Source organism: Saimiri boliviensis, chromosome 2, assembly GCF_048565385.1.
Source record: "Saimiri boliviensis isolate mSaiBol1 chromosome 2, mSaiBol1.pri, whole genome shotgun sequence".
Lineage (NCBI taxonomy): Eukaryota > Metazoa > Chordata > Mammalia > Primates > Cebidae > Saimiri > Saimiri boliviensis.
Genome location: NC_133450.1, coordinates 200,408,080 through 200,479,235, shown reverse-complemented (window position 1 = coordinate 200,479,235; position 71,156 = coordinate 200,408,080). Strand labels below are relative to the sequence as shown.

The window sequence follows — 71,156 nt, the reverse complement described above, 5'->3', positions numbered from 1 at the left end:
TGTAATCTGAGCACTTTGGAAGGCTGAGGCAGATGGATCACCTGAGGTCAGGAGTTCGAGATCAGCCTGATCAACACGGTGAAATCCCATCTCTACTAAAAACACAAAAATTAGCCAGGTGTGGTTGCGGTCGTCTGTAATTCCAGCTACTTGGGAGGCTGAGGCAGGAGAATTGCTTGAACTTAGTAGGCAAAAGTTGTAGTGAGCCAAGATCATGCCATTGTACCCCAGCCTTGATGACAAACAACAGGATGGCCTCCCCTGATAGAGATTGTTACTACAAGAGATACGAAGCCCTTTGTGTGCTGTAAACTTCGTGAGTCTTTTGTGAGCTTCACTGCCATTGCTCAAATGGGTAGCAGGGTTGTTTTTGGCCGGTATCATGGATGATCTGTGATAGAAGAAAAACTGGAACTGCCAATTAAGCAACTCAGCTTTGCCTTGACCCAGCTGGTCACTTTGGACATAGGATGCCTGCATGACTTCACAGGATTCCTTGGATGTGGGAATTGGCTTCCAAGGGGCAGGCAAGTCTTGGGGCCCTCAATAGTACAAACTCTTTATGAAGAAGCAAATTGAGAACATTTGTTCTTCCTCTATCTTGGTAATATCAGCCACAGCAAGAAGCACTGACAGAAAAGAAAAAAAAGAGAAAATAAAGAGAAGCAATGGAGAAACCCTGTCTCTACTAAAAATATAAAAATGAGCTGAGTATGGTGGCACACTCCTGTAGTCCCAGCTACTCAGGAGGCTCAAGCAGGAGAATCGCCTGAACCTGAGAGGTGGAGGTTGTAGTGAGCTGAAATTGCACCACTGCACTCCAGCCTGGTCAATAGAGCAAGACTCCGTCTCAAAAAAACAAACAAACAAACAAAAGAACTTCGGTAATCTACTGATAATAGAAGTCATCCAATCCTATTCTCATGTGCCTGGTCTGGCAGCAGAAGACCCCTGCAGTCTGACCTTGAACTGGTCACTTCTGTTTCCTGTCCTCTTTATCTGTTCAACTAGGGACATTAAGAGAGCCCTCCTTAGGTAATTATCAAGTGAGGTAATATATTTGAAAGAATTTGGTAAACAGCATCTGTTTACAAAGCTGCATGCATGTGAATGATCGACATTATTTACAGTAAGTTTGCAAGATAAATATGAAGGGAACCCAATGATAGTCCATTTTTTGGCCCTACTAGGCAAAGGCAGAAGTTTCTGTTTAAGAAGAACCAGGGTGGGTGGGTCCTTCCAGTAACCAGTGCAGCCACAAAGAGAGGGTCTTAATTCAAGGTCTAGAGAGCAACAGCTTTGGTATTTTAGATTTGAGTCCTGCCTACTGTCATGAGAGGTGACAATTTACATATTCCTAGGCAATTTATTTAATCTTTGTAAGCCTCCGGTGTATCTTCTATAAAACGATAAAACGAGAATAGTAATAGCACCTACCTCACAGAGTTGTTATGTTGATTATTCGAGATAATGTACTTAAAACAATTTGCACAATGCCGGCTCAGTACAATGTTGATTGTACTTTGGGTAGGCCGGTAGGCTGGAGGAGGAAAAAGGGAGTGAAGGTATTCACTGGTAATTTAGTTCTTTTTTTTTTTTTTTTTTTTTTTTTTTTTTTTTTTTTTTTTTGAGACGGAGTTTCACTCTTGTTACCCAGGCTGGAGTGCAATGGCGCGATCTCGGCTCACTGCAACCTCCGCCTCCTGGGTTCAGGCAATTCTCCTGCCTCAGCCTCCTGAGTAGCTGGGATTATAGGCACGTGCCACCATGCCCAGCTAATTTTTTGTATTTTTAGTAGAGACGGGGTTTCACCATGTTGACCAGGTTGGTCTCGATCTCTCGACCTTGTGATCCACCCGCCTCGGCCTCCCAAAGTGCTGGGATTACAGGCTTGAGCCACCGCGCCCGGCTGGTAATTTAGTTCTGTTTTGCTCCATGCCATGGGTTGTTCTCACCTAAGGAAGTATTTAAAGCTTATACATATTTGCAAGAACTGGAACATCTTATGGAAGACGAGAGATGGTGTTGCTACTTATGGTGGAGAGATAGGGAAATGATTGCTTTTCCTTTATCTCTTCTCAAAATGTTGTTTGTGCAAAGGATGCAACTTTGTTTTGTTTTTTGTTTTGTTTTGTTTTTGAGACAGAGTTTCACTCTTGTTGCCCAGGATGGAGTGCAATGGTGCGATCTTGGCTCACTGCAACCTCCACTTCTGGGGTTCAAGCAATTCTCCTGCCTCAGCCTCCCAAGTAGCTGGGGTTACGGGCATGGACCACCACGCCCACTTAATTTTGTATTTTTGGTAGACACAGGATTTCTCCATGTTTCTCAGGCTGGTCTCGAACTCCTGACCTCAGGTGATATGCCCACCTCAGCCTCCCAGATTGCTGGGATTATAGGTGTGAGCCACCATGCCTGGCCTGTTTTGGTGGTTTTTTTTTTTTTTTTTTTAACTTTTTTTCCTTTTTTTTTAAAGAACGGGTTTCACCATGTAGGTCAGGCTGGTCTTGAACTCCCAACCTCAGGTGATCTGTCCACCTTGGATTACAGGCGTGAGCCACCACACCTGGCCTCGTTTTGTTGTTTTTTTTTTTAATTTAAAAAGCAAAAAACAAGACTTGTCCTGAAATGTAGTAGCAGTTGGCTCTGAAAATAATGCCTAAAAATCACAAAGTCTTTGAAAGATAGAGACAGAAATCTATAGCTTTCAGGAAGAGAGGTCAGAAAGATAATATTAAAGTGATAGATTCTTATTGCACTTGAAATAAAACCTATGAACTAAAAAAAAGAAAGAAAGAAAAGAAAAGGAGGCTGAGGCAGGAGAATTGCCTGAACCCAGGAGGCGGAGGTTGCGGTGAGCCGAGACCCTGCCATTGCACTCCAGCCTGGGTAACAAGAGCGAAACTCCGTCTCGAAAAAAAAAAAAAAAAAAAAAAAAAAAAACTATGAACTTCAATGGGGCCTAAAAGTAGTTCCTTGAGGCCGGGTGTGGTGGCTCACGCCTGTAATCCCAGCACTTTGGGAGGCTGAGGAGAGCGGATCACGTCAGGAGATCAAGAGCATCCTGGCCAACATGGTGAAACTCTGTCTCTTAAAAGGAAAAAAAAAAAAGTAGTTCCATGAAGTCAGAAGATACTTAATGTAGGACTGAGCTGTTACTTTTTGCCTTCCAGGTGCCCTTCCTCCAGCCTCCAAGGCCAGCAAGCATCTGGTCTCCAGCTCTCCTGGCTCCTATCAACACTGCCCGCCATGCTCTGCCAGCTACTTCCACGTTTGCAACTCAGTTCTCTGTTCCATGTTATCTACTTCTAAGAGACCTTGGCATTCCATCTCATTATCCTTTTTCTTTTCTTTATAGTACTTATACACTATCACAGATTATCTCATTTGCTTACATTTTGCTGTGTTTACTTATTAGTTTACGTGTTTGCTTTCTCTAGAATAAAGTAGTTTTGGCTGGGTGTGGTAGCTCACACCTGTAATCCCAGCACTGTGGGATGCCAAGGCAGGTAGATCACAAGGTCAGGAGATCGAAATCATCATAGCCAACATGGTGAAAACCCATCTCTACTAAAAATAGAGATGGGTTTTCTACTAAAATTAGCTGGATATGGTGGCACATGCCTGTAGTCCCAGCTACCTGGAAGGCTGAGACAGGAGAATCACTTGAACCCAGGAGGCAGAGGTTGCAGTGAGCCAAGATCTCACCACTGCACTCCGGCCTGGCAACAGAATGAGACTCCGTCTCAAAAAAATAAAAAATAAAAATAACAGAATATAGTAGTTTTGGCCAGGCAAGGTGGCTCATGCCTCTAATCCCAGCACTTTGGGAGGCTGAGGAGGGTGGATCATGTGGGGTTGGGAGTTCGAGACCAGGCTGACCAACATGGAGAAACCCCATCTCTACTAAAAATACAAAATTAGCCAGACATGGTGGTGGTCACCTGTAATCCCAGCTACTCAAAAGCTGAGGCAGCAGAATCGCTTGAACTCAGGAGGCAGATGTTGCAGTGAGCCAAGATCCCACCATCGCACTCCAGCCTGAGCAACAAAAGCAAAACTCCATCCGAAAAAAAAAAAAGAAAGAAAGAAACATTCAAAGGCCAGGCACAGTGGCTCATGGCTGTGATACCAGCACTTTGGAAGGCTGAGGCAAGAGGATCATTTGAACCCAGGAATTTCAGACTAGCCTGTGCAACATAACAAGACTTCATCTCTATAAAAACAAACAAAAAATAAATAAATAAATATTTACTTTTTTAAAAAAGAACAAAAAGAAGCGGTGGCTCATGCCTGTAATCCCAGCACTTTGGAAGGCCGAGGTGGGTGGATCACGAGGTCAAGAAATCGAGACCATCCTGGTCAACAAGGCGAAACCCCGTCTCTACTAAAAATATAGAAAATTAGCTGGGCGTGGTGGCAAGTGTCTGTAATCCCAGCTACTCGGGAGGCTGAGGCAGGAGAATTGCCTGAACCCAGGAGGCGGAGGTTGTGGTGAGCCGAGATCGCGCCATTGCACTCCAGCCTGGGTAACAACAACAAAAAAAAAAGAACAAAAGAAGCATTCCCAAAATAGACAATTCATGTTTCAAATTGCACACAATTCTGAGTAGTGTGATGAAATCTCTCACCATCCCACTCTGTCCAACCCAGGACATGAATCATTCCTTTGTCCAGTACACTGACACAGGCTACCCGTCCATTAGCTGCTTAGGAGCTGTCTGCATGATCCATTAGACTGCCATGGTAACTAGGTGCTTGTGTTCAAGTCATCCTTAATTTACTTAATAATATCCCCAAAGAGCAAGAATAATGATGCTGACAGTCTAAATATGCCAGAGACAAGCTGCAAAGTGCTTCCTTTAAGTTAGTCTCTCGCTGTGCCTAATTTATGAATTACACTTTTATCTTTTTATTTATTTATTTATTTATTTATTTGAGATGGAGTCTTGCTCTGTTGCCCAGGCTGGAGTGCCGTGATGCAATCTCGGCTCACTGCAACCTCTGTCTCCCAAGTTCAAGTGATTCTCCTGTTTTAGCCTCCCAAGTAGCTGGGGTTACAGGTGCCTACCACCACACCTGGCTCATTTTTGTATTTTTAGTAGAGACAGGGTTTTGCCATATTGGTCAGGCTGATCTCAAACTCCTGACCTCAGGTGATCCATCCTCTTTGGCCTCTCAAAGTGCTGGGATTACAGGCATGAGACACCATGCCCAGCCTACACTTTTATCATAAGTGTGTATGTACAGGAAAAAAAAACATAGCTTATCTTGGATTTAGCACCATCTGAGGTTTCAGGCATTCAGTGAGGATCTTGGAAGGTATCCCCCAAGAATAAGAGGGGACAACTAAACAAGCAAAGCAGACCACAACCTCATCTGTCTCATTTGGCCACTGTATCTCTAGCGATGAAACACTGACAAAGCACTGAATATACATTTGAAAAAACAAGAACACATCAATACATGTCAATTGCTAATGAGAAGGGGATGGGTAAGGGTAGGCCAGTAGTGCCCCTGATCCCAGCTGACTGAAGGGGCATACACTTATACCTGGGCAGAATATCAGGCATTTCAGGGAAAGAGCAGCTGGTCACAAAGGTCGAGGTGTAGGTAGCAGTTGGTACAAGAGGCTTGTGCCATAGGAAAAACCTTGAAGTGTGGCTTCAACTTAGCCTTGTGTGTCTTTGGGCATAAACCTGCTGGTATTAGAGGCTACTTGCTTTTTGTTTTTTGTTTTTTTTTGAGATGGAGTCTCTGTCACCCAGGCTGGAGTGCAGTGGCATGATCTTGGCTCACTGCAACCTCCACCTCCCAGGTTCAAGCAGTTCTCCTGCCACAGCCTCCCAAGTAACTGGGATTATAGGCACATACCACCATGCCCGGCTCATTTTTTTGTATTTTTAGTAGATATGGAGTTTCACCATGTTGGCCAGGCTGGTCTCGAACTCCTGACCTCAAGTTATCCACCGGCCTCAGCCTTCCAAAGTGTTGGGATTACAGGCACAAGCTGCTGTGCCCGGTCAAGAGGCTGCTTAGATCTGATGCCTGGGCTTTAGAGTGGCAGTGGCTATAAGGGCAATGGTCCATGTCTCTTCTAAACAAAAAACCAAAAGACAAAATTTTGGTTATCTAAATTCCCTTAAGAGAATCAAATTCTTGGGAAATCTCATAGCTCACTTTGATTTAATCCACATTTACTGGGCCGAGTCCCATAGCAAGATGAACAAGATTCAGAGTATATTCCTCACAGCGCAGCTATGACTCGAATGGGAATAATGAATAAGAAGCAGGACGGGAAAAGAGTAATAAAGTACCAGCAATAAATTCTCCAGGAGCATGGAGCAAAGATTCAGAAGACCCATCTAAAGTCAACTCCAAGGAGACTTTGGCTTTCCCTTTCTGTTGAGGTGAAAGTGCAACCTGTGATAAGTGAAATCCAGCTGGGAGTGGTGACTCAATCCTGTAATCCCAGCACTTCAGGAGGCTGAGGTGGGTGGATCACAAGATCAGGAGTTCAAGACCAGCCTGACCAATATGGTGAAACCCTGTCTCTACTAAAAATATGAAAATTAGCCAGGTGTGGTGGTGTGCACCTGTAGTCCCAGCTACTCAGGAGGCTGAGACAGGAGAATCCCTTGGACCTGGAAGGCAGAGGTTGCAGTGAGCCCAGATCATGCCACCGCACTCCAACCTGGGTGACAGAGCGAGTCTCCATCTCAAAAAAAAAAGAAAGAAAGAAAGAAAAGAAAAGAAAAATAAAGTGAAATCCACAACAAAAACTGCCCATGAGGTCATCTTACCAGCCTCCCTGCTCTCACAGTCAAGATGGCTCCTTAATGTCTCACATCCTTTTCTCAGCTTTGCAAACAGTGGCAGGCCTGGGGGCAGATGGGCAAACTGCCTTGCTGTTGGCAGAAAGGAGGGCGAGATCTTGAACCACTCAGTTCTTCAAGAGGAACATGTAGTTCTGACCACATCTTGGGCTGTTCTAGAGGCTGCCAGGAAAGAAATGAAACTTCTGCTTACATTTGGTAGGTGAAGGTGAAGCTCTGAACTACAAGGGAAGTGTCTCCTTTTATTTATTTTTATTTTTTGTAGGGATGGGGAGTCTCACTATATTGCTCAGGCTGATCTTGAATTGCTAGGCTCAAAGGATCTTCCATCCTTGGCCTCCCAAAGTGCTGGAATTACAGGCATGAGCCATTGTGCCCGGCCAAGTGCCTCCTTTTAGCAATGAGCCTGCTGTTGAAAAGGTGGTGTGCCTATGAGCTTTTGTGGCCATTTGTTTTGTTTTGTTTTTTGAGACAGAGTCTTGCTCTGTCACCCAGGCTGGAGTGCGGTGGCACGATCTCAGCTCACTGCAACCTCCGCCTCCTGGGTTCAAGTGATTCTCCTGCCTCAGCCTCCTGAGTAGCTGGAATTACAAGCGTGCACCACCACACTCAGCTAATTTTTGTATTTTCAGTAGAGACAGGGTTTCACTGTGTTGGCCAGACTGATCTCGAAATCTTGACCTCATGACCTGCCCGCCTCCGACTCCCAAAGTGCTGGGATTACAATCCTGAGCCACCATTCACAGACTTTTGTGGACTTTTTTATAATTTAAAAAAAAAACAAAAAGTCCTTTCTAACCGATCATGTTAGAAGTGCCACACAGCAAAGCCTGGAGGTACACCTCCATGCAGGGGGTTTGTGGAAAAGCTAGAGCTATGGGGTCCACACATCTGGCATCTGGGCTCAGTCCTGTGCCACCCACTATTTTACGTAACTCTCTCCCCATCTGTGCCTCAGTTTCCTCATCTCCCATCTGAGGAAATGGATGACAGCAGTGCCTTTCAAACTGCAACCTTTTTTTTTTTTTGAGACAAGAGTCTTGCTCTGTCACCCAGGCTGGAGTGCAATGGTGTGATCTCAGCTCACTGCAATCTCGCCTCCCAGGTTCAAACAATTCTCCTGCCTCAGCCTCCCAAGTAGCTGGGCTTACAGGCACCCACCATCATACCTGGCTAATTTTTGTATTTTTGTAGAGACAAGGTTTCAGCATGTCGGCCAGGTTCGTCCTGAACTCCTGACCTCCATTAACCCACCTGCCTCGGCCTCCTAAAGTGCTGGGATTGCAGGCGTGAGCTACCATGCCCAGCCTGCAATCATTGTTTTAAAAAGGGGAAATAGAATAGTTTAGAATAGGACCGGGCGCGGTGGCTCAAGCCTGTAATCCCAGCACTTTGGGAGGCCGAGGCGGGTGGATCACGAGGTCAAGAGATCGAGACCATCCGGGTCAACATGGTGAAACCCCGTCTCTACTAAAAATACAAGAAATTAGCTGGGCATGGTGGCACGTGCCTGTAATCCCAGCTACTCAGGAGGCTGAGGCAGGAGAATTGCCTGAACCCAGGAGGCGGAGGTTGCGGTGAGCCGAGATCGCGCCATTGCACTCCAGCCTGGGTAACAAGAGTGAAACTCCGTCTCAAAAAAAAAAAAAAAAAGAATAGTTTAGAATATAAAATGCCAGAGTATATTACAGTTAATAAGTATTGTCTTATGAAATGTTTGTCTTATCCATAAACACATATGACTAACGTCAACACGAAAAGTATTTTTCATTCTGAGTTATTCTGTAAAAAAGAAGAAAAAAAACCTCAAAACATCCTATATCGAGTTTTCAGGGCTTCGAAGCAGAGACAGACCAATCAATAAGTGGGCACCACTCCTTGCCTAATTGCCTATTTCCCATTGTTTGCCTGAGGACTGAGCCTGGCTCCAAGTGAACATGCCATTTGGCTCCCCTCTCACTGCGGACACAGTGACCTAGAAAAGGAGACGCTCAATGCTGCATTTATTGTCCAGCATGACATCAGCCAGAAAGCATTGCGAAAATAATAATATTATGATTATTGAGTGAAGGCCCGCTATGTGCCGGATTTTGTGTTCAGCGACTTAAATATATTTTAGTTCATTCTTACCACAAGGTGTCTGTTGTTTAAGGTGGATGTGATTGTCCTCGTTTTTCAGAAAAGGAAACTGAGGCACAGAGACGTTTTGGTGTGGCATTCCAACGTCATAGAATGGGTACATGGCTAAGGTAGGATTGGAGCCCTTATCTGTCTGTCTGTGAAGTCCTTTCCATTATCCACTTTTTCCAGGCTGAGATGCTTTGCAACAAAGTGGCTTTGAAATAGCCGTTCCCTTCATATTGTATAAGTAACCAAGTCATCTCCTGACTGACTGTGGCTCTGACTCTGACCTACCGGTGATGGAATGGAGTTGGTTTACATTTCTAAGGAAGTAATCAAACTACCTTTCCTAGAGGGGGGTTGGGAGGGTCTCAGAAAGCCTGAATTAAATTGAAGGTCTAATTTGCAGACATCCTTTCCTTTTTATTTTTATTTTTTTTGAGACAGAGTTTCACTCTGTCACCAGGCTGGAGTGCAGTGGTGCAATCTTGGCTCACTGCAACCTCCGCCTCCTGGGTTCAAGCAATTCTTGTGCCTTGGCCTCCCAAGTAGCTGGGATTATAGGCATGCCCCACCACACCCAGCCAATTTTTGTATTTTTAGTAGAGATGGGGTTTCACCATGTTGGCCAGGATGGTCTTGATCTCCTGACCTCATGATCTGCCTGCCTCAGCCTCCCAAAGTGCTGGGATTACAGACGTAAACCACTGCTCTGGCCTTGTTTTCTTTTTTTTTCTTCTTTTTTTTTTTTGACATGGAGTCTTGCTCTGTGGCCCAGGCTGGGGTGCAATTGAATGATCTTAGCTCACTGCAAACTCTGCCTCCCAGGTTCAAGTGATTCTCCTGCCTCAGCCTCCCAAGTAACTGGGATTACAGGAGCCCACCACCATGCCCAGCTAATTTCTATATTTTTTAGTAGAGATGGGGTTTCACCATGTGGGCCAGGCTGATCTGGAACTCCCGACCTCAAGTGATTTGCTCGCCTCAACCTCCCACAGTGCTGGGATTACAGGCGTGAGCCACCACACCCGGCCAGTTTGGGGACATTCTTATTGCACAAAATTTCTTCCAGAACATTTAGTCCTTTGGGATTTCCCCAAATTGCCAACAGTTAGACAGAAAATTCCAACTCTTTCTCCCTGGTTGCTCCATAGTGTACATCATTTCCCCCACCCCCGCCTTGCCTATGAATACACCTCTCTTGGGGGCTACATTGGTATCACCTTACTATGCAGGGAAACTTGGGTTTTTTAAATTATTATTGTTGTTGTTTTAACAAATATAACTGCAGTTCACTACTTCGCTGGTAAGGCCACATCCAGCCAGTGACGTTGGTTAGTAACTTGCTCAGTACACCCAAGAACAGAAGATAAAGGAATCTATATAGCAACTTTTCTTCATGTTAGAGGTTTTAGAGATTTTAAATTCAACATCCAGATTACAATACACCCATTATCCCAGTGTTTGAGGAAATTAGTCAGGGCTTAAACTTGGTTTCACATTTACAATACAATTTAGCACATTAGTTTCATATGTTTCTATTTTCTAGCCTGAAAAACACTAACAGCTCCTTGACTACAGTAGTTGAAATCCTACTTAGCACTCAATAACCAACACAATTTCTCCAGCCCCCAGGCAAGGCAAATTCAGTGGTCCTTCAGCACCCACTAAGCTTTGTAAAATGTTGAAGGCTCAAGTCTCCATCCTTTGTCCATCCCCCATTCCCTACCCTCCATCCCTGAGCCTCCCCTACGGCAGCAACCACATTGTATTCTTATTTATCCTGTTATCTGGCTCCCACAGCAGTGCAGGGTGAGATTCCCTGCATATGTTAAGCCTTCAATGTATGTTGTCACATTGAATTAATTTTTAAGTTAACTTTGTATTGAAGTTTAAGATGCCTATAGAAAGGTGCATACTCGTGTTTGAATCCCCACAAAGTGAAAGAGAATATACATCCCGTACCTCGGAAACCTGGCATCATAGCCCACCATCCCCAAAAGTCATTACTTTCCTAACTAGTAACACCACAGGGTAGCTTTACTAGTTTTTGAACTTGTTACAAATGAAATTACAACATGAACTCTCTTGGTTTGGGTTTACTGCATTCATCACGTTGGCCAGCTTTAGCCATGGGTTTTTGTTTTGTTTTGTTGTGTTGTGTTGTTTTGTTTTGTTTTTGAGATGAAGTCTTGCTCTGTCACCTAGACGGAATGCAGTGGCTTGATCTCAGGCTCAATGCAACTTCTGCTTCCCGGGTTCAAGCAATCCTTCTGCCTCAGCCTCTGGAGTAACTAGGATTACAGATGTGCACCACCATGCCCAGCTAATTTTTGTATTTTTAGTAGTGACCACTATGTTGGGCAGGCCTGACCTCAGATGATTCACCTGCCTCGGCCTTCCAAAGTGCTGGGACTACAGGCGTGAGCTACCGCATCTGGCCCCCACCAGTTATTTATGTATTCATGCTATAGTGGATGGGCATCTGGGTTGTTCCTTATTTGAGGCTCTTATGAATAGAGTTGCTATGAATAGTCTTTGTATATTTCTTTTTGTTTGGTATTCAGAGTACAATTGTTCAGCTTTGTGGATCCTGCCGAACAGTTTTAAAGGTGATTGTGGAAGTTAACAAGCTGATTCTAAAATATATATGAACATAGAAAGGGCCAAAAAATATCCAGACAATTGTGAAGAACAAACTGCAAGTCTTACACAACTATGTTTTATAAAACTACAGAAATTACAACAGGGTGATGTTGGCACAAATAAGCCAATGGATTGGAAGAGAGAATCCAGAAACAGATTCGCAATTACAAGCTACCTGATTTACCATATATGTGACATTGCAATGCAGACAATAAAGCACGATGTTTTCAATAAATGTAGTCAGATCGATTGGATAAACAAATTTAAAAAAAAGTTTAACCACACATTAAAATCAATTCCAGATGGATCATAGATCTAAATGCTAGAGTGTTTAAAAGTAAAACAATAAGGCTTTGTAAATACATATATATTAAATATAACGTTAAAAGTACTAACCATAAAGAGAAAAATTGATAAATTGAACTACTTTAGAAATGAGAACTGTTCATCAAAGGACACCACTATGAAATTGAAAACAGCCGGTCATGGTGGCTCACGTCTGTAATCCCAGCACTTTGGGAGGCTGAGGCAGGCAGATCACCTGAGGTCAGGAGTTCAAAACCAGCCTGAAACCCCATCTCTACTAAAATTACAAAATTAGCTGGACATGGTGGCGCACGCCTGTTATACCAGCTACCAGGGAGGCTGAGGCAGGAGAATCACTTGAACCCAGGAGGTGGAGGTTGCAGTGAGCCGAGATCACGCCATTGCACTCCAGCCTGGGCAACAAGAGCAAAACACCATTTCAAAACAAAAAGAAAGAAAGAAATTGGCCGGGCGCGGTGGCTCACGCCTGTAATCCCAGCACTTTGGGAGGCCGAGGCGGGTGGATCACGAGGTCAAGAGATCGAGACCACCCTGGTCAACATGGTGAAACCCCGTCTCTACTAAATTAAATACAAAAAATTAGCTGGGCATGGTGGCACATGCCTGTAATCCCAGCTACTCAGGAGGCTGAGGCAGGAGAATTGCCTGAACCCAGGAGGCGGAGGTTGTGGTGAGCCGAGATCGCGCCATTGCACTCCAGCCTGGGTAACAAGAGCGAAACTCTGTCTCAAAAAAAAAAAAAAGAAAGAAAGAAATTGAAAATATTTGTACCTGATGTCAGCAGAAAAAAAAGAAAAAAGAAAATGTGAAGCACAAACTGAGAAAAGATATTTGCAAAAGTATATCCAACAAATGACTTGTAGACAGATCATATAAAGACCTCCCACCTATCAATTACAAAAAGCCCAATAGGAAAAAAAATGCCAAAAAAGAAAAAATAAGGAAGAGGAGAACAGTGAATGAGCACTTTGGATACACACATACACACATACACACATACACACACACACACAGAGCACATCCAAATGGCCAATAAACATACGAAGAGGTGCATGAGGAAAATGCAAATTAAAACTACCAGGAGATACCTGCACTTTCAAGAGATGTATAAAATGGAATAGTCAGATAGTACTCAGTGTTGGTGAGAATGTAATATAACTCATGCTCTCATATACTTCTTGGGGGAATGAATATTGGTCTGTCCACTGGATTTCTTTTAAGCTGGATTGACTGAAGTCTGGAAAGCAAATTAACAAGTTCTACTCAAACTTTCATCTCTCCCCAGCTCCCAGGGGAATTGACTGGGGCAGGAGGGTACTGGCTAGGAAGCTCCATAGTTGTTACTACCAAGCAAGTATTCCTCAAGCTATAGACAGGCATCTCCTTGCTCTCCCAATAGAAATCTCTATTTATTTATTCGATTCTTTCTATTCATTTACCCACTCATCATGAAACACTCCCTTAGCCATATTCTCTGCTTGACCCTTTGCAAAATTTGTGGGCATCATCAAAAAAAAAGACAGGGTTTCACCATATTGATCAGGCTGGTCTTGAACTCCTGACCTCAGGTGATCCGCCCACCTCAGCCTCCCAAAGTGCTGGGATTACAGGCATGAGCCACAGTGCCCAGCTCTAACCTTCTTTTTTTTTTTTTTTTTTTGAGACTGAGTTTCGCTCTTATTACGCAGGCTGGAGGGCAATGGCACAATCTTGGCTCACTGCAACCTCCACCTCTTGGGTTCAAGCAATTCTCCTTCCTCAGCCTCCCGAGTAGCTGGGACTACAGGCACGCGCCACCATGCCCAGCTAATTTTTGTATTTTTAGTAGACAAGAGGTTTCACCATGTTGACCTGGATGGTCTCAATCTCTTGACCTCATGATCCACCCACCTCGGCCTCCCAAAATGCTGGGATTATAGGCATGAGCCACCACGCCCGGCTCTGACTATTCTTAAATCTATCCTCTAAATAAATTCCTAGTATTCAGGGTGACACTCATTTTTTTTTTAACAGGTTCAATTTCTAAAACTGTCATCCTGGCAGGACACCATGACTCACACCTATAACCCCACCAGTTTGGGAGGCCAAGGTGGGAGGATCACTAGAATCTAGGAGTTCAGGACCAACCTGGGCAACATAGGGAGACCCTATCTCTATTTTTTTTAGATAGGCCAGGGGGTGGGGTGGGAGTGAAAAAAAGTGTCTTCCTCAAAGGAATTAGCTTACCACCAGAGGTAAATGTTGGCACCATTTGTCAACGTGATTGGTGAAAAATGTATCTTGCTTTACTTATCTCTTTGATGACTAATACTTTACTTATCTCTTTGATGACTAATGAAACTAAACTTTTTTCTTTGAGATGGAGTCTCACTCTGTCACCAGACTGGAGTACAGTGGCACAATTCTGGCTACTGCAACCTCCACTTCCCAGGTTCAATCAATTCTCCTGCCTCAGCCTCCCGAGTAGCTGGGACTACAGGCGAGTGCCACCACACCTCACTAATTGTTTGTATTTTTAGAAGAGACAGGGTTTCCCCATGTTTGCCAGGATGGTCTCGATCTCTTGACCTCGTGATCCTCCCACCTTGGCCTCTCAAAGTACTGGGATTAAGGGCGTGGGCCACTGCGCAGGCAGAGACTAAACTTTTAAAATGTGTGTGTTGGTGATTTTTATCTCTTTAATTGGTTTCACCTATTTTGTCCATTTTTCCATTATGCTTTCCTTGTGATTTTGCAAGAATGCTCCATATAGCAAAGATATTAAATTTTCTTCTGTTACATTACAAATATTTTCCTCAGTTTTTAATTTTACCCTTTTAATTTTACTTGTGGGTTTTCTTTTACAGACATGTGAATTTTAACTGTTTATGTGGGTTTTTTTATTTTGCTTTTTTTTAATTTGAGAGTTCCCTCTCTGTCACCCAGGCTAGAGTGCCATGGCGCCATCTGAACTCACTGCAACTTCTGCCTCCCCGGTTCAAGCGCTTCTCCTGCCTCACCTTCCCCAGGAGCTGGGGTTACAGGAACACATCACCATTTTTTTGTTTGTTTGTTTGTATTTTTATTAGAGATGAGGTTTCACCATGCTGGCCAGGCTGGTCTCAAACTTCTGACCTCAGGTGATCCACCTGCCTCATCCTCCCAAAGTGTTGGGATTCCAGGAGTTAGCCATGGCGCCCGGTTGTTAACTGTTTATATAGTAAAGCCTGTCAATCTGTTATAACTGATATTTTTGCAAAATACTTTTTTCCTTGCAAAATATTTTTCTTGTTTTTTTTCTTTTGAAACTTTAAAATCCCTCAAATATTGTTTATTATACAAGTGAATTCTGATCCTCTTGATGGGCTTATCGGCAGGATTTATGGTAGCAAACATAGGCACTAGAGCCTCCAAACTTCACACTTGCAGTGACCAGTGTTAGCTGTCCAGAGGATACATGACTTATGGGATGAGGATGTCTTTGATGTTCTTGGAAGCCTCATCCACATATTTCTCTTCTCTTCTCTCTCTCTTTTTTTTTTTTTTAAAGACAGGGTTTCACCATGTATGTTGCTATTGACCTCAAGCAATCCGCCTGCCTTGGCCTCCCAAAACGCTGGAATTACAGATGTGAGCCACCTCGCCCGGCCTTCTCTTCTCTTCTCCTCTCTTCTCCTCTCCTCCCTTCTCTTCTCTTCTCTTCTCTTTTCTCTTCTCTTTTCTTCTCTTCTCTTCTCCTTTTTTGAGATAGAGTTTGGCTCTGCCATCCAGGGTGGAGTGCAGTGACATGATCTCGGCTCACTAAAACCTCCACCTCCTGGGCTTATGAATACTCCCATCTCAGCCTCCCAAATAGCTGGTACTGCAGTTGTGTGCCACCACGGCCAGCTAATTTTTGCAATTTCTTGTAGAGAGAGGAGAGTTCACCGTGTTGCCCAGGCTGACCTCAAACTCTCAGGCTCAAGTGATCTGCCCTCATAGGCCTCCCAAAGTACTGGGATTACTGGCGTGAGCCATCTCACCCTGCCCACATATTTCTGGCAACCGGCCACAAGGGTGTTGGAGATGGACTGACAGTACAAATATGACCCACATGACCATCACCCGTCATGGATGTACACATCAACAAATCGCCCCTAGCCGAGAAGCACAGCACCACAACTGGAAAAAACGCGATTTTTCCAATAATGGTTTTCTTTTTCTTTTTCTTTTTCTTTTTTTTGAGACAGGGTTTTGCTCTACTTGCCTAGGCTTGAGTGCAATGGCACCGTCTGGGCTCACTGCAGCTTCAGCCTCCTGGGGTCAGGTAATGCTCCCACCTCAACCTCCCGGGTAGCTGGGACTACAGGTGTGAGCCACATCGCCCAGCTGGTTTTTTGGGGTTTTTTTTTTTTGTATTTTTTGTAGAGACAAGGTTTCACCATGTTGCCCAGGCTGGTCTCAAACTCCTGGACTCAAGCAATCCTCCAGCCTTGGCTTCCCAAAGTGCTGACATTACAGGCATGTAATGTATCCGAACTAAGTTCGGCATCAATATGGTGACCTCCCGGGAGCGGGGAACCACCACGTTGCCTAAGGAGGGGTGAACCGGCCCAAGTCGGAAATGGAGCAGGTCAAAACTCCTGTGCTGATCAGTAGTGGGATCGCGTCTGTGAATAGCCACTGCACTCCAGCCTGGGCAATATAGTGAGACCCCGTCTGTCATTAAAATATATATATAAATATATATATATATATATATATATATACACACACACACACACACACACACACACACACATACACACACATAAAAAAGAAAGTCTCCTGTTTCTTTATCATTGACCAAATGATATAAACAAACAGTTGTGTTTAAGTGTGGGGTGATGACAATATAGGGCATCATTTATTAATCTGCTTTTTTTCCCTTTTGAGACAGGGTCTTGCTCTGTCATCTAGGCTGGAGTACAGTGGTGCAATCTTGGCTCACTCCAACCTCAACCTCCTGGGTTCAAGCGATCCTCCCACCTCAGCTACCTCAGCCACCGCCCACTTCTGAAACCACCCCCTATCCTTTCCCCCATTAACTGGGACTATAGGCATGAGCCACCTCACCTGTCGTATTTTATATTTTTTTTGTAGAGACGAGGTTGTGCCATGTTGCCCAGGCTAGTCTCGGACTCCTGAACTCCAAGTGGTCTGCCTGCCTTGGCCTCCCAAAGTGTTGAGACTACAAGCATGCACCCCCATGCTCTGCTAATTTTGTATTTTTAGTAGAGATGGGGTTTCTCTGTGTTGGCCAGGATGGTCTCAAACTCCTGACTTCTGGTGATCCGCTCACCTCGGTCTCCTAAAGTGCTGGGATTATAGGCGTGAGCCACCACACCTGGCCCATACTCTCTTTTAAGCCCAGACCTCCACACCCATCCAAAGGTAGGATATAAGTTTTGTTCCATTGAGAAAGGTGATGGTTGACCAGGCACGGTGGCTCACACCTGTAATCCTAGCACTTTGGGAGGCCGAGGTGGGTGGATCACCTGAGGTCAGGAGTTTAAGACCAGCCTGGCCATCATTGTGAAACCCCATCTTAAAAAAAAAAAAAAAAAGAGAGAGAGAAAGGTGATGGTCATACCTTTTCTTAAAAACAAACTGTTAACAATATTGACTAATTAAAACCAGTCCGGGCCGGGCGCGGTGGCTCACACCTGTAATCCCAGCACTTTGGGAGGCAGAGGCGGGTGGATCACGAGGTCAAGAGATCGAGACCATCCTGGTCAACATGGTGAAACCCCATCTCTACTAAAAATACAAAAAAATTAGCTGGGCATGGCGGCACGTGCCTGTAATCCCAGCGACTCAGGAGGCTGAGGCAGGAGAATTGCCTGAACCCAGGAGGCGGAGGTTGCGGTGAGTCGAGACCGCGCCATTGCACTCTAGCCTGGGTAACAAGAGCGAAACTCCGTCTCAAAAAAAAAACCAGTCCATGAAAATTAATTGTGCGCTGGGCGCGGTGGCTCACGCCTGTAATCCCAGCACTTCAGGAGGCTGAGGCGGGAAGATCACGAGGTCAGGAGTTCAAGACCTTCCTGACCAACATGGTGAAACCCCGTCTTATTAAAAAAAAAAGAAAAAGAAAATTAATCCTGGACTAATTAAAACCAGTCCAGGAAAAGAGCCTCATACGAATAATTAGTTAATTAGTTGATCATATCCTCTTTTTTCTTTTTTTTGAGATGGAGTCTTACTCTGTTGACCAGGCTGGAGTGCAGTGGTGCAGTCTCGGGTCACTGCAGCCTCTGCCTCCCAGTTCCAGCAATTCTCCTGCTTTAGCCTCCCGGGTAGCTGGGATTACAGGCATTGTGCCTCTAATTTTTTCTCTCTCTCTTCTTTGAGATGTGCAGAGAAGTGCCTCTAATTTTTGTGTTTTAAGTAGAGACAGGGTTTCACCATGTTGACCGGGCTGTTTTCATACTCCTGACATCAGGCGATTCTCCCACCTTGGCCTCTCAAAGTGCCGGGAATACAGGCATGAGTCACTGCTCTCAGCTGCTCAAATCCTCTTCGATATGCTCTGCAATAGTTGTTGCTATTATCCTCATTTCTCAGATGGGAGAACTGAGATCAGAACCATAAAGAAACTTGCTTGATACTACAATGATGTTAGTAAGTTCTTAAGTGGCTGTTAGTAAGTGATTAAGTCAATATTTAAATGAACATTCTGAGTCCAGATTCCCCAAGAATCACAACTGGGCTGTATCTCCTCCACTGACAACAGAAAGAGGCTTACAGATTTGGGAAAGGCAGCTAGAGCAGGTGATTATAGGAAAACAAAAGACTGAGGCTATCACGTCTCTCCTCTCCAACGTGCCTGTTGTAATTCAGGCATTCACTTTTTCTCCTACAGGGTTGCATCAACTGAGCCTTCTGTTCCACACCTCCAGCCTTGTCACTCTGGGGTCAATCTGCTATGCTGGAGTCCTTCTGCTATGCTAAAGGAGATCCTTCTGATACTGCATCTCACTATCCAACTAGTATATTATCGAAATACAGAGGAACAAGTGGGGGAAGTATACATTATTCAAGAAATGGGGCTGGAATGATTGCCTGCCATTCAGGAAAAAAAAAAAAAAATAGTGTACACACACACATACAATTGGAATCCTACCTCAGACCCTGTGCAAAATAAACTCTAGGGGATTTACATATTTAAAAATAAATGAGGCCAGGCCCAGTGGCTCAAGCCTGTAATCCCAGCACTTTGGGAGGCCGAGGCAGGCGGATCACAAGGTCAGGAGTTCAAGACCAGCCTGGCCAATATAGTGAAACCCCATCTCTACTAAAAATACAAAAATTGGCTGGGCATGTTGGTGCACGCCTGTAGTCCCAGCTACTTGGGAGGCTGAGGCAGGAGAATCACTTGAACCCGGGAGGTGGAGGTTGTCGTGAGCTGAGATCATGCCACTGCACTTCAGCCTGAGCAACAGAGTGAGACTCCCATCTCAGAAAAATAAATTAATTAATTAATTAAATAAATGAGGCCGAATGTGGTGGCATTAGCGCACTACAGCCCAGAACTCCTGGACTCCAGTGATCCTCCAGCCTCAGCCTCCCAATTAGCTAGGACTACAGGCACGTGCCACCACACCAAGCCTTTCTTTACTTTTCATATTTTTTGGTGAGTGGGGTAATAGGTATGGTTGATTGACCCACATTTTAAAGGGCACAGTGCTAAGCCCTTTAGAATTTCTCGTTATTTCTAGTTATTACCCCTTCTGTAATAACTTTGAGGTTATTATCATCTGCAACGTATGAATGAGAAAAGGGAGTTTCCCAGAAATGAGGAAGTCAGTTGCACTCAGCCACCGTTACTATGAACCAAGATTCAAACCCAAGTCTCTGTAACCCTAGCACCCAAGCTCTAAACCCGATGATGAACACACTGGTGTTCAGTTGGAATTTGGAAGCTTGGAAGTACAGCTTGGCAGATGGAAGAAATTATCTCCTGAAAGATTTAGTAATTTCTATTTACTTAGAAAATTGTCAGCCCAGTGCAGTGGCTCCCACCTGTAATCCAAGCAATTTGAGAGGCCAAGGCCGGTTGATCATCTGAACTCAGGAGTTTGAGACCAGCCTGGGCAACATGGCAAAACCCTATCTCTACACAAAAAAATTAGCTGGGCATGGTGGTATGTGCTTGTACTCCTGGCTACTTGGGAGGCTGAGGTGGGAGGATCACTTGAGCCTGGGAGGTGGAGGTTGCAGTGAGCCAAGATTGTGCCACTGCACTCCAGCCTGGGTGACAGTTAGGCCATGTCTCAAAAAGAAAAGAAAAGTGTCGGCCGGGCGTGGTGGCTCATGCCTGTAATCCCAGCACTTTGGGGGGCCCAGACAGGAGGATCACAAGGTCAAGAGATCGAGACCATCCTAGCCAACACGGTGAAATCCCATCTGAAAAAAAAAGAAAAAGAAAAAGAAAAGAAAAGTGTCAAGCCAGGAAGTCAACTAATCCAGTGTCCTAGCATTGTACTGCTGGAGAATGTGGAGCCCAGGAAAAGAGACATGCCCAAACTGACTATCCATGGAGTTTTCCACTGAGTCCTCATCTCCCGACCCCAGTGCAGTATCTGTAATCGCCATGTGGCCTCAAGATCAAAGACCCAGAAGATGAAGAGGGGGCACCTGCTTGGTGCCAGGCAGCCTACCCGGTGAAAAAGACATTGTTTCTGCCCAAAGAAGCCTGAAAATCAGCAAAAGAGAGGATTAGGGCCCAAACAGCAAATGCCAGGAGAAAGAAGGTAAAAGCAAAAACAAAACAAAACAAAAACCTTTAGGGTCTTTGAAGGGCTCCATCTCTCAGGTCAGAATCTGGGAAGACTTCTGGAGGAGGTTATGGGGGAGCTAGGCCAGCAGTAGAGACCACAGGTAGGGCATTTCAGGTGGAGGGGCATACCTAGAAGGGAGACCTAATAACAACGAATGTTTATTGAGCTGACCGGGCATGGTGGCTCATGCCTGTAATTCCAGCACTTTGGGAGGCTGAGGCAGGTGGATCACTCGAGGTCAGGAGTTCAAAACCAGCCTGGCTCACACAGTGAAATCTCATCTCTACTAAAAATACAAAAATTAGCTGGGTGTGCTCACTTGAACCCAGGAGGCAGAAGTTACAGTGAGCTGAGATCGTACCACTGACCTCCAGCCTGGGTTACAGAACAACATTCTCTCTCAAAAAAAAAAAAAAAAAAATTATTGAGCCCTAATGTACAGGTTCCATGCTAAATGCTTTACAAGTTACAAGTATGAACTCCTTTAAATCCCATATCAACAATGTAAGGTAGGTATGATAATTACACCTATTTTAGAAAAGGGGAAATGGAGACGTACAAGATAAGTGAGTCGTCCAAGGACATGTGGCTGGGCAGTGTCAGATTCCAGAATGAGAATAAAGGCTGGAGCAGAGTGACTCCTGCCATCAGATGCCTGAGGGAGGATTCCGGGCCAGGTCGGAATGGGGCTAAGTATGTAGGATGAGGGATAGGAGATAAAGCACTCTTGAAGGCAAATCAACTTTCAGCTTTCCCCAGGCTCTTCCCTGACTACCTGGGGCCTCCTACATACAGCAGGCAAGAAGTACTCAGTTAATGGGGGTCAGGACTCAGACTCACTGGCCTCTGGACACGTCAAAAGACCTGCTAGAAGCCACCAGCACTAAGTTGAGGAGCCCTTAGTGCTCGTGGCTTCTAGCAGGTCTTTTGGCATGTCCCAGAAGGGACACAGAAGCTTCTGGACTCATACTGGAACCACATGTCCAGGAACCCATTCCTAACTGATCTTCTGTTATTTATTTATTTATTTTTTTTTGAGATGGAGTCTTACTCTGTGGCCCCGGGTGGAGTTCAGTGGCGTGATCCCGGCTCACCACAACCTCCACCTCCCAAATTCAAGTGATTCTCCTACCTCAGCCTCCTGAGAAGCTGGGATTACAAGCATGCGCCACCACATCCAGCTAATTTTTGTATTTTTAGTAGAGACAGGGTTTCACCATGTTGGTCAGGCTGCTCTTGAACTCCTGACATCATGATCCACCAGCCTCAGCCTGCCAAAGTGCTGGGATTACAGATGTGAGCCACTGCACCCAGCCTCCTGACTGATCTTATACCAGCCCTGGGAGGTCTGTGGGGTCCTAGAATCTGGTGCATACTTTCCAAATGCCAATCACAGCTATGGCTTATGAGGACATGCTGCCATAATCTATGCCCTTACTCCTAAACCCCACTGTCCTCATGTCCTCATGTGGGGTTTAGGAGTCAGGGCACAGGCTGTGGCAGCTCTAACAGCTGTGAGACCTCAGGCCAGCTCCAGCCCTCATTGAACTTCAGCGAGTACCTGACAGTGATCATCCTGACCTCATGGCTCGTTAGGAGGAATCTGTGAAATCAAATGAATGGCAGCCAGCATAATGCCTGCTGCTCATAGGTGTTTTTTTTTTTTTTTTTTTTTTTTTTTTTTTTTTTTTTTTTTTGAGACGGAGTTTCACTCTTGTTACCCAGGCTGGAGTGCAATGGCGCGATCTCGGCTCACTGCAACCTCCGCCTCCTGGGTTCAGGCAATTCTCCTGCCTCAGCCTCCTGAGTAGCTGGGATTACAGGCATGCGCCACCATGCCCAGCTAATTTTTTGTATTTTTTTTTAGTAGAGACGGGGTTTCACCATGTTGACCAGGATGGTCTCGATCTCTTGACCTCGTGATCCACCCGCCTCGGCCTCCCAAAGTGCTGGGATTACAGGCTTGAGCCACCGCGCCCGGCGCTCATAGGTGTTTAAGAAATGTCAGATTCACTGGGCACGGTGGCTCACGCCTATAATCCCAGCACTTTGGGAGGCCAAGACGAGTGGATCGCGAGGTCAAGAGATCGAGACCATCCTGGTCAACATGGTGAAACCCCGTCTCTACTAAAAATACAAAAATTAGCTGGGCATGGTGGCGCACGCCTGTAGTCCCAGCTACTCGGGAGGCTGAGGCAGGAGAATTGCGTGAACCCAGGAGGCGGAGGTTGCGGTGAGCCGAGATCGTGCCATTGCACTCCAGCCTGCGTAACAAGAGCGAAACTCTGTCACAAAAAAAAAAAGAAAGAAAGAAATGCCAGATTCTTGCACTTGACTTTAAGGCTTCTCTTCTTAAACCAGGCTGGGCATGGGATAGGCATGCTCCAATCCTTGATTTCTTTTCTTGCCTAAAAACAGATCCCTGGGCCTTTTGAGGGTTGAGAATGTTACTGCTTCTCAACGGAAAGTGATGAAGAAAAAAAAAAAAGGAAGAAAGGAAAAAAAATAAATAAATAAAAGTAATTAAAAAGAAAGAAAGAAAGAAAGAAAAGGTCAGGCATGGTGGCTCCTGCCTATAATCCCAGCACTTTGGGAGGCTGAGGTCACAAGGTCAGGAGTTTGAGACCAGCCTAGCCAACATGGTGAAACTCCATTTCTACTAAAAATACAAAAAATTAGCTGGGTGTGGTGACACTCACCTGTAATCTCAGCTACTCTGGAGGCTGAGGCAGGAGAATCCCTTGAACCCAGAAAGTGGAGGTTGCGGTGAGCTGAGATCGTGCCCCTGCACTCCAGCCTGGGTGACAGACTAAGACTCATTCTCAAAAAAAAAAAAAAAAAGAAAGAAAAAAAGTAAAAAGTAAATAAATTTTAAAACTATTTTATAAAACTGCTCAACTAAAATTCACTTCTTTTTATTTATTTTTTATTTATTTTATTTATTTATTTTTAAGACTAGTCAAGTGCTGTAGTGAGAAGAGGGGAAAGAGTAGAACAAGGAGTTTGATCTGTAACTGACTGTGAACAATCAATTGAGATAATTCACTACCTTCGGACCAGCCTAAAATTCACTTCTTCTGTTATGTGGGCTTTGACCAGAACAGAAATGAATGTCACAGACAGGGCACTCCTCAAATGAGCCACTGCTGCTCCTGAGTTTCCAACCTAGGTAATGGCCCTGGTCCCTGTTATTAGGCTCTCTTCTTTCCCTGCTACCTTCCTTCTAGAACTCTCAAATCCAAGTTGGCCTTTTGTTACCCACTATGTTTTTTTTTTTTTTTTTTTTTTTTTGAGACAGGGTCTCCCTCTATCACCCAGGCTAAAGTGCAGTGTCGTGCAGAGGCTCACTGCAACCTCCGCCTCCCAGGTTCAAGTGACCCTCCGCCTCAGCCTCCTGAGTAGCTAGGATTATAGGCACTCGCCACCATGCCCAGCTAATTTTTTTGTGATTTTATTTTATTTTATATTTTTGAAACAGAGTCTCACTCTGTGGCCCAGGATGGAGTGCAGTGGTACGATCTCCGCTCACTGCAACATCTGCCTCCTGGGTTCAAGCAATTTCTGGCTCAGTTTTGTATTTTTAGTGAAGACAGGGTTTCACCATGTTGGCCAGGCTGGTCTCAAACTCCTGACCTCAAGTGATCTGCCCTGCTCAGCCTCCCAAAGTGCTGGTATTATATACGTGAGCCACCTTGACAGTCTTTGTTAACAATTTCTAGGGCCCAAGATAGGGAGGACTGAATGGGTGTCCAGGGGTCTGATTCTAATGCTGCCGCTACCTCCCATCCCAGGCCAGTCACAGGTTGGTCATAGGCCAGTCACAAGACCTTTGCAGATGGGAGCTTGACAGAGGTGAGAGTGACATGCCCTAAAGCATTAGGGCAGAGATACACAGAGCTGAAAAGAGAGAGAATGGCTGTCCCAAAACGAAACTAAACTTGACTCAGGATTAATGTACCTAAAGAAGGAATGTGCCCAGGAGTGAGTGGCTGGCGGAGGAGAGGAAGGGAAAAGACTTTGTCAGCCTGGGAGTCACAGAAAAAGCAGTTAGTTATTTATTTAATTTTCTTTTTGTTTGTCTTTTTTTTTTTTTTTTTTTTTTTTTTTTTTTTTTTTTTTTGAGATAAGAGTTTCACTCTTGTTGCCCAGGCTGGAGTGCCATGGCAGGATCTTGGCTCACTGCAACCTCCGCCTCCCAATCGATCCTCCTGCCTCAGCCTCCCAAGTAGCTGGGATTACAGGTGCCTGCCACCCGGCTAATTTTTGTATTTTTAGTAGAGGTCTGGTCTCAAACTCCAGACCTCAGGTGATCCACCCTCTTCAGCCTCCCAAAGTGCTGGGATTACAGAAGTGAGCCACTGCACCTGGCTATTTTTTTTTTGAAGACAGAGTCTCACTTTGTTGCCCAGGCTGGAGTGCAGTGGCACAATTTCAGTTCACTGTAACCTCTGCCTCCCAGGTTCAAGCCATTCTCGTGCCTCAGCCTCCCCAGTAGCTGGGGCTAATATTTGTATATTTTTAGTAGAGATAGGTTTCTACATGTTGGTCAGGCTGGTCTCAAACTCCAGACCTCAGGTGATCTGCCCAACTCGGCCTCCCACAGTGCTGGGATTCCAGCAGTGAGCCACCGTGCCCAGCCACATTCATTAATTTATTCAACAAATGATTACTAAACTACCGCCCTATGCTAGGCACTGTTCTCAGTATGAGGATATAGAGTGAGTAACACACACAGTTGGAACCCTGGCCTTGCACAGTTTATATTCTAGGGAGGAAATCAGACAATAAAAAATATGGCCAGGCGGGGGGGCTCACACCTGTAATCCCTGCACTTTGGGAGGTCAAGGTGGGCTGATCACCTGAAGTCAGGAGTTCAAGATCAGCCTGGCAAACAGTGAAACCCTATCTCTACTAAAAATACAAAAATTAGCCAGGCATGGTGGTGGGCACCTATAGTCCCAGCTACTCAGGAGGCTGAGGCAGAATAGCTTGCATCTGGGAGATAGAGGTTGCAATGAGTCCAAATGGCATCATTGCACTCCAGCCTGGGCAACAGAGCAAGACTCCATCTCAAAAAAAAAAAAAAAAAAAAGACTGACCTGAGCAACACAGTGAGACCCCTCTCTCTCAAAAAAAAAAAAAAAAAAAAAAAAAAGGACCTAGAAATAGAAATCCCATTTGACCCAGCAATCCCATTACTGGGTATATATCCACAGGATTATAAATCGCTCTGCTATAAGGACACATGCACACAAATGTTCACTGCAGCACTGTTCACAATAGCAAAGACCTGCAACCAACCCAAGTGCCCATCGATGATAGACTGGACAGGGAAAATGTGGCACATATACACCATGGAATATTATGCAGCCATCAAAAACGATGAGTTCGTGTCCTTTGTAGGGACATGGATGAACCTGGAAACCATCATTCTCAGCAAACTGATGTAAGAACAGAAAATCAAACACTGCATGTTCTCACTTACAGGTGGGTGTTGAACAATGAGAACACTTGGACACAGGGAGGGGAGCATCACGCGCTGGGGTCTGTTGGGGGGAAATAGGGGAGGGACAGCAGGGGGTGAGGAGTTGGGAAGAGACAGCATGGGGAGAAATGCCAGATATAGGTGAAGGGGAGGAAGGTAGAAAAAAAAAGGCATCAAGGGGAATAGAGATTTCCAAGTTTAAGGAGGAGGAATTGCGATTATTTATTTATTTATTTATTTTTGAGACGGAGTCTTGCTCTGTCACCAAGGCTGTAGTGCAGTGGCTCAATCTCGGCTTACTGTAACCTCTGCCTCCCAGGTTCAAGTGATTCTTCTGCCTCAGACTCCTGAATAGCTGGGACTACAGGCGCCTGCCACCATGCCCAGCTAAGTTTTGTATTTTTAGTAGAGATGAGGTTTTACCATATTGTCCAGGCTGGTCTCGAACTCCTGACCTTGTGATCTGCCTGTCTTGGCCTCCCAACGTGCTGGGATTATAGGAATGAGCCACCGTGCCTGGCCTGCAATTTTTAAAAGGCTAACTATGGAAGAACTTGGTACTAAGGCAAGACTTGAGGTTGATGAAATTCACTGTTTGTATGTCTGGGGAAGAGTATTCTAGGTAAAGGAACCCAGACAAGCAAAAGACAGGATAGGAGGAGGCCTGGAACACTGGAGCAACAGTGAAGAGGCCAGTGCTGGAAGGGACTTTGCAAGTAGGGAGGAGGAGATGAGGTCAGCAAAGAAACAGGGCACTAGGTAGTCTAGGGCAAGATTTGGCAAGACCTATAGCTGATCCAGTCTTGTTCAGGAAAGAGGAATCTTCACCCTCTTTCGAGCCTTCCCCTCCCAGTAGCAGGATGCACAGGGCAGGTTGCTTGGGACTGATACCTTTGAACAGTGAAGGCCTGTAACCAGCCTGCCTGGATTCCAGGCCCACGAGGTAACGTCCAGGTCACACTCTGACTTCCCAGGGACAGATCTTCTAGAGGGAGAAAACCTGGGCATTGTTCTCACTGTGAAACTTCTACTTTTTTTTAATTTTTTAAACAAATTTTTTAATTAAATAGAGATGGGGTTTCTCAGTGTTACCCAGACTAGTCTCAAGCTCCTGGCCTCAAGCGATCCTCCTGCCTCTGCCTCCGAAAGTGCTGGGATTACAGGAGTGAGCCACTGTGCCCAGCAGAATCATGTTCTTATATATCATATTTCCTTAAATGCAGCCTGCCAATGCATTTTAAAATTTTGTTTTAATTGGAAAATAATTGCATAATAATTGTGTGGCTATATAATTTTTTTGAATAGAGACAAGGTCTCTCTGTGTTGCCAAGGCTGGTCTCAATCTCCTGGGCTCGAGTGATCCTCCTGGTTCAGCCTTCAAAAGTGCTAGGATTATGAGCATGAGTCGCCATGGCTGGGTGTCATTTCTATATTGCCCTGGACTTCTCTTACACGTCTAAGGCTTCCAGAATGACAGGGCGGTAGCAAGGCTGCACTGGTAGAAGTTCATTCAGGAAGAGGTGGAGGTAAGCAAGCAGCATTGGGCTGCAGAAGAAGATCTGGCCTCCCAAGAGAAAAGAGGATTACAGGCATGAGCCACTGTGCTGCTAAAAATACAAAAATTAGCCAGGCTCAGTGGTGCACACCTGTGATCCCAGCTACTCAGGAGGCTGAGGCAGGAATCACTTAAACCTGGGCGGCAGAAGTTGCAGTGAGCTGAGATTGTGCCACTGCACTCCAGCCTGAGTGACAGAGTGAGATTCTGTCCAAAAAAAAAAAAAAAAAAAAAAAAAAGGACAAGGAGTAGGGGTTGCTGTCAGGAAGATAAGAGGTAGATATTAGGTGTTTAAAATCCTCCGTTGTTCAGCAGGATCAAGCTGAGACTATGAACGTCAGAGCACAAAACCTTGGCCCTTAGAAGTGTGTTTTTATTTATGGGTAAACTTTTGGGTCCCATGTCCAAAAACAGCAATGAATATTGTGCTCTCTGCTGTGTCTCCAGCAGCCCCACTCCCCCTCAGTGAAGCCCCAGCAGGAAAAGGGACTTTCTTTTATGAAGAAAGAGAGAAGGGGAAACAGTTATAACCTAAGGAAAGTAATTATTCATCAGGCCAGAAACATCCCACTGTGTCTCCAAGTGAATATAATTTTGTTTGAACAAGTTGAACTAAAATTTAATTTGGCTGATCTTGAATTTGCAAAACACACACACACACACACACACACACACACATACCCCTTCACATGGGGAAAAAAAAGAAAGACCTCATTGCTTGGTGCTGTATTTTAAGTTTAGGTAAATGTAGGAGGCAGTACTCAAGCCCTGACATTTGGCTACCCTGAGCCTCACCCTGTGCACAGAGGAGTGTGTCAAAACTGGGGCAGGTTCTGGTCAGCCAAGACCTTCAACATCACAAGGAATAGAACAGACACAGACGGGAGAAGAAGCCTTCAGTGTGTCCTAGAAAGAGCTCTGAATTCGCGGACAGGGGAACCAGGAGCTTGCTGAGTGATCTTGGTAAGTCGCTTAACCTCTCCAAGCTTCAGAAATAAAATAGAATCTGTGAAATCCTTCCTACAGGCAGAAGTGACGGTGCACATATAACAATCCAGCTGGCAGGAGAACAAGGCAACAGGTACTACAATAGATTCCTGGTGGGGTAAGGGCAAGGCAAAGTTAACCCTTTAGGAGCTGGATCATTGGGAGGACCAGAGCACTCCAGGAGAGGAGCTAGTGTGGTAGGGGGCATTCAGTGGTCTCAGGATGGTGGCTATTTACCAACCACTACAATGTTGACATAATATTGCAGCAGCAGTTACAATGGCACAACTTACACCATTGTGTATCACATGAATGGCACGTTATCTATGGGCTTTCTCCAAAGATTAAGTAGGATCATGCAGATGAAGGAAGGAGTGAGTGAATGAATGAGTGAATGAGCATCTTGGACTGTGCTCCTAAATCAAGAATGTTCTTATCCAGTAAACATGTTATTGAATATCTACATTATGCCGGTTTTCACGCCAGATGCTGAGGATGAAAACTCTGTGGCGCAGTACGGGATGGATGGGAAGGGCATTGGCAGTGGAGGGCTCAGGATGAACAAAGGCACAGAGGTAAAAACAAAAGAGGGGGAAAGCAAGCAAACAATAATCACAAGCAAACAAACATGAAAAGCAGCCTGCCTTGCTCGAGAGGCCTCAAGGTGTCATGGGGCTCAGTATAAAGTTTGAGATTGGAAAGAGCAAGAGATGAGTCATGGAGGCATAGCAAGGACCAGTCTTTTTAGAGTTGGATGCTGCCATAGAGGGGCACCAAGGATGGGCAGAGACAGGTTATCTGCAAACTAAAATAATCATTCCGGCAACAGTGTGGAGAATGGTTCCCAGGCAGGAGGGCTGCTTAGGGAATGTTGCAATAATCTAGGTTAATGAAGATAAAACAAAAAATAAATTGGCAGAATAAATTCAGAATATAAAGTATTGTTGGCTTTGTTTTTTGTGAGGTTTTTTTTTTTTTTGAGACGGAGTTTCACACTTGTCATCCAGGCTGGAGTGCAATGGCTCGATCTCCGCTCACTGAAACCTCCACCTCCCAGGTTCAAGTGATTCTCCTGGCTCAGACTCCCAAGTAGCTGGGATTGATTACAGGTGCCTGCCACCATGCCCAGCTAATTTTTCGTATTTTTAGTAGAGACGGGGTTTCACTATGTTGGCCAGGCTGGTCTCAAATTCCTGACCTCAGGTGATCCGCCTGCCTCAGCTTCCCAAAGTGCTAGGATTATAGGCGTGAACCACCTCACTCAGCTTGTGGGTTTTTTTGTTTTTTTGTTTTTTTGTTTTTTGAGACAAAGTCTATCACCCAGTGGCACAGTCTTGGCTCACTGCAGCCTCAACCTCCTGGGCTCAAGCCATCCTCCTTCCTCAGCCCCCCAGTAACTGGGACTATAGGTGCACACCACCATGCCTGGCTAATTTCTGTGTGTTTTGTACAGACAGGGTTTCACCATATTGCCCAGGCTGGTCTCAAACTCCTGGACTCAGGCAATTCCCCTGCCTTGCCCTCTCAAAGTGCTGGGGTTACAAGCGTGAGCCACCATACCTGGCCGGTTTTGTTTTGTTTTTAAGTGGAAGAGCGAGAGAAAAACAACTAGGGTCAAAACGAGGTCAGTGAACATAGGACTAGAGAGAGAAAGTGGCATATTTAAGAAATATTTAGAAAGGAAGATCAGTCCAACTAGAAGATTGATTATTTATTTATTTATTTATTTATTTTTAAGACGGGGTTTCACCATGTTGGCCAGGCTGGTCTCGAACTCCTAACCTCAGTGATCCACCTGCCTCAGCCTCCCAAGGTGCTGGGATTACAGGAGTGAGCCACTGTGCCTGGCCTGGAAGATTATTTAAATAAGAGGTATGAGGGAGAAAGAGCAGTCAAGAGGAACTCCCAGGATTCTGGAGTGAGTTACCCAGAGGTGACAGTGTTACTAAGATCAGAAACTGAGGGACACAAGATGGTGTGGGGTAAAAATATTAGGAACATGTTAAGCTGGAGGAATCTCTGGGACATCTAGTACCTGACCCTCTTCCTGCAAAGACAACAACAAAAATGTGTTTGCCATGAAAGAACAAGAATCAGAGGTCCCAGTCTGAGTCCCAGTTTTACAACTATCCAACTGTGGACCATGGACAAATCAGTTAACCTTTCTGGGCCTCAGATTTTTTCCACTTTTCAATGTCCATGAAGCTTAAGCCAAGAGTTTTGAATGGGAATAAATAGCATATTAGCGGGCCGGGCGTGGTGGCTTACGCCTGTAATCCAAGCACTTTGGAGGCCAAGGTGGGTGGATCAACTGAGGTCGGGAGTTCAAGACCAGCCTGATCAACATGGTGAAACCCTGTCTTAAAAAAAAAAAATAGCATATTAGTCAGGCGTCCCCAGATTACGGCCCGTAGGCCGCATGCAGCCCCCTGAGGCCATTTACCCAGCCCCCGCCGCACTTCAGGAAGGGGCACCTCTTTCATTGGTGGTCAGTGAGAGGAGCACAGTATGTGGCAGCCCTCCAACGGTCTGAGGGACAGTGAACTGGCCCCCTGTGTAAAAAGTTTGGGGACGCCTAATATTAGCGATCTTGCTCTATTTCCACCATCTCCCATTTGGTCTCCATTTATGTGAACTGAGACTGATGCAAAACATGTTTCTTTTCATTGTTACATTTCATACTCCAGAATATAAAACTGAGAAACCGAGTGGGAGAGAAACAAGAGATGCTGAATTCTTTCTATACATGATACAATAAAGTTAAATAATGTTTTAGTTTTTAGTTGTTCTCTACAAGGGAGCACAATTCGGCAATTCGATAGCGTGGTTAGCAAGCTCTACATTGGCCCTCTCTCTTTTTCTGTAAGGACAATGACATACATACTTTCTCAAGGGCACCAGTCAACAGCCCTACATCAGTCATTCTCTTTAATGAGACTCCCTCCATTCAGACCCCATTTTCTTGTACACAATTCATTTTATTAAATGGCTGCAGCTGCAATTAGGGATGGGAGAATCCAAGCATGTTTTTGGGTTCGAGATGTGTACTGTGTGATTTTTCAAATACTTTGGGTTTGGCAAAAGCCAAGACACATTCTGTCAAGTTCTTTTTCCCCTACGTTTTTAAGCCCATGTGTACTCAAGAGAAATATGGTCCATCTGATTTTCATTCATTTTCGCTTAACTCAACAAAAAGTTGTCTCAGAAGAGCTAGAAAATGTCCAAGCAGCAAATCCAGCCTCTTTAACGGAAGCCTTGCTAGAATCCTCTTTCTCTCAACCCCAGACAGCTTGACATCCTCCAAACAGGCCAAGCCCTTTCATTTCTCCGTGCCTTTTTACTTGTGTCCTAAACCTGGAAGGATGGCCTTGCCCTTTACTCTCTTCTCTGTCTATTGACTCCTACTCCTCCAACTCCAGCTCAAAGACTTTCTCCTTTGTGAAGGCTCTCCCCATTGCCCAACTTGCAAATTCAGCCTCTGGCCCTCCACCTCCACAGGTTCTGAATCTCTGTGGATGGAAAGTATTCCATGGGAGAAAAACAATTTAAGAAAACCAGCACAATAATAAAAAATAAGGCAAACAGAAACCAAGACACTATAACAATCAGATAGCATTTATAATGTATTAAGCGGGATAAGAAACCTACAGATAATTTTTTCTTTTTCTTTTTTTTTTTTTTATTATTTATTTATTTATGTTTGAGACAGGGTCTTGCTCTGCCACCCAGGCTAGTATGCAGTGGCGCAATCTCAGGTCGCTGCAACCTCCACCTCCCCGGATCAAGTGGGCCTCCCACCTCAGCCTGCCAAGTAGCTGAAACTATAGGCACAGGCCCACTTAACTTGTATTTTTTGTAGAACCAACAGCAGGAGGGGTTTCACCATGTTGCTCAAGCTGGTCTCAAACTCCTGCACTCGAGCGATACTGCTCACCTTGACCTACTGAAGTGCTAGGATTACAAATGTGAGCCACCACAACCGACAGAGATAATTTTTTAGAAACAACAACAACAAAATACAACAATTAAAAACCACACAGGCAGGGCGTGGTGGCTCACGCCTGTAATCCTAGCACTTTGCGAGTCCGAGGTGGGTGGATCACCTGAGGTCAGGCGTTCAAGACCAGCCTGGCCATCATGGTGAAACCCCATCTTAAAAAAAAAAAAAAAAAAGGACCCCGTCTCTACTAAAAATACAAAAATTAGCTGGGCATGGTGGTGCATGCCTGTAGTTCCAGCTACTCGAGACTATATAGTCCCAGCTATCTGATTGTTTCTATTTGGTTTCTATTTTTCTTATTTTGTATTATTGTGCTGGTTTTCTTAAATTGTTTTTTCCAACTGAATACTTTCCATCCACAGAGATTCAGAACCTGTGGATGTGGAGGGCCAGAGGGCTGAATTTGCAAGTTGGGCAATGGGGAGAGCCTTCACAAAGGAGAAAGCCTTTGGGCTGGAGTTGGAGGAGTAGGAGTCAATAGACAGAGAAGAGAGTAAAGGGAAAGGCCATCCTTCTGTGCTTCCTCGGGAGGCTGAGGCGGGAGAATTGCTTGAATCCAGGAGGTGGAGGTGAGCTGAGATCGTGCCATGCACTCCAGCCTGGGTAACAAGAATGAAACTCTGTCTCAAAAAAAAAAAAGTTAAAAAAAAATCATACAGCCGGGCGCGGTGGCTCAAGCCTGTAATCCCAGCACTTTGGGAGGCCAAGGTGGGTGGATCACGAGGTCGAGAGATCGAGACCATCCTGGTCAACATGGTGAAACCCCGTCTCTACTAAAAATACAAAAAATTAGCTGGGCATGGTGGTGCGTGCCTGTAATCCCAGCTACTCAGGAGGCTGAGGCAGGAGAATTGCCTGAACCCAGGAGGCGGAGGTTGCAGTGAGCCGAGATCGTGCCATTGCACTCCAGCCTGGGTAACAAGAGTGAAACTCTGTCTCAAAAAAAAAAAAAAAAAAAAAATCATACAAATCCAAAAAATACAGTATAACAAAAAAAGCATTTACACTGTATTATTAGGTATTGTAAGTAGTGTAGAGGTGGTTTAAATTATACAAGAGGATGTTTGCATAGGTTATATGCAAATACTATGTCATTTTATATAAGGAACTTGAGCATCCAATCCCCCATGAATATCAAGGGACAACTGTAATTGCATGATCCTCTTGAGATTTTCTATAGTTCACTTGTAGTGCTAACTAGCTTCTGATTCCTCTCTGCTTTGGGTTACAGACAGTAGTTAAACTAGGTTAGCCAAGCCCTCACTGATGTCTGCTTCAGTGTGAAGCCCTTGACCTTAATTAAAGGCCTTCACAAGAAAGGGTAGACAAAAATTGGCATTTGTGGTAAGGCTGTTGCCAAAAACATTAATTATTGTGTCTATCAATGTCCCTCTGTGGGCTTCCAGGTGAGAAGTGAACTTAAGATTTAAGGACCAAAATAACAATGGACTTCTTCCTTTCCGATAATGAGGGCTACGGAACTTAGCTTGTTCCCTTTTTGTCTTGGCTGCCAGGAAGCTAAGTTGCTAAGATGTGATGCTCAATCATAGCAACTATATCACATGCTAGTTTCCTTCTTTTTTTAATGACTTGGTTTTCTATTTCTATATTATTAACTTTATGATGGAAAAGAAAACATATTCTTCACTGTGAGTCACTTCAAATCATTTGTAGAGTGGCAGAGTGAAGTAAAAATATGAAGAAGCTATTTGTGCTGGCTTCATTGGAAGAACAGGTTTATGATTTGGGAGTAAGAGTTTAAAAAGGTTTTATTTTTTATCTTTGACATTCCATAAACCATTTGAATTTCTTACAGTGTCTGTATAAGTTAAAACAAAATTAATTTTTTTCTTCATTTTATTTATTTATTTATTTATTTATTTATTTATTTTTAAGATGGGGTTTCACTATGTTGGTCAGGCTGGTCTTGAACTTCCGACCTCAGGTGATCTGCCCGCCTTGGCCTCCAAAGTGCTTGGATTACAGGTGTGAGCCACCACGCCCGGCCAATATTAATTTTTTAATATAACCATTTATAATTGACTCTCCCAGGAAGGAGGTGGAAACTTCTTTTTTTCCTTTTTTTTCTTTTTTCTTTTTTTCTTTTTTTTTTTGAGAGGGAGTCTCAGTCTGTCACTCAGGCTAGAGTGCAATGTCACCATCTTGGCTCACTGCAACCTCTGCCTCCTAGGCTCAAGCAATTTTCCTGCTTCAGCCTCCTGTTGGCCAAGCTGGTGTCGAATCCCTGACCTCAAGTGATCTACCCTCCTCAGCCTCCCAAAGTGCTGGGATTACAGGTGTGAGCCACAGTACCTGGCCTTTTTTTTTTTTTTTTTTTTTTTTTCTTTTTTGAGATGGAGTTTCATTCTTGTTGCACAGGCTGGAGTACAATGGTATAGTCTCAGCTCACTGCAACCTCTGCCTCCTGGGTTCAAGTGATTCTCCTGCCTCAGCCTCCCAAGTAGCTGGGATTACAGGCATGGACTACCACGCCCAGCTAATTTTTTGTATTTTTTTTTTTTTTTTTTTTTTTTTGAGACGGAGTTTCGGTCTTGTTACCCAGGCTGGAGTGCAATGGCGCGATCTCGGCTCACCGCAACCTCCGCCTCCTGGGTTCAGGCAATTCTCCTGCCTCAGCCTCCGGAGTAGCTGGGATTACAGGCACGCGCCACCATGCCCAGCTAATTTTTTGCACCTTTAGTAGAGACGGGGTTTCACCATGTTGACCAGGATGGTCTCGATCTCTTGACCTCGTGATCCACCCGCCTCGGCCTCCCAAAGTGCTGGGATTACAGGCTTGAGCCACCGCGCCCGGCTAATTTTTTGTATTTTGTACAGATGCGGTTTCACCATGTTGATCAGGGTGGTCTCAAACTCCTGACCTCAGGTTATCCTCCCGACTCAGCCTCCCAAAGTGCTGCAATTACAGACATGAGCCACTGTGCCCAGCCTTTTGTTATTGTTGAGACAATATCTCACTCTGTCACCCAGACTGGAATATAGTGGCATGATCACAGCTCACTGCAGTCTTGACCTCCCAAGGCTCAGGTGATCCTCCCGTCTCTATCCCCTTAGTAGTGAAACCACAAGTGCATGCCACCACATCTGGCTAATTTTTGTGCTTTTATTTTGTTTTATTTATTTTTTATGGGCTTTCCAGCAAAACCCGGAAAGGCTGCTAGACAAATTCTAAAAGAGCTGTAACACTTTTATTTTATTTTTGAGACGAAGTCTCAGTCTATTGTCCAGGCTGGAGTGAGTGGCACTATCTCGACTCACTACAACCTTCACCTCCCAGGTTCAAGTGATTCTCCTGCCTCAGCCCCCTGAGTAGTTGGGATTACAGGCACACGCCACCACACCTGCTGATTTTTTGTATTTTTAGTAGACAGGGTTTCAACATGTTGGCCAGGCTGGACTCAAACTCCTGACCTCAAGTGATCCACCTGCCTCGTCCTCCCAAAGTGCTGAGATTCCACATATCAGCCACTGTACCCAGCCTAATTTTTGCATTTCTAGTAGAGAGGGGCTTTCACCATGTTGCCCAGGCTGGTCTCGAACTCCTGACCTAAAGTGATCTGCCCACCTTAGCTTCCCAAAGTAGTGGAATTACAGGCCTGAGTTACTGTACCTGATGGTTATACAGATCTTGATAGCACAGCTTATAGCATTTATACTTATCTCTGAATCTCCCATCATATAGCAGAGTACCTTCTACATAACCGGCATTCAGAAAATGTCTGTTAAATGGATGGGGAAAAGGGTCAGCCCAAATGAATGCAGTCAGTTACAAGCCAAAGAGACTCCCAGGCTTCAAATCAAACAATTCTAAAATTCACCCCATCTCTGGCTGGTCACACAGCACTAAGAGGGGCAGTCACTTGGATCTATCTGAGCCCTCATGTCTTTATCTGTAAAATAGGGCTTTCTCCACTACTGCTGTAGAGTTGTTTTTTTTTTTTTTTTTTTTTTTTTTGAGACGGAGTTTCGCTCTTGTTACCCAGGCTGGAGTGCAATGGCACGATCTCGGCTCACCGCAACCCCCGCCTCCTGGGTTCAGGCAATTCTCCTGTCTCAGCCTCCTGAGTAGCTGGGATTACAGGGCACGCGCCACCATGCCCAGCTTATTTTTTGTATTTTTAGTAGAGACGGGGTTTCACCATGTTGACCAGGATGGTCTCGATCTCTCGACCTTGTGATCCACCCGCCTCAGCCTCCCAAAGTGCTGGGATTACAGGCTTGAGCCACCGCGCCCGGCCGAGTTGTTTTGAGGATTAATTCAGAGAAGACATGCTTAATATTGCAAATTACCTGCCATTTATTTATTTATTTAAAGATGGAGTTTCGATCTTGTTGCCCAGGCTGGAGCGCAATGGTGCAATCTTAGCTCACTGCAGCCTCCGCCTCCAGGATTCAAGTGATTCTCCTGCCTCAGCCTTCTGAGTAGCTGGGATTACAGGCAGACGCCACCATGCCTGGCTAATTTTGTACTTTTAGTAGAGATGAGATTTCTCTATATTGGTCAGGCTGGTCTCAAACTCCTGACCTCAGGTTACCTTCCTTTTTTTTTTTTTTTTTTTTGAGACGAAGTTTTGCTCTTGTTACCCAGGCTGGAGTGCAATGGTGCGATCTCGGCTCACCGCAACCTCCGCCTCCTGGGTTCAGGCAATTCTCCTGTCTCAGCCTCCTGAGTAGCTCGGATTACAGGCATGTGCCACCATGCCCAGCTACTTTTTTGTATTTTTAGTAGAGACGGGGTTTCACCATATTGACCAGGATGGTCTCAATGTCTTGACCTCGTGATCCACCCGCCTCGACCTCCTAAAGTGCTGGGATTACAGGCTTGAGCCACCGCGCCTGGCCCCTTCCTTTTGATTAAAAGTGTTCACAGCAATGAAAACCAGGCAACTGACCCATCACAAGATACACCGTCAGAAACCATGGGAGGAGGTACGCAGTGGGTTTTCATTAGTACCGACAGTGCATTCTTTTCAGCACTACAGAAATTGGACAAAATAAGATGAAAAGAGAGTCTTGGCCCAAAGGCAGGAAGATACAATGGTCTTCATCTGCTAGTCATACAAACCAGCTGTTTAGGTTGAAAAGATTTTGTTCAATCACTAAATATAATACATGAGTGATGGAAAAAAGTAATGAGCTTTTTGTTTTTAACATCTATACCGTCCTAGAATTGTAGTAGAATTTTTTTTTTTTTTTTTTTTTGAGACGGGGTTTCGCTCTTGTTACCCAGGCTGGAGTTCAATGGCGCCATCTCGGCTCACCGCAACCTCCGCCTCCTGGGTTCAGGCAATTCTCCTGTCTCAGCCTCCTGAGTAGCTGGGATTACAGGCATGTTCCACCATGCCCAGCTAATTTTTTGTATCTTTAGTAGAGACAGGGTTTCACCATGTGGACCAGGATGGTCTCGATCTCTTGACCTCGTGATCCACCTGCCTCGGCCTCCCAAAGTGCTGGGATTACAGGCTTGAGCCACCGCGCCCAGTCAGAATCTTTTTTTCTTTTTTTAGATGGGGTCTCGCTATGTTGGTCTTGAACACATGGTCCCAAGTGATTCTCCTGCCTCACCCTCCCAAAATGCTGGGATTACAGGTGTGACACATTATGCCTGGTATAATTTTTTTTTTTAAATCAAGGAATACCACTGATGGGACTCAAGGTGATTTCATGTGGCACATAGGGTAATATTTATTATTTTAATTGTTAAGCATTTATTATATTATACTTAATAAAATACTGAGCTAGCATATCCAAACTGTGATATTACACATATTATTATTAAATGTGTTTTAAAGTTTCTTTCTTTTTTTTTTTTTTTTGAGACAGAGTCTCACTTTGTCACCCAGGCTGAAGTGCAATGGCTTGATACCAGCTCACTGCAACCTCCACCTCCTGAGTCCAAGCGATTCTCCTGCCTCAGCCTCCTGAGTAGCTGGGACTACAGGCACATGCCACCGTGCCTGGCTATTTTTTTTTTTTTTTTTTTTTAAGTAGAGATGGGATTTTACTGTGTTAGCCAGGATGGTTTTGATCTCCTGACCTCATGATCAGCCCACCTCAGCCTCCCAAAGTGCTGGGATTACAGGCGTGAGCCACCACACCCAGCTAAAGTTTCAAAATATTTTAAAAATGAGTGGATTTAAAGAAAAATATTATCATAATATGACTAGTCAACATGCCTGTGCCAAAAAACTGAACATAGTTCCAGGATCACTGAAGTTGTAGAAAAGACAGCTTTAACATGTGGGGCTTGTGCAACTATTTTTTTATTTTAATTTTTTTATATTTTTTGAGACAGAGTTTCGCTCTTTTGCCCAGGCTGGAGTGCAATGGTGCAATCTCAGCTCACCGCAACATCCACCTCCCGGGTTCAAGCAATTCTCCTGTCTCACCTCTGGAGTAGCTGGAATTATAGGCATGTGCCACCATGCTCGGCTAATTTTTTGTATTTTTAGTAAAGACGGGGTTTCTCCATGTTGGTCAGGCTGGTCTTGAACTCCCAACCTCCGGTGATCCATCCACCTCAGCCTCCCAAAGTGCTGGGATTTCAGGCATGAGCGACTTCGACCAGCTTGAGCAACTATTTGATTTAGGAGAAGTTGTGACACTGGCCCCCTCAAATGTGTTTTCCCAAGATTTACTTACTGTACCTACACCCTCTGTGCTGCCCCCCTGGATTTTATCCTGGTCCACCCACATACCCTATTCTCTCCTATCTCCATGGCTTGTTTGTGTTGTTTTGCCTGGACACCATGCCTCTTCCATATCTGCCAGGCGCACCTCGAGCAGAACCAATGCCCTGTGCCTCTGGGCTCCTAGGCATCCTTGCACACCCCTTACTAGTGTCACACTTGGCACCTTGCATTACAATTTCTTTCAGGGTTTGTCTCCTAGCCAATGTCTGTTTTTATCTCTGTGCCCTGAGTTCTGGAGATCAAGATCATCCTGGCCAACAATGTGAATCTCTGTTTCTACTGAAAGTACGAAAAAATTAGCTGGGCATGGTGGCACGTGCCTGTAGTCCCAGCTAGTGGGGAAGCTGAGGCAGGAGAATTGCTTGAACCCAGGAGGCGGAGGTTGCAGTGAGCCAAGATCATGCCACTGCACTCCAGCCTGGGTGACAGAGCAAGACTCTGTTTCAAAAAAAAAAAAAATCATGGTGACCATATTAGATTTAGAAATAAAAGGGCACAAATGCTTGTCTTAATCATGTATCAGCACTCAGAGGTCACAAAGAGAACATGACTTTCCTCTTCCCACTACTCTCCTTAGAAACCCTAACTAGGGCTGGGTGCAGTGGCCTGTGCCTGTAGCCCCGGCTACTCGGGAGGCTGAGGCTGGAGGACCACTTGAGTTCAGGAGTTCCGGGTTGTGGTGTGCTATGCCGATCAGGTGTCTGCACTAAGTTTGATATCAATATAGTGACCTCCCGGGAGCGGAGGACCACCAGGTTACCTAAGGAGGGGTGAACCAGCCCAGGTCGGAAACGGAGCAGATCAAAACTCTCGTGCTGGCTGGACGCGGTGGCTCAAGCCTGTAATCCCAGCACTTTGGGAGGCCGAGGCGGGTGGATCACGAGGGCGAGAGATCGAGACCATCCTGGTCAACATGGTGAAACCCCGTCTCTACTAAAAATACAAAAAATTAGCTGGGCATGGTGGCACATGCCTGTAATCCCAGCTACTCAGGAGGCTGAGGCAGGAGAATTGCCTGAACCCAGGAGGCGGAGGTTGCGGTGAGCCGAGATCGCGCCATTGCACTCCAGCCTGGGTAACAAGAGCGAAACTCCGTCTCAAAAAAAAAAAAAAAAAACTCTTGTGCTGATCAGTAGTGGGATCGCGCCTATGAACAGCCACTGCACTCCAGCCTCGGCAACATAGCGAGACCCCGTCTCTTTAAAAAAAAAAAAGAAGAAGAAGAAGAAGAAGAAGAAGAAGAAGAAGAAGAAGAAGAAGAAGAAGAAGAAGAAGAAGAAGAAGAAGAAGAAGAAGAAAAGAAACCCTAACTAGGTTAGTTTTCCCTATGACAAGCTTTGCTATGCTGTGTATCCTCCCTCAGAGCAGTGATTGCAGTCTAGTTTTATGATTATTTGATTAATGTCTTTCTTCTGGCAACAGACTATAAGCTCCTGGGAGCAGGAATCATATATATCTTTTTTTTTTTTTTTTTTTTTTTTTTTTTTTTTTTTTTGAGATGCAGTTTTGCTCTTGTTGCCCAGGCTGGAGTGCAATGGCACAATCTCGGCTCACTGCAACCTCTGCCTCTGGGTTCAAGTGATTCTCCTGCCTCAGCCTCCCAAGTAGCTGGGATTACAGGCATGTACCACCATGCCTGGCTAATTTTGTATTTTTTAGTAGAGATGGGGTTTCTCCATGTTAATCAGGCTGGTCTCAAACTCCTGATCTCAGGTGGTCCTCCCACCTTGGCCTCCCAAAGTGTTGGCATTACAGGGGTGAGCCACCACGCCTGGCCAGATCTCATCTGTCTTTGTTCGCCATTGGTGTTCCCAATGCCCAACCCTGAGCCAGACACATAGCTGGTGCTCCCAAAATATCACATACACACACACACACACACACACACACACACACCCCAGAGTTGGTCTTCCAGCTCTTACATTGTTGTAGAGATAATTGCAGGTGCAGATGGTTGACACAGAGACCAGTGTAAACTTTCCTGTTTGTTTTTCAGGCGGATTACAGTGGAAACACGGTATTGGCCAACTAGAAGGGGAGAAATTCAAAATGGTAAACGGAGTACTCTCACTTGCAGGGCTCTCTGAAGCCTTGACAAACAACACAGAGCCAAAATAAATTTTTAAGAAGGATATCCCAGCAAAGCCTTATTGACTGTGTCCTTTCAAGAATTTTCTCAACCATTAAGAAGAAAACTTTTAAGGACTGAAACTTGAAAGGGACTGAGGTAACTAGGGAATATATTATATATGCTGACAGCTTCTTAGAACTGGGAGAACTCTGAGACAATAAAAACAAAGGAGAAAGAATTGGTGTCATACTAAAATAAAGGCAAAGCCACTTTAAGAACTCCTTTTGTTGAAGAAGACAACAGTTTCTGTTTTTGTTTTTGTTTTTTCAGGATCAAAACTACTTTATGAGCTCAATTTTCAGCAGAGTTGCAAGAAAAGCTAAGGAGATAGAATGTCCCAGCCTTGAGAGCCAGCTGGTCCACTGCTCTTTACATTTCCGATGTGAGACTGTTTAGGCTGGGACAGGTGCAGTGGTTGATGCCTGTAATCCCAACACTTTGGGAGGCCGAGATAGAAGGATTGCTTAAGCACAGGAAAAACAAACAAACAAACAAACAAAAAAAAACTAATAGAATTTCTAGGCAGAAGCCTTCTGTCCAAAATAAGAACTAACTTAGCCATCCAGATAAATCCTGACACTTTTGAGCACAAAGACTTGCTTCTCTTCCTCCTCTTGCCACAGATGAAGAGCCCTGCCTTTACGGGCTATGTCACAATCATACCTTCAGGAAGGTCCAGAGCTGAGATTAAGTATCCCCCACCTGTCCTGTGTCTAGGTATCACAGTCAGCACCTTTCATATGTTGGGTCCAAATACACAAGTGACAATCTTTCTTTTTTGAGATAGTCTTGCTCTGTCACCAAGGCTGGAGAGCAGTGGTGTGATCTTGGCTCACTGCAAACTCCACTTCCTGGGTTTGAGCAATTCTCCTGCAGCAGCCTCCAGAGGAGCTGGGATTATAGGTGCCCACCACCATGCCCAGCTAATTTTTGTATTTTTAGTAGAGATAGGGTTTCACCATGTTGGCCAGGCTAGTGTCGAGACCTGGTCAGGCTGGTTAGGAGACCTCAGGGGATCCACCTGCTTAGGCCTCCCAAAGTGCTGGGATTACAGGCATCACCCACTGCACCCTGCCAAGAGTGACAATCTTTTTTTTTTTTTTTTTTTTTTTTCATCAAAGTCCAGAGGTTAGAAAGAGACAATCTTAACAGTGGATTGGATTTGTGTATGAGAGCCTCAATCCATTCTGCACCCTGTGTCTCTATCGTGAAGTCACAGCCTCAAAGCTGTACTTAATCTTTGTCTGAGACTCACCAACCCACCTGTAGACTTTAAGCACACATCAAAGTCCATTTTTTTGGCCGGGTGGGGTGGCTCACAGCTGTAATCTTAGCACTTTGGGAGACCAAAGTGGTGGGCGGATCACAAGAGCAGGAGTTCAAGACCGGCCTGGCCAACATAGTAAACCCTGTCTCTACTAAAAATACAAAAATTAGCCAGGTGTGGTGGCACACACCTGTAGCCCCAGGTACTCGGAAGGCTGAGTCAGGAGAATCACTTGAACCTGGGAGGCAATGGTTGAAGTGAGCCGAGATCACCCTGATACACTCCAGCCTGGGTGACAGTCAGTTTTCAATTTTCATCTGTCTTTGTGTAGAAAATTCAGAACCTCAATAGTTTTTTTTTTTTTTTTTTTTTTTTTTTAATTTTTAAAGATGTGGTTTCACCATGATGACCAGGCTGGCCTTGAACTCCTGACCTCAGGTGATCCACCCGCCTCGGCCTCCCGAAGTGCTGGGATTACAGGCTTGAGCCACCGCGCCCAGCTCTTAGTGGCTTTTCTATCCCCACAGGCATTCCTGAGATACCTGCAAATAGCAGCGAGTCTGTTGGTACTATCTTAAATATTAACTGGTTTACAGGCAACCTAAACTGATTGTGTCACACAGGTCTTGAACACCAAGACAAGAGTATTCTGGCTGGCCCCAAGCTCTTTGAGGGTAAGAACTATGTCTGATTTATTGGTGAGAACCTAGTGCAAAGGTACACGTCTGGCTTACAGTAGGATAACAAAAATAGGAGGCAGTCCGAAAATCACACAAAATTTGAAATTGAAGCCAGGGAGAACTGGGTGAGCATCCTTAAGCAGAAGCTTACAAAGTTACCTAACCTCTATGGGCCTCAATTATTCTCATATAAAATAATACAGGCCAGGTGCAGTGGCTCATACCTGAAATCCCAGCACTTTAGGAGGCCTAAGCAGGAGGACTGCTTGAAACTAGGAGTTTGAGACTAGCCTGGGAAACAAAGCGAGACTCCGTCTTTACTAAAAATTAAAAAATTAGGCCAGGTGCAGTAGCTCATGTCTGTAATCCCAGAACTTTGGGATGACGATACAGGCGGATCACAAGGTCAGGAGTTCCAGACCAGCCTGGCCAATATGGTGAAACTTCGTCTCTGTTAAAAATACAAAAATTAGCCAGTTGTGGCGGCAGGTGCCTGTAGTCCCAGCTACTCAGGAGGCTGAGAGAAGAGAATCTTTTGAACCCAGGAGGCAGAGGTTGCAGTGAGCTAAGATCTCACCGCTGTACTCCAGCCTGGGCAACAGAGCGAGTCTCTGCCTTAAAAAAAAAAGAAAAAATTGAAAAATTAGCCAGGCATGGTGGCACGTGACTGTAGTCCCAGCTACTTGGGAGGCTGAGGTGGGGGGACTGCTTGAGTCCCAAGAGTTTGAGGTTACAATGAGCAATGATTGTGCCCACTTTGCTCCAGCCTGGGCAACAAAGCAAGATCCTGCCTCTTAAAATAAATAGGCCGGGCACAGTGGCTCACACCTGCAATCCCAGTGCTTTGGAAGGCCAAAGCGGGTGGATCACAAGGTCAGGAGTTCAACACCAGCCTGACCAACAGGGTGAAACCCCATCTCTACTAAAAAATACAAAAATTAGCCAGGTGTGGTAGTGGGCACCTGTAATCCCAGCTACTCGGGAGGCTGAGGTAGGGAGAATTGCTTGAACCCGGGAGGCAGAGGCGGTGAGCCAAAATTGCACCATAGCACTCCAACCTGGGCAATAGATGGAGACTCCATCTCAAAATAATTAATTAATTAATTAATTTAATAATACAAATACCACCTACCTTATAGAATTGCCATGAGAACAGAATGAGATAACAATGTATATGGGGCACCAGGCAAAGTCATAGCCCTGACAATAACTGTGTCCTCCATCAGTGTTAATGGCAACGAAAGGATGAAGCCAAAGTCAGATTGGTTCTTTTCTAGGAGACAAGCAAGAAATAAAGAAAAAGGCCAGGTGCAGTGGCATGTGCCTATAGTGTCCCAGCTATTCAGTGTGCTATGCCAATCAGCTGTCTGCACTAAGTTCGACATCAATATGGTGATCTCTAGGGAGCGGGGGACCACCAGGTTGCCTAAGGAGGGGTGAACTGGCCCAGGTTGGAAACAGAGCAGGTGAATACTCCCACGCTGATCCGTAGTGGGATCGCGCCTGTGAATAGCCACTGCACTCCAGCCTGGGCAACATAGCAAGACCCTGTCTCTAAAAATAATAATAAAAATAAAAAATAAAGAAATAAAGAAAAAGAAGGGCTGGGCATGGTGGCTCACACCTGTAATTCCAGCACTTTGGGAGGCCGAGGCGGGTGGATCAGCTGAGGTCAGGAGTTCAAGACCATTCTGGACAACATGGTGAAACCCCATCTCTAAAAAGAAATAAAAAATGAAAAACAACAAAAAAATAAAAATAAAAGAAATAAAGAAAAAGAAGCAACAAATGCAATTACCCAGCCTGTGAGTAGTCAGTGTTTCTTTTGGTATTTGTTGTCTGAGCTGCTTAGAGCCTTGTTTTAAAGCTGGTCCTGCCTCATCTCCCAGCTTTTGCTTCATCTCCCAGTGAAGTCATAACGTTGGGCTGACTCCGTCTATTGACAGAGAGCCTGTGAGTCACAAATTCAACAGGATGCCTTTGCTGCAGGGTGATTGACTGGAAAATGTTCCCTCATCCAAAAAATCTTTTTTTTAAGCAAGTGGACATGCTTATTTTTGCAGCATGGAGTGCAGGCTTTTTATTTATTTGATATTGGTCTCTCAAAATTCAAGTTGGCCAAGGGAGGGCTCGTGATACTCATGTTTTGCCTTGTGAAGTGATATGTACTTCTCCCCTCCCTCTCCTTCTCCTTTCCTGCTATTATATCTAAAACAAACAGTCCCAGCACAATAGTTAAATTGCACTTGAATTTGGTGTTTACTTGACATTTACACACTGGCCATGCTGGACAGCTCAGTCATTCCAGAACAGGGCCCAGCCAGCAAGGATTGTGTTCTACTTGTGCTCAAGCCTGAGCAGGACAAGATCCTGAGACAGCTAGACAGTGTCTTGAGAAAGTGTTTTCACTGACTCTTATGCCTAAATTACTCTGACACCTGAGTTAGTGTATGTTAGAGAAAGGAGAGTATCAGAATGTCTTCAGTCTTGCCAGAAAAATCTCTCCCTTACCCATGTGGGGCAGACTGGTGATACTGATACCACTCTGCCTCTTTTTTTTTGAGACAGAGTCTCTCTCTGTCACCCAGGCTGGAGTGCCGTGGTGCAATCTCGGCTCACTGCAACCTCTGCCTCCTGGGGTCAAGCGATTCTCCTGCCTCAGCCTCCCGAGTAGCTGGGATTACAGGTATGCGCCACTATGCACGGCTAATTTTTGCATTTTTAGTAGAAATGGGGTTACAGCATGCTGGCCAGGATGGTCTCAAACTCCTGACCGCATGATCCACCCTCTTTGGCCTCCCAAAGGGCTGGGATTACAGGCATGAGCCACCGCGTGCCCAGCCTCACTCTGCATCTTCTTCTTCTTCTTTTTTTTTTTTTTTTTTTTTGAGACAGAGTTCTGCTCTGTTACCCAGGCTGGAGTGCAGTGGTGCAATCTCAGCTTACCGCCACCTCCCCCTCCCAGGTTCAAGCGATTCTCCTGCCTTAGCCTCCTGAGTAGCTGAGATTACAGCCACGTGCCACTACGCCCAGCTAATTTTTTTTTTTTTTTTGACAGTTTTTACATTGTGACGAGCTAATTTTATTATTTTTAGTAGAGATGAGGTTTCAACATGTTGATCAGGCTGGTCTTGAACTCTTGACCTTGTGATCTGTCCACCTTGGCCTCCCAAAGTGCTGGGATTATAGGCGTGAGCCACCGCACTCAGCTCTGCCTCTTCTTAAATCCAACTTGAACACTGCCCAGTGCTAAATCTATTGAGGACTGGCTAGAGATTACTAATTTGATCAACTTCATCTCCCCTTCTTTCCTTTCCTCCTCCATATAATGGAATTAATAATACTGACTTTAGGCCAGTTACAGTGAATCATGCCTACAATCTCAACACTTTGAGAGACTGAGGTAGAAGGATTGCTTGAGGCCAGGAGTTTGGGACCAGCCTGGGCAACATTGTGAGACTTCATCTCTACAAAAAGTTTCTTAAAATTAGCCAGGCTTAGTGGTGGCTTCCTGAAGTCCTAGTTGCTCAGAAAGTTGAAGGCAGAGGATCGCATGAGCCCAGGTGTTTGAGGCTGCTGTGAGCTATGATCATGCCACTGCACTCCAGCCTGCACAACAGAATGAGACCTTGACTCTAAACATTAATAAAATAATAATAATACCAACTTTGCAGGATTATTTTGGGTATAACATATGCAAAGTATATAGGGAAGTTTCAGGCTTTTTAAAAGTTATTTTAAAATGTTGGTTCTCAGATGGGCATGGTGGTTCACGCCTGTAATCCCAGCAATTTCAGAGGCCAAGGTAAGTGGATCACGTGAGGTCAGGAGTTCGAGAGCATCCTGGCCAACATGGTGAAAACCTGTCTTTTATTTAAAAAAAAAAATTTTTTTTAATGTTGGTTCTCATCCTCTTCTGAGGCCCATGCTTCCGGTTTCAAAAGGTAGATGGGCTCATAAAAGTGAAGTGTCAGGCCAGGCACAGTGGCTCATGCCTGTAATCCCAGCACTTTGAGAGGTAGAGGTGGGTGGATCACCTGAGGTCAGGAGTTCTAGACCAGTGTGGGCAACATAGTGAGAACTCATCTCTACAAAAAGTAATGAACCAGATGTGATGGCAACATCCTGGGTTCCCAGCTACTCAAGAGACTGAGGTGGGAGGATCACTTAAGCCCAGGAGGAAGAGGCTGCAGTGAGCCGTGAGCATGCCACTGCAGTCCAACCCCGGCAACAAAGCAAGACCCTATGTCAATAAATAAATAAATCAAATTGTATTGTTTTTACATATGCATGAAAAATGTGAAGACTTACACAACAAACGGAATTGTGGTCATATCTGGGGAGGTAGGCTTTGGAGTTTATTTAAAATACACATTGGTGCTTGCTTCGGCAGCACATATACTAAAATTGGAATGATACAGAGAAGATTAGCATGGCCCCTGTGCAAGAATGACACACAAATTCGTGAAGCGTTCCATATATAAAAAATTCTATTTAAAAAAAATACACATTGATTTATACATATTATTTTTTTTAAATAAGCATGTATTAATTTTTGAAACCAGAAAAAAAATCATCTTTAAAAAACGAAATAATAGGCCAGGTGTGGTGGCTCATGCCCATAATCCCAGCACTTTTGGAGGCCAAGGTGGGTGGATCATATGAACTCAGGAGAAGTAATGTGAAGACAAGACCAGCCTGGTCAACATATAGTGAAACCCCATCTCTATTAAAAACTACAAAAATTAGCAGAGTGTGATGGCACACGCCTGTAGTCCCAGATAGTTTGGAAGCTGAGGCAGGAGAATCACGTGAACCCAGGAGGCAGAGGTTGCAGTGAGCTGAGATTGCACCACTGTACTCCAGGCTGGGCGACAGAGTGAGATTCTGTCTCAAAAAAAGAAAGAAGAAATTAAGGAAGGGATTTTTGATGAAGCGTACTTTTATAAGTAAATATATTTTCTAAGATTCTCTTCTGAAACCTCATTAAAATGACAGTAAAGAAATTGAAAAGGCAAAACCCACCAGGACAAAGTGAAAGCTATAAGGCAGATGGACAATTGGCCCCAGACCTGGATCAGAGAAAGTAGAAAACAAAGCGGGCTGATTTCAAGGAGCAAGACCCCTGAAAGGCTCAGGAAGTACAGATAACGGGAAACTCAGACAGTGTGGTGCGTACAGGGGATGTACACAAGATTACTAATTAAAATCATATAATAGATTGGATGTGGTGGCTCAGGCCTGTAACCTCAGCACTTTGGGAAGCCGAGGTGGCCGGATAACTTGAGGTCGGGAATTCAAGACCAGCCTGGCCAGCATAGCAAAACTCCATCTCTACTAAAAATATACACAAAAGCCTTTCCGCGCTACCCGCTGAGGGCTCCAAACGGCGTTGTTCACGATTCCCGTCGTAACTTAAAGGGAAACTTTCACAATGTCCGGAGCCCTTGATGTCCTGCAAATGAAAGAGGAGGATGTCCTTAAGTTCCTGGCAGCAGGAACCCATTTAGGTGGCACCAACCTTGACTTCCAGATGGAACAGTATATCTACAAAAGGAAAAGTGATGGCATCTACATCATAAATCTGAAGAGGACCCGGGAGAAGCTGCTTTTGGCAGCTCGTGCCATTGTTGCCATTGAAAACCCTGCTGATGTCAGTGTCATATCCTCCAGGAATACTGGCCAGAGGGCCGTGCTGAAGTTTGCTGCTGCCACAGGAGCCACTCCAATTGCTGGCCGCTTTACTCCTGGAACCTTCACCAACCAGATCCAGGCAGCCTTCCGGGAGCCACGGCTGCTGGTGGTTACTGACCCCAGGGCTGACCACCAGCCTCTCACGGAGGCGTCTTATGTTAACCTACCTACCATTGCTCTGTGTAACACAGATTCTCCTCTGCGCTATGTGGACATTGCCATCCCATGCAACAACAAGGGAGCTCACTCGGTGGGTTTGATGTGGTGGATGCTGGCTCGGGAGGTTTTGCGCATGCGTGGCACCATTTCCCGTGAACACCCGTGGGAGGTCATGCCTGATCTCTACTTCTACAGAGATCCTGAAGAGACTGAAAATGAAGAGCAGGCTGCTGCTGACAAGGCTGTGACCAAGGAGGAATTTCAGGGCGAGTGGACCGCTCCCGCTCCTGAGTTCACTGCTACCCAGCCTGAGGTTGCTGACTGGTCTGAAGGCGTGCAGGTGCCCTCTGTGCCCATCCAGCAGTTCCCCACTGAAGACTGGAGCGCCCAGCCTGCCACAGAAGACTGGTCTGCAGCTCCCACTGCTCAGGCCACTGAATGGGTAGGAGCAACCACTGAATGGTCTTAAGCTGTTCTTGTGTGGACTCTTAACATACAAGATTCATGGAAAATAAACACCGAGTTTCTAAAAAAAAAAAAAAAAAAAAAAAAATATATATATATATATATATATATATATATATATATATATATATACATACACAAAAAAAGAAAGAAAAAGAAAAGAAATTAGCCAGGTATGGTGGTAAATGCCTGTAATTCCAGCTAGGAGGGAAGCTGAGGCAGGAGAATTGCTTGGACCTGGGAGACAGAGGTTGCAGAGCTGAGCTCATGCCACTGCACTCCAGTCTGGGAAACAGACTGAGACTCCATCCTACATATATATATATGTATGTATGTATAAAAAACAAGCAGTTAGAAAATCCATCCATCCAACCACCGATATGTACAGGAAGTTAGGCCCCAAGATTCCTCACTAGCCCTATGCAGCTGGGTGACTGCTTTTCTCCCAGCCTGGACAGAAGTTAGAGGTTTGCTCTCTGGGGAACTTGATCCAGTGGCTCTGGACTCAGAGATAAGAACACACAGCTGAGGATAGGCTACTTATAGAGCAGTCATACAGCAGGCCTCCTCCCCTGAGTGGGCTCCAGGGATACTGGCTGAGATCTAACCACGCTATACTGCAGCTTTTTGTTTGTTTGTTTTGCTTTTTTTTTTTTTTTTTTTGAGACGGAGTTTTGCTCTTGTTACACAGGCTGGAGTGCAATGGCGCGGTCTCAGCTCACCGCAACCTCCGCCTCCCGGGTTCAGGCAATTCTCCTGCCTCAGTCTCCCGAGTGGCTGGGATTACAGGCACGCGCCACCATGCCCAGCTAATTATTTGTATTTTTAGTAGAGACGGGGTTTCACCATGTTGACCAGGATGGTCTCGATCTCTTGACCTCGTGATCCACCTGCCTCTGCCTCCCAAAGTGCTGGGATTACAGGCTTGAGCCACTGTGCCCGGCCTGCTTGTTTTTTTTAAGATGGATTCTTGCTCTGTCACCCAGGCTGGAGTGCAGTGGCAAGATCTTGGTTCACTATAACCTTTGCCTCCCAGGTTCAAGCAGTTCCTAGCAGCTAGGATTATATGTGCATACCGCTATACCCGGCCTATATACACATATACACACATATATAGATAGATAAATACACACACACACACACACACACAAACATATGTATGCTTTTTTTTTTTTTTGAGAACAAGTTTTGCTCTTGTTGCCCAGGCTGGAGTTCAATGGTGTGATCTTGGCTCACTGAAACCTCTGCCTCCTGAGTTCAAGCAATTCTCCTGCCTCAGCCTCCTGAGTAGCTGGGATTACAGGTGCTAGCCACCATGCTCAGCTAATTTTTTGTATTTTTAGTAGACATGGGGTTTTATCATGTTGGCCAGGTTGGTCTCAAACTCCTGACCTCAGGTGATCCCCCGCTTCAGCCTCCCAAAGTGCTGGGATTTCAGGCATGAGCCACTGTGCCCAGCCTAATTTATATATATATATATATATATATATATATATATATATATATATATTTATTTATTTATTTTTTAGTAGAGACAGGGTTTCCATGTTGGCCAGGCTGGTCTTGAACTCCTGGCCTCATGTGATCTGCCCACCTCAGCCTCCCAAAGTGCTGGGATTACAGGTGTGAGCCACCATGCCCAGCCTATATTACAGTTTTTTTAAAACTGTAAAACGGGGTTTTTGTATTAAACAAATATGTAATGAATACCTATTATGTGCCAGCAAACTGTATTACATTCTGTAATAAAAGTAAGTCAGTTACTTCCTGCTGACAGGTCAAAAATAAAAAATAAAAAAGTAAGTCAGCCAATACAGTGGCTCATGCCTATAACCCCAGCACTTTGGGAGGCTGAGGCAGGAGGATTACTCGAGCCCAAGAATTCAAGACCAGCCTGGGTGACACAGTGAGACTCTGTTTCTACAAAAAATTTAAAAATCACCTAGATGTGGTGGTACATGCCTGTGGTCCCAGCTACTCAGGAAGCCGAGGCAGGAGGACTCCTTGAGTCAGGGAGTTCCAGGCTGCAGTGAGCCATGATTGCACCACCGCACTCCAGCCTGGGTAACAGAGCAAGACGTTGTCTCAAACAACAAAAAAAAAAACCAAAAACTTCCCTATGATTAAAAAGAAAATAGGCCGGGCGCGGTGGCTCAAGCCTGTAATCCCAGCAATTTGGGAGGCCGAGGCGGGTGGATCACGAGGTCGAGAGATCGAGACCATCCTGGTCAACACGGTGAAACCCCGTCTCTACTAAAAATACAAAAAATTAGCTGGGCATGGTGGCGCGTGCCTGTAATCCCAGCTACTCAGGAGGCTGAGGCAGGAGAATTGCTTGAACCCAGGAGGTGGAGGTTGCGGTGAGCCGAGATCGCGCCATTGCACTCCAGCCTGGGTAACAAGAGCGAAACTCCGTCTCAAAAAAAAAAAAGAAAATAATGGCTGGACACAGTGTCTCACACCTGTAATCCCAACACTTTGGGAGGCGAAGGCAGGCAAATCACTTGAGGTCAGGAGTTTGAAACTACCCTGGTCAACATGGTGAAACCCGTCTCTACTAAAAATACAAAAATTAGCTGGATGTGGTGGCACACACTGTAGTCCCAGCTACTCGGAGGCCGAGGCAGGAGAATCACTTGAATCTGGGAGGCAGAGGTTGCAGTGAGCCAAGATCAGGCCACTGCACTGCAGCCTGGGCGACAGAGTGAGACTCTGTCTCAAAATAATAATAATAAAATAAGGCCGGGCACGGTGGCTCAAGCTTGTAATCCCAGCACTTTGGGAGGCCGAGGCGGGTGGATCACGAGGTCGAGAGATCGAGGCCATCCTGGTCAACTTGGTGAAACCCCGTCTCTACTAAAAATACAAAAAATTAGCTGGGCATGGTGGCGTGTGCCTGTAATCCCAGCTACTCAGGAGGCTGAGGCAGGAGAATTGCCTGAACCCAGGAGGCAGAGGTTGCGGTGAGCCGAGATCGCGCCATTGCACTCCAGCCTGGGTAACAAGAGCGAAACTCCGTCTCAAAAAAAAAAAAATAATAATAATAATAATAATAATAAAATAAAATTAACATCAAAAAGAAAAAGAAACTAAGTCATACAACTGTGATATATCAGTCTTTAAAATGTACACACACAAAAAGAACAGGTCAGGCAGTGTCTCTGTCCCCCGAAGCCTGCATTCTAGCAGCAATGGCAGCACCAACCTCAGAGAAGTAATGTGAAGACAAGTGACTAAAGGCATAAAAGGCCTTATCACAATTACCAGGGATAGAATCTGAGAGCGGTGATATGAATTAATTTGTAGGTCCTGCTCTGTCCTTTTCCTGGAGGGAGAACCCAGCAGATCCTTTCAGTATCCTTCCAGGAAAGACAAGGTTAGAACTTTGCTAACACTCAATGACTACATAATCCTTTTTTTTTTTTTTTTGAGAGACCGCACTGCCTCCTCAGCCTCCCAAGTAGCTGGGATTATAGGCGCCCACCACCACACCCCACTGATTTTTAAGTAGAGATGGGGTTTCACCATGCTGGCCAGGCTGGTCTCAAACTCCGGACCTTGTGATCCGCCTGCCTCTGCCTCCCAAAGTGCTGGGATTACAGGGATGAGCCACCACGTTCAGCTATATAATTCTTCAATGTTAAATTTGACTTTGAAATTCTCTTTTGTCCAACCTAACTCTTACTGGCTTATGAAGGGTATAGGTCACTGTCTTTGTACATTTGACACAGCCACAAAAGGCCTTTGCAAGTCGTGGCGTGAACCTAGGAAGTGAGATTCCCAAGTTAATGTACACTTTGCCTACTTAAAACAGTGTCTCTGTGAGATTTTAGGTGAGGCTAGTCTTTGGTTGTGCATTTGTAGTGACACTGAAATATTTGGGGGAAAATAAATACTGTGACAAGGCATTTCAGTCTTCAAACCAAGACATTATATCACCTTGCAGTGCTGAATACTGCAGGACCAATGTGAAGTTATCGAAGAGGACTTAACTATGTAAGGTTTCACTGGTAGAGGGGAGATACTACATTAATGCCAGTATCTCAATGCTCACACTAGCCTTGTGAGGCAGATACATTCATAGACCCATTTTTTTTATTTTTTTTTATTTTTCCGAGTCGGAATCTCCCTCTGTCACCAAACTGAAGCACATTGGTGCGATCTCAGCTCACTACAACCTCCACTTCCCGGGTTCATGCAATTCTCCTCCCTCAGCCACCCGAGTAGCCGGGACTACAGTGTGTGCCACCACATCCAGCTAATTTTTGTATTTTTAGTAAAGATGGGATTTCACCATGTTGGCCAGGATGGTCCTGATCTCTTGACCTCATGATCCGCTTGCCTCAGCCTCCCAAACTGCTGGGATTATAGGTGTGAGCCACCACGACCCGCCTTGTAGACCCATTTTACAGACAAGGAAAGTACAGTTCAACTAGATGATGTAGCTTGCCCAAGGTCACCTGGCTAGTAAGATGCAACAAAGCACCTGGAGTCCAAACCCTTGTGTGGCAGATCCCACCTATGCCCCCAGAGTCTCTGCACTGCCCATTCCCTGTCATTTCTTCTCCTCCCACAGCCCAGTGAACTCTGTCAAGTTGTCCTCCTTAACTGAGTTGTGCTAAGATGGCTCCAAGAATTAAAGTCAAACAATGACACTCTAATCTGCACTCAGATAGACCAAAGATACTGTCTTGTCTTTAAAGAAACCCAGATGGGCTTCTTTTTAAATGGAAAATTGAGTTAAACATCAGAACACTGAAAATCAACACTTTGCTATGAGAACTTTGTTGGGTAAACATAACAGCCAGAACAATTCAGCAATAACTGTATCACAGGCCAAGTTCACTCTTTGAACAGATTACCTTTTAAAATATCTATTATGGTGCTGGGAATTCTTCTGAGCTTAGGTAAGTATTCCAGGCACTTTCTGCCTTTAAGTTCTTAGCTTCTGGTCATTTCTGGATATAAGTTTGTGTCTAGATTTGAATTTGAAATAAGGTATCACACATTGTATGAGATATTTAGTTGCTGCCAAAAAAACTCTTTTGGCTTTTTTTTTTTTTTTTTTTTTTTTTTGAGACGGAGTTTCGCCCTTGTTACCCAGGCTGGAGTGCAATGGCACGATCTCGGCTCACCGCAACCTCCGCCTCCTGGGCTCAGGCAATTCTCCTGCCTCAGCCTCCTGAGTAGCTGGGATTACAGGCACGTGCCACCATGACCAGCTAATTTTTTGCACTTTTAGTAGAGACGGGGTTTCACCATGTTGACCAGGATGGTCTCGATCTCTCGACCTCGTGATCCACCCGCCTCGGCCTCCCAAAGTGCTGGGATTACAGGCTTGAGCCACCACGCCCGGCTTTTTTTTTTTTTTTTTTAACATTGGCACTCCCACTGGGCAGGACATTAAAATTGATTAGCAAATACAATGTTTGTAAAAAAAAAGAAAAAGAAAAAGAAAAAAAAAACCCAACCACAGGGTCATCAAATGTATTGTTAATTTTTTTTAAAATCATTTCCCTGGCTCAAAGTACAAAACTTCAAATTGGCAAAAATCAGCTCCCCTCTCGTCCGGCCCACAAACTGAGAAGAAAATTAAACACAGAATTGTTTGTTTCTTGTTTGCATTTCTCAGGGTGTGAAACATTCATTTTTATACCTTCAACATTCCTACACTTTCCATAAAACAAAAATGTTACCTCCAATCCAATCTAAACCTAGGGACTTTGTTTTCCTCAGAAGAACGACATTGTCTTAGTCTAAAAATCTGAGTCACTGAGGCTTTTAAATAAAGGAAGTAGAATCTTGGTTCTCTTTTCAGAGTTAATTCGCCCCCAAGGGAAGCAGGGAAAACTTGGTGAACCAAGTAGAGAAGAAAATTCCAGCAACAGGTTTTTCTCTGCCCTCTGCCTTCTTTGCTGGTTCATTTAAATATTTTATTTTTATTTAAATTTAAATCTATTTAAATTTAAAATTCAAATACATTTAAATTTAAAATTTAAATATTATTAAAATTTGCTAGTTCATTTACTTTTAAATGTGTTTCAAATGCATATAGTATTGGAGTCACTCTATATGAAGATGGTAAATGCTAGCCCATCATTTCTTTCTTTCTTTTTTTTTTTTTTTAAGATGGGGTTTCACCATGATGGTCAGGCTGGTCTTGAACTCCTGATCTCAGGTGATCTGCCCACCTTGGCCTCCAAAGTGTTTGGATTACAGGTGTGAGTCACTACACCCAGCCCCATAATTTCTTTTGTTAAGGGAAATATTACTGAGATGCACCTCATTCTTTTTTTTTTTTTTTTTTTTTTTTGCGTCCCACACTCCAGCCAGCTGCACTGCGCCAGAGCCGGCAGGCCGCACCTCACTCTTAAAAAATATTTCTTTTTTTTTTTTTTTTAAGGCAGAGTCTTGCTCTGTCGCCCAGGCTGGAGTACAGTGGTGTGATCTCACTGCAACCTCTGCCTCCAGGGTTCAAGCGATTCTCTTGCCTCAGCTTCCCAAGTAGCTGGGACTACAGGCATGCACCACTATGCCCAGCTAATTTTTGTCTTTTTTAGTAGAGACAAGGTTTCACTATACGTTGGACAGGCTGGTCTCGAACTCCTGAGCTCGTGTGATCCACCCACCTCGGTCTACCAAAGTGCTGGGATTATAGGCATGAGACATTAAAAAATATTTCCTTCTGCTTAAACAGACATTTAAAAATAAGCAACCTAAAAAGAGGGATTTTTTTTTTTTTTTTTTTTTTTTGAGACCGAGTTTCGCTCTTGTTACCCAGGCTGGAGTGCAATGGCGCGATCTCAGCTCACCGCAACCTCCGCCTCCTGAGTTCAGGCAATTCTCCTGCCTCAGCCTCCTGAGTAGCTGGGATTACAGGCATGCGCCACCATGCCCAGCTAATTTTTTGTATTTTTAGTAGAGACAGGGTTTCACCATGTTGACCAGGATGGTCTCGATCTCTCGACCTCATGATCCACCCGCCTCGGCCTCCCAAAGTGCTGGGATTACAGGCTTGAGCCAAAGCGCCTGGTGATTTTTTTTTTTTTTTAATCCTTTTTAATATCTCAGAACAAGCTAAGGACACTGAAAAGCTGGATTTAACATATTGCAGTCAGAATACTTCAAAAGTCTTAAAGATAAGCTGGGCGCGGTGGCTCACGCCTGTAATCCCAGCACTTTGGGAGGCCGAGGCGGGTGGATCATGAGGTCGAGAGATCGAGACCATCCTGGTCAACATGGTGAAACCCTGTCTCTACTAAAAATACAAAAAATTAGCTGGGCATGGTGGCGCATGCCTGTAATCCCAGCTACTCAGGAGGCTGAGGCAGGAGAATTGCCTGAACTCAGGAGGCGGAGGTTGCGGTGAGCCGAGATCGTGCCATTGCACTCCAGCCTGGGTAACAAGAGCGAAACTCTGTCTCAAAAAAAAAAAAAAAAAAAAGTCTTAAAGATAATCTCATTAATTTTAGATTTTCTTCTTAAATAGCTTAAAGGATGTATTCCGCCTAAGTTTTTTGAGCTAAGAATGTAACTTAAGTGTTCAAACCTAAGAGTTCATGAAAAAGATTGTAATGAAATTTCTGAGAATTGATTTTTAAATGTCTGTGATTCATTTTCTGCTCTAAAACTTCAACACTTAAGGTTTGGGTTTTGAAAGGCAATGAATTTGGCTGCAGAAAAGAGTGAACTCTTTCTCCATTTGGTTTTGGTTTGGATTTTGGTTATTTTTGTTTGTGTTTTCAAGTTTGTTTTATTACAATGCCTCATCCAGTGCTGTTCTCTTACTTTGTCCAACTGTTTTGAGAGTACAGAGTTATGAAGGATTTTATTTCCTTCATAATTTCCTTTTAAAAGTTCTCCTTCATAAAACTTTTCAAAGAAAGACGAAGTAGTGAAGAAAAAGAAGGGATGGAAAATGAAGTACCAAATCAGTGACCTCTAGACTAGAGAGAAAGGCTATTGACAAGGACCGGCTCCCCCCGCTCCCTGCCCCCACCCCATTAATAGTTTGCCAAGTCAGTTTTCCTCCCTTCATTCATTCTACAATTACTGGTCGCTGGGCATTTGTCCTGAAGATACCACAGGGGAATAAGGGCTGCAAACAAGGAACCAGATCATGCAAGTCCACTGGGTAAACATCATAGCAGTCATCACACAGCTTTGTTAGAGCTCAGAGAAAAGAGGACTGGCTTAAAAGGGAACTCACAGACCAAGGAACAATTAAAAGGAACCTTTTGGAGTTTGAGTATGATGAGAACCCGGAGGGGAGAAAGGGCATTTCAGACAGGAAAAACAGCTGATGAAAATACACATCCTGTATTCAGGGATTTGAGAGAACATCCAGTTAAGAGTTTAGAGAGGGTGAGGTCAGTCTCTAGAGATGATTCTGGAGTTTGTCTAGGGCCAGAGTAGTAAGTGTTGGGTACATCAAGCCAAACAGTTTGGTCTTACTCCTCTAGGCGAAGCGGAGCTGTTGAAAGATTGGCTGGTGGGGAGGCAAGCAGAGACAGCACTGTGGGGGTCTGTGTGGAAAACGGATTAGATCTAGCTGGAAAATGCCAGTGGGGCTCTGAAGGAGGAGACAAGAGGGCTGTTTGGAGACTACAGACATAATTAAAAGCTATAAATGAAGCCGGGCGCGGTGGCTCACGCCTGTAATCACAGCACTCTGGGAGGCTGAGGCAGGCAGATCACGAGGTCAGGAGATGGAGACCATTCTGCCTAACATGGCAAAACTTCATCTCTACTAAAAACATAAAAACTTAGCCAGTTGTGGTGGCATACGCCTGTAATCCCAACCACTTGTGAAGATGAGGCAGGAGAATCAGTTGAACTCGGGAGGCAAAGGCTGCAGTGAACCGAGATCACACCATTGCACTCCAGCCTGGGCAATAGAGTGAGACTCCATCTCAAAAAAAAAAAAAAAAAAAAAGCTGTAAATGAGGCTGGGCACAGTGATTTCTGTATGTAATCCCAGCACTTTGAGAGGCTGAGGTGGGCAGATGGTTTGAACCCAGGAGTTCGAGACCAGCCTAGCCAACATGGTGAAATCTCATCTCTTAAAAAAAAAAAAAATCAGTGGTGCACACTACTCCCTACTCGGGAGGCTAAGGTGGGAGGATCCCTTGAGCCCAGGAGGTGAAGGTTGCAGTGAGCCAAGATCACACCATTGTACTCCAGCCTGGGCAACAGAATGAGACCTTGTCTCAAAACAACAACAAAAAAGCTGTAAATAAGGAGTCCTTAAACCAAAGCAGCACAAGAGTAGGAAAAAGACAGTGGAGATATATAGGAATGGAAATTGATGAGTTTTGGTGATGTCTGGATGCTCAGGTCAAAGAAAATGAGGGAGGAGTTAAAAAAAAAAATGTAGGTTTCTATCTTAGAAACCTGGGTGAGAATGATGACGTTTTAAAAGTTTGTGTGTGTGTGTGTGTGTGTGTGTGTGTGTGTGTTAGACATAGTTTTACTCTTTTTGCCTAGTGGAGTGCAATGTCACTATCTTGGCTCACCACCTCCCGGGTTCAAGCAATTTTCCTGCCTCGGGCTCCTGAGTAGCTGGGATTACAGGCACGCACAACCAGGCCTGGCTAATTTTTTTGTATTTTTAGTAAAGACGGGGTTTCTCCCTGTTGGTCAGGTTGGTCTTGAACTCCCAACCTCAGGTGATCCGCCCACCTCAGCCTCCCAAAATGCTGAGATTACAGGCTTGAGTCACTTCATGGGGCAGTGTTGAGATTCTTGATAAGAGAGGGGATTAATGACTCTACAGTTGATTACTGAAAGATGAGCTTCCCACTAATGGATTATTCAAAAAGAAAAAGTACATCAAAGGTGCATTATTCATTCATTCAACAAACACTTACAGGGCATTACCATGTGCTGGGTAGGCACTATAATAGGACCTGGGGATATAGCAGTGAACAAAACAATAACCTCAGCCTCATGATGTTTATGATACCCTGGGGAATACTGGTAACAGCTACCATGTATTGAGTGTTAAGTCTGAGCTAAATACTTAGATTATCTTTTTTTATCCTTATCACTCTAAGAAGTAGGCATTATCAATATTCCCATTTTACAGAAAACAGGCAAAGCACAAAGTGAGGTCAGTAACTTGCCCAGCTAGAAACCAGCAGAGTCATGTTAGGAAACAGGTTCAAAAGGTTCACAGTTTACCATTCTTTTTCTTTTTCTTTCTTTTTTTTTTTTTTTTTTGTTTTTGAGGTGGAGTCTTGCACTGTTGCCCAGGCTGTAGTGCAGTGGCACCATCTCCACACACTGCAATCTCCGCCTCCTGGTCTCAAACAATCCCCCTGCCTCAGCCTCCCAAGTAGCTGGGACTAAGGTGTGCACCACCACGCCCACCTAGTTTTTTTGTGTTTTTAGTAGAGATGAGGTTTCACCATGCTGGCCAGGATGGTCTCATTCTCCTGACCTCGTGATCTGCCCACTTCAGCCTCCCAAAGTGCTGGGATTACAGGCGTGAGCCACTGCACCTGGCCTCAAAGCCTACTTTTCTAACCTCTACAGTCTACACAAGACAGAGGGTAAAAAGAGGTTGGTGTTCACAACAAGATGAGAATGGAAGCTAAGAAAAGCTTTGGTACCTTGTGAAAGTTGCAAGCTCTTTTTAAAGTTATTAGCAGAGATTTTATTTCAAAGCAATTTGGATACTTAAAATCATCTTGTTTTCATATATATATATATATATATATATATATATAGAGAGAGAGAGAGAGAGAGAGAGAGAGAGAGAGATGGAGTGTCACCATTTTGGCCAGGCTGATCTTGAACTTCTGACCTCAGGTGATCCACCCATCTCGGCCTCCCAAAATGCTGAGATTACAGGCATGAGCCACCGTGCCCAGCCTCATTTTCACCTTTTTAAAAAGTGGTTTTTTGGGTGGGCGCGGTGGCTCATGCCTGTAATCCCTGCACTTTGGGAGGCTGAGGCAGGCAGATCTCCTGATTAGCTGGATGTGGTGACACATGCCTGTGGTCTCAGCTATTCAGGAAGCTGAGACAGGAGGACTGCTTGAGCCAGGGAGTTCCAGGCTGCAGTGAGCCATGATTGCACCACTGCACTCCAGTCTGGTTAACAGAGCAAGATGTTGTCTCAAACAACAAAACAAAACAAAAACTTCCTTATGATTAAAAAGAAAGTAATGGTAGGACACAATGTCTCATGCCTGTAATCCCAACACTTTGGAGGCTGAGTTTGAGGCCACCCTGGGCAAAATGGCAAAACCCCATCTCTACTAAAATACAAAATATTAGCTGGGCGTGGTGGTACATGCCTGTAGTACCAGCTACTGGGGAGGCTGAGGCATGAGAATCACTTGAGCCCTGGAGGCAGAGGTTGCAGTGAGCCGATCATGGCACTGCACTCCAGCTTGGACTACAGAGTGAGACTCCGTCTCAAAAAAAAAGCACTTTTTCTTGAGTCCTGCCACAGTGATGCAGAGACACCCAGCCAGGGTCCATCCAGGTCACAGGGTGCTCTATGTGTCAAGACCCCATGCCCAGTTATGGGTGGTAAATCCTTCATTTGAAGTATGGATGCAGTAACGGGGGCAGTGGCTCTGTAATCCCAGCACTTTGGGAGGCCAAGGCGGGTGGATCACGAAGTCAGGAGATCAAGACCAGCTTGGCTAATACGGTGAAACCACGCCTCTACTAAAAATACAAAAAATTAGCCAGCTGTGGGGGCACACACCTGTAGTCCCAGCTACTCTGGGGGCTGAGACAGGAGAATCACTTGAACCTGGGAGGCAGAGGTTGCAGTGAGCCGAGATCGTGCCACTGTACTCCAGGCTGGGTGACTGAAGTGAGACTCCATTTCAAAAAAATAAATAAATAAAAGAAATATAGATGCAGCGTCTTCAATCTAACACACCCCTCCACGGCTCCACATTAATCCCCCTAGCACCAGTGGTGTTCATCACATCTTCTGCCAACTAATGTAGTTTGTGCTGGAAAAAAATTATTTTATAACTCTAAGGACATTAATAATTAACTTCTAGTCCACAGAACTTGTAATATCAGTTTGCTGAAATAAAGTCACCAGTGAGTGTTTAATTCTTCTTTAAAGGGTGTCTTCTATTATTATTATTGTACAGTGCAATTTAGTCATCAAAGGTTTACTCACCCTCATGTTTATAAATTATATAGGGCAGGGATTTAACTCTTCTGGCCCTACCTGTTCTGAAGACAGGGAGGGCCATAACCCTGTTGTCATACAGGGTGCCTGCCTTGAAAGATGATGCGAACTTGAAGTTCCTTGCTTCTTTTAGAAATCTAGGGTGAATACAGAGATTTCCCTTTATGACACAGAGGAATGACCAGATAGTTGCCTGCCACAAAGAGAATGGCTTTTATCCTTCAAAAGGCCGTTTGGAAACAAGTTCATCTTTTTCTTTCTTTCTTTTTTTTTTTTTTTTTTTTTGAGACGGAGTTTCGCTCTTGTTACCCAGGCTGGAGTGCAATGGCGCGATCTCGGCTCACCGCAACCTCCGCCTCCTGGGTTCAGGCAATTCTCCCGTCTCAGCCTCCTGAGTAGCTGGGATTACAGGCACGCGCCACCATGCCCAGCTAATTTTTTGTATTTTTAGTAGAGACGGGGTTTCACCATGTTGACCAGGATGGTCTCGATCTCTTGACCTCGTGATCCACCCGCCTCGGCCTCCCAAAGTGCTGGGATTACAGGCTTGAGCCACCGCGCCCGGCCAAGTTCATCTTTTTCAACTGAGTTTCAGAATCTTGTCTTGATTATATGACATAATAATAGTGGCTTTCCAATTCATCTGTGCAATATTGTTTTTTCATTGTGGTGGTTATGGTTAGTTTTTTTGCGGGGGAAGGGCTACTGCCTTACATAAATAAAAGCAAAGCAGAAATAATCTAGTGTGCTGCATACCTAAGTTAGAAATTCCAAGTCCTGACCCACATGTTTACATCCCAAGGGAGATGGCTGCCAATCAAGGGCTCATCACTGCTCATCCGGGGTGAGGGACTTGGGCCTTCCTGAAAACCCTGGTGAGTTTTCCATGCAGCCCTCAAGTCCCAGCATCCCAAGATGCTCCTGTCACAAAGGAGCAGGGGAAGAGGAGCAGATGTCTTCCTTTCTTGGTTCCTTCGTTTAAAAAGGGCTTAAAGTAATTTTCATAAAGTAACTGGCCTGACTCTATGGGGGTGGGGTTGAATCCCTCGAGGCCACGGGAAGGAGGATCTCAGTTTTCCAGCCAAAACTCTCCCCTCCCCCTGCTGCAGTCCTGGCCAGAGCCAAGCTAGAGGATGGAAGTCACACTCAAGGGCCTCGACTCTGTGGATCTTAAAGGGATTCCTGGCGTTGGCAGGGAGCACCAAGTCAATTTATTCGGGGCGAGATGCATTCCAAGAATGCTTCTGTGGTCGGCGAGGAGTGGAAAAATCAGGTATCACAAATACTCTGAGGAAACCTAATAGGTACCAGAATGTCAGGGTTCAAACAGGTGACAACGACAAAGGACGTTAACAAATAGAACTCAAAAAGGGGTGAGCGCACTCTCTGCCCGGTGCCCGAGCTTCCACTCCTTTCCCGTCTCCCCTCCCGTTTCTTTCTTAGGTCTACACCAGCCTAAGCGTCAGCGTTCACCAGTGAGGGGGATCCTTGGAGAGGGGGGCGGAGCCCGGCGCTGCGCGCACGAATCCAAAGTAAACACCTCGCCAAGCCTACGTTTAGAAAGTGATACCGAACACCACATTCACGTTTTGAAAAAAAAAAATCCTGTTTGCTGAGAAGATGAGAGCAAAACATTTCCCAGCTGGAAAATTACTGACAAACCTAGGGGAGAGTGGGGGTGGGGAGGTAACGTTATAAGACTGAATGATCGCCATTTCCTAGTCCCTTCCCGGTGGGCAAGGACGCCTGCTGTGGGTTCGGTGTGCACTTTTCGGGAACTAGGATCCCGCCGCATCGCTCCACTTCTTGGCACATGGTAATTCTCCAGCGAAGTTCCTTTTCGGGAGGCCTGACCTACCCGGAGCCTGAGCCGAAGGAACGAGTTGTCCTTTGACCTTTACTGGCCATTTCACCTCTTTATGACTCGGTTTCTCATCTATAAAGTGTAAAGGAGAGTACGTGGCTTGCAAAGTGCTTCGAGCCCGGGCACGGTGGCTCGCGACTGTAATCCCAGCACTTTCGGAGGTAGAGGCGGATGGATCACTTCAGGTCAAGAGTTCGAGACCATTTAGGCCAAGATGGTGAAACCCCGTCTCTACTAAAAATACAAAAATTAGCCGGTATGGTGGCACACGCCTGTAGTCCCAGCTACTCAGGGGGCTGAGGCAGGAGAATCGCTTGAACCCAGGAGGCAGAGGTTGCAGTGAGCCGAGATCTTGCCACTGCACTCCAGCCTGGGCGACAGGAGACTCTGCCTTTAAAAAAAAAGAAAGAAAGAAAGAAAAGTGCTTTGAGATGCCTGGTTGAAAGGTGCCTCCGCGCCTCACAGTTCCTCTTCTCTCCCGCACTCCTCTGAATAAATCTTGAGCCCCTTCACTCCCTTTCTCGCTTTTTTAAGTACCAAAACCATAACTCAGTTCCCCACTCCTGCCTCCTTCAGCCTATTCCCGGCGGAACACTCCTCTGGCCTTCTCCTGAGGCTCCCAGTGCTAGGTACTGCCTCCTCTCCACACCCCCAGGGCCCCCACTCCTCGGTAGAGGGGCTCGCGAGGAACCGTGCGAGGTCAGGCCGAGCTCCGGCACCGACACCGGCGCTGCGGGGCGACAGCGGACTCCTGCGAGCGCCGGGAGGGAGGGTTAGACGGAGGGCTGGATGAGTCACACGGATAATCGTGCTCTTTTCCAGCACGCAGACGGCGCGGAGAGCGCGAGTGCGAGCAGGGGTGGGGACGCCAGACCGTGCCGCCCGCTGACCCCACCAGTCTTCGCAAGCTTCGAACGCAGGGAGCCGACAATGGCGGGGCGGACGGCCTTGGTCGCGCGGCGACCGAACCTGTGCCGGGTTCCTCGAGTCCCGCGCTGGGGCGGACGCCTCCGCCGCTGCCGCCGCCGCCACTGCCGCCGGCGTCAGCTCGGCTCCAGCCCGCCAGCTGCCTGGCTGGCGTCACTGCCCGGCCCCGCCCCGCCCGCGCCCCTCCTTCCCCCAGGCCCCCACGTGCGCGGAGTTTGTATATTAGCACCATAGCAACGATGAGGGGGAGCCTGGGGCGGGGCGGAGAGAAGAAAGGTGGGGCGGGGCCTGGGGGACGGGGCGGGGCTTGGCGTGCCTCCGGGAGAAGGCGGGGGAAAAGGCTGGAGCAAAGAAGTTATAAGTAAGGAGCGCGCGCCGGCGGCCGGCAGTTCCTCTACCAGAGAGGAGAACGAGCGGGCGCGCGGGGAGCAGAGGCGGTGGCGGGCAGCGGCGGCACTGAGAGCCGCCGAGTGACCCTCCCCGCCCCTTCGGACCCCCACCCACGTACCCGCCCGTGGCCAGCGCCCATGGCCACGCGCGCCCGGCACAGCTCCCCGGACTCCGCGCCTTGCGTCGCCTACCAGTTCGCAGCTCCGCGCCACCGCGGCCAGTCTCACCTGGCGGCACCGCCCGCCCACCGCCCCGGCCACAGCCCCTGCGCCCACGGCAGCACCCGAGGCGACTGCGACAGCGGTGGAGGACGCTGCTGAGTGGAAGAGAGCACAGCTCCGCCATCGGACCTACTTACTCGCCTTGCTGATTGTCTATTTTTAAGAGTTTACAACTTTTCTAAGAACTTTCGTATACAAAGGAGCTTTTTAAAACGGACGCCTCCAATTTATATTTAAACCAAAGAAGAAGGATTTGGGGTTTTGGGTTTTGGCTTCGTTTCTAAGTCTTCTCTTCGTTGATTTTGGGGCTCGGGTGCCCCAGCTGCTTCGGGCTCCCGAGGACCTTCTGGGCCCCCACATTAATGAGGTAGGTGAGGCGTGCGGCGCTGGGAACAGGGAGGGGTGAGGACCGGTGGGACGCGCCGGAGCGACGGCCGAAAGTCGCCCCTGACTTCTGTCTCTGCGCCCTGCCCGGCTCTCAGGCAGCCACCTGGCGAGTCTGACATGGCTGTCAGCGACGCGCTGCTCCCATCTTTCTCCACGTTCGCGTCTGGCCCCGCAGGAAGGGAGAAGACACTGCGTCAAGCAGGTGCTCCGAATAACGTGAGTATCTCCCCGGGCCGTCGGGAACGCCCGGTGGGCTTCCGTGGAAGTGGTGGGGGCGGGCGGAGCCCTGGGGTCACCAACAGCCACTGAGCGAGGGTTAGGAGCGGCCACCACAGGCTTCCTGGGATAGCTTCCGTGCCTTTGGCTCAGAAATATATACCCGTGGTGCGGGCACGCGGAGCCGCCTGGGGCACAAGCCGGGTCTCCTCAAGTCCCCGGCGCGCTGTCGGTAGGGCCGGCGCGCTCAGGCCACCGGGCAGGAGGTGGCCCCGTCCCCAGACACTGGCTGGGCCAAAGTGAGCTTAGCGCGTAGGCGGCCCCGTGGCGAGAGCGCACCAAGAGAGCCTTGGTGTGCCAATTCCGAGGACGTCCACGGGACCTGGCGGGGGAGGGACCAGCCGTGGCGCTCGCTCACACGCAATTGGCAGACAGGACATAACACCCGCGACACAGACGCATCACCTCTTCTCCGACCCGGGTGTGGGCCGAGATTGCAGCGCTGGCTCCCTGGGTTCCCGGGTGCTTCCTGCCTGACCAGTCCCCATGTCTGGGCGGTGCAGGCGCGCATGGCCCGCCACCACGTCAGTACGTCGGGTGGCAACAAGGGACCACCGCTGACGGGTCTCTCTCCTGCCCTGTCCCCGCAGCGCTGGCGGGAGGAGCTCTCCCACATGAAGCGACTCCCCCAGGTGCTTCCTGGCCGCCCCTACGACCTGGCGGCGGCGACCGTGGCCACAGACCTGGAGAGCGGCGGAGCCGGTGCAGCTTGCGGCGGTAGCAACCTGGCACCCCTACCCCGGAGAGAGACGGAGGAGTTCAACGATCTCCTGGACCTGGACTTTATCCTCTCCAATTCGCTGTCCCATCCAGACTCGGTGGCCGCCACCGTGTCCTCGTCAGCATCAGCGTCGTCCTCATCGTCCCCGACGAGCAGCGGCCCTGCCAGCGCGCCCTCCACCTGCAGCTTCAGCTACCCGATCCGGGCCGGGAGCGACCCGGGCGTGGCGCCGGGCAGCACGGGTGGAGGCCTCCTCTATGGCAGGGAGTCTGCTCCGCCTCCGACGGCTCCCTTCAACCTGGCGGACATCAACGACGTGAGCCCTTCGGGCGGCTTCGTGGCCGAGCTCCTGCGGCCGGAGTTGGACCCGGTGTACATTCCCCCGCAGCAGCCGCAGCCGCCAGGTGGCGGGCTGATGGGCAAGTTCGTGCTGAAGGCGTCTCTGCCCCCTGGCAGCGAGTACGGCAGCCCGTCGGTCATCAGCGTCAGCAAAGGCAGCCCTGACGGCGGCCACCCGGTGGTGGTGGCGCCCTACAACGGCGGGCCGCCGCGCATGTGCCCTAAGATCAAGCAGGAGGCGGTCTCCTCGTGCACCCACTTGGGCGCTGGACCCCCTCTCAGCAACGGCCACCGGCCGGCTGCACACGACTTCCCCCTGGGGCGGCAGCTCCCCAGCAGGACTACCCCGACCCTGGGTCCTGAGGAACTGCTGAGCAGCAGGGACTGTCACCCTGCCCTGCCGCTTCCCCCCGGCTTCCATCCCCACCCGGGGCCCAATTACCCATCCTTCCTGCCTGACCAGATGCAGCCGCAAGTCCCACCGCTCCATTACCAAGGTCAGTTTCAGGGATTTGTAGCTCGGGCTGGGGAGCCCTGCGCGTGTTGGCCCCTCGGGGCACTCGGGATGATGCTCACCCACCTTCTTCACCCCTAGAGCTCATGCCACCTGGTTCCTGCATGCCGGAGGAGCCCAAGCCAAAGAGGGGAAGACGATCTTGGCCCCGAAAAAGGACCGCCACCCACACTTGTGATTACGCGGGCTGCGGCAAAACCTACACGAAGAGTTCCCATCTCAAGGCACACCTGCGAACCCACACAGGTAGGGGGGCAAACTGCAGAAGGAAGGGGTTAGCTTCCTGCCCCATAGGCTACCAGTGGACACTCTGGAGTGCCTCCTTGGCTTCCCAGGGCAGTCTATGGCCATCTCCTGGATCAGAGGAGAGAGAAGGACAGCAAAGCGGCGCCTACTTTTCTGCCCAGGAGCCTTTTGCTTGATGGATGGTATCTGTGCTTGAAGGTGCAATTTTGTTAGGCTTTTAAAGGGTAGGAGATTCCCCGCGGTTTGGGGGCCTCTCCTAGCTTGGGCATTGTAATCAAGAAATTATATTTTACTGTGCAAAAGCATGATGGCTTTTTTTAAAAATCGGTTTTTAATGTTCCCTTTCTAGGTTCACCCTCCCTTTCTATTTTGAATTCTGTTCTTAACAATTCGGTCTTACCTTTTTTTTTGGTTCGTTTTGATTTTTATATATATATATATATATATATATATATTTTCCGCAAGCAGAAGATTTTATTTTAATAACTACCTGCGGCTTTTTATCCCCAAGTATAGTAAGAATAAGATGGCCTGGTTTGGGCACACTACCAATCACAATTTCCAAATTCATTTCCACCACTGAGATGTCTTGACTCAAAAGAAATGTTAGTATAGGTTTAGGTGGTGTTTGTGTGTATTTGGTGAAACATTGTCTGTGTTGGGTGAAACATTAGTATAGTGTTTAGGTGGTTTTTGTGTTTTTGGTGAAACATCAGTATAGTTTAGGTGGTGTTTGCCTGCTTAACTGATCCCCTAAAAACAAGAGCAAATACTTAAGACACGGAATGTATTCCTAGCCATTCGGTGGTTTAAAGACATTCCTGGATTCTTTTAGGATAGGGTCAGAGTTTAGTATCTGGCCTCCAAAAAGGGCCAATTCTTTGGTATAGCAATGGCGTCAATTTTTTTTTTTTTTTTTTTCTTTTTCCTTTACAGGTGAGAAACCTTACCACTGTGACTGGGATGGCTGTGGATGGAAATTCGCCCGCTCAGATGAACTGACCAGGCACTACCGTAAACACACTGGGCACCGCCCGTTCCAGTGCCAGAAATGCGACCGAGCATTTTCCAGGTCGGACCACCTCGCCTTACACATGAAGAGGCATTTTTAAATCCCAGACAGTGGATATGACCCACACTGCCAGAGGAGAATTCAGTATTTTTTACCTTTCACACTGTCTTCCCAAGGAGGGGAGGAGCCCAGCCAGAAAGCACTACAATCATGGTCAAGTTCCCAGCTGAGTCAACTTGTGATGAGTGGATAATCAGGAAAAATGATGAATCTAAAAGACAAAAATCAAAGAACCGATGGGGTCTGTGACTGGATTTTCTATCATTCCAATTCTAAATCCGACTTGAATATTCCTGGACTTACAAAATGCCAAGGGGGTGACTGGAAGTTGTGGATATCAGGGTATAAATTATATCCGTGAGTTGGGGGAGGGAAGACCAGAATTCCCCTGAATTGTGTATTGATGCAATATAAGCATAAAAGATCGCCTTGTATTCTCTTTACCTTCTAAAAGCCATTATTATGATGTTAGAAGAAGAGGAAGAAATTCAGGTACAGAAAACATGTTTAAATAGCCTAAATGATGGTGCTTGGTGAGTCTTGGTTCTAAAGGTACCAAACGAGGAAGCCAAAGTTTTCAAACTGCTGCATACTTTGACAAGGAAAATCTATATTTGTCTTCCGATCTACATTTATGACCTAAGTCAGGTAATGCACCTGGTTTACTTCTTTAGCATTTTTATGCAGACAGTCTGTTATGCACTGTGGTTTCAGATGTGCAATAATTTGTACAATGGTTTATTCCCAAGTATGCCTTAAGCAGAACAAATGTTTTTTTCTAATAGTTCCTTGCCTTAATAAATATGTAATATAAATTTAAGCAAACGTCTATTTTGTATATTTGTAAACTACAAAGTAAAATGAACATTTTGTGGAGTTTGTATTTTGCATACTCGAGGTGAGAATTAAGTTTTAAATAAACCTATAATATTTTATCTGAATAATGATTTTTCAATTTTTTTCTCCTGGAAAAATATGAACAGTATTTGGTTTAAACACTCTGGGGTAATAGGGCATGTAAGAAGCACACACAAAAAAGCCAACTTTCTGTCAACAAATTAAGACCTTTTAAAAAAAAGAAACACGCTATTTAGCTTTACAATAAATACTACCAAGAGGACTGAGAGCGGTTGAATATTGTAAGTTTAAAAATTAGAAAATTAAAGGTGCAGTTACGTTTGTTCCAAATGTACATAATGCTACATGAAAGCAGTTTCTTTACCTATGATTTTCCTGGTAGAAACAGCTTGATCATTCTTTGATTTACTCAGTTTAGTATGAAAATATTCATAATATGGACACATTTCAGTTTTATATTTGAATAAAATCTTGATAGTTTGTCTTTTTATAAAGTATAAAACTTTTCTCTGTGGAGGCCTGTCCCAGCGCTCCTCACATTTGAGTAACAAAAGAACCCTCCCACAGCAGACAACCCTAAGAACATAGTTCCACAGTGCCCTCCTGAGGATTAAAGGATTCATTTATGCTTGCTGTGTGTTACAGATAAATACATTACTTCTACTAGTTACAATCCTAAAGAGGTTAGAATCAAAGTTTCTGGCAAATTATGTTAAAACGAGATCAGTTACTCTGATTGAAGGTGGGCAAACAGACAAATAAAATTTAAAAATTACAAATTCACAAAACTAAACGTAAAGCAAAAATGGTGTTTTTGTAAGTTTCTAGCATTTATATTTGAAGTTTTAGTATTAAAGCTCAAAACTGCCCTGTTAGAATCTCAAGTTCTTGAGGTGGGTGCCTGACAGACTGAAATTCATTTGGGGCTGTCACAAAATGGAAAAAACATTTGTGACACTTGACATTTTATATGCTTGTGATGTAGGTGACTAATATTTAACATCATCAAGGGGACAGAGCTCACTGCTCACTGGCATTTTCTTTAGAGTGCTTATTAACTATTGATTACATCTAGTGTCCAGAGGTGTGTTTGCACCATGGGTGCATTTAATAAATGAAATAAAAAATGGACGTTTATAAGAGGCTTATGGCAGATCAACACAAGGTATTTTCTTTGGCTTTTAAGAGTCCAGCATGACTGGCAAGCATGGCATGTGTCTCTGCTTAAAAGAAAACAGGTGCATCAATAGGATGGAATTTTATGTGGCCAAGAACATATTCGAAGCATATTTAATGTCATGGAAAAATGCTCATGGTATGTTAAGTGGA

The 71,156-nt window shown here is 45.7% G+C and overlaps 2 protein-coding genes and 2 non-coding genes across 4 annotated transcripts; 3 read left to right on the top strand and 1 right to left on the bottom strand.

Moving 5' to 3' along the window:
• Positions 1-35,884: 35,884 nt before the first annotated feature.
• Positions 35,885-35,946, bottom strand: LOC120366474 (U7 small nuclear RNA). The gene has a single exon (XR_005581131.1). It is a non-coding gene; the product is annotated as a U7 small nuclear RNA (small nuclear RNA).
• Positions 35,947-47,905: 11,959 nt separating this feature from the next.
• Positions 47,906-48,012, top strand: LOC120366434 (U6 spliceosomal RNA). Its single transcript, XR_005581101.1, has one exon. It is a non-coding gene; the product is annotated as a U6 spliceosomal RNA (small nuclear RNA).
• Positions 48,013-48,890: 878 nt separating this feature from the next.
• On the top strand, positions 48,891-49,934 carry LOC120366333 (small ribosomal subunit protein uS2-like). Its single transcript, XM_039474742.2, has one exon. The coding sequence runs from the start codon at positions 48,963-48,965 to the stop codon at positions 49,848-49,850; it is 888 nt and encodes a 295-aa protein (XP_039330676.2). The 5' UTR covers positions 48,891-48,962; the 3' UTR covers positions 49,851-49,934.
• Positions 49,935-65,179: 15,245 nt separating this feature from the next.
• On the top strand, positions 65,180-69,913 carry KLF4 (KLF transcription factor 4). Its single transcript, XM_003925253.4, has 5 exons — positions 65,180-65,781; positions 65,897-66,017; positions 66,668-67,634; positions 67,733-67,897; positions 68,834-69,913. The coding sequence occupies exons 1-5, from the start codon at positions 65,777-65,779 to the stop codon at positions 69,007-69,009; spliced, it is 1,434 nt and encodes a 477-aa protein (XP_003925302.1). The 5' UTR covers positions 65,180-65,776; the 3' UTR covers positions 69,010-69,913.
• Positions 69,914-71,156: the final 1,243 nt, after the last annotated feature.

Excerpts from the sequence above, each read along its gene's own strand:
- KLF4 (XM_003925253.4), top strand. Across the intron at positions 66,018-66,667 it reads AAGCAGGTGCTCCGAATAAC|CGCTGGCGGGAGGAGCTCTC; the intron begins GTGAGTATCTCC and ends CTGTCCCCGCAG. Across the intron at positions 67,898-68,833 it reads ACACCTGCGAACCCACACAG|GTGAGAAACCTTACCACTGT; the intron begins GTAGGGGGGCAA and ends TTTCCTTTACAG.
- LOC120366333 (XM_039474742.2), top strand. The coding sequence starts at position 48,963 with ATGTCCGGAGCCCTTGATGTCCTGCAAATGAAAGAGGAGGATGTCCTT.